This window comes from Bufo gargarizans, unplaced genomic scaffold (assembly GCF_014858855.1).
Source record: "Bufo gargarizans isolate SCDJY-AF-19 unplaced genomic scaffold, ASM1485885v1 original_scaffold_1069_pilon, whole genome shotgun sequence".
Lineage (NCBI taxonomy): Eukaryota > Metazoa > Chordata > Amphibia > Anura > Bufonidae > Bufo > Bufo gargarizans.
Window position 1 is genome coordinate 50,558 of NW_025334223.1, and position 72,089 is coordinate 122,646.

At 43.9% G+C, this 72,089-nt stretch overlaps 2 protein-coding genes across 2 annotated transcripts; one reads left to right on the forward strand and one right to left on the reverse strand.

Annotated features, from left to right (window-relative positions):
* The first annotated feature begins 4,156 nt into the window (after positions 1–4,156).
* LOC122922932 (olfactory receptor 1468-like) lies at positions 4,157–43,240 on the forward strand. Its single transcript, XM_044273701.1, has 2 exons — positions 4,157–4,726; positions 43,130–43,240. The coding sequence occupies exons 1-2, from the start codon at positions 4,214–4,216 to the stop codon at positions 43,238–43,240; spliced, it is 624 nt and encodes a 207-aa protein (XP_044129636.1). The 5' UTR covers positions 4,157–4,213.
* A 378-nt stretch (positions 43,241–43,618) lies between these two features.
* Positions 43,619–44,557, reverse strand: LOC122922933 (olfactory receptor 11A1-like). The gene has a single exon (XM_044273702.1). The coding sequence runs from the start codon at positions 44,555–44,557 to the stop codon at positions 43,619–43,621; it is 939 nt and encodes a 312-aa protein (XP_044129637.1).
* Between the last annotated feature and the right edge of the window lie 27,532 nt (positions 44,558–72,089).

Below are 72,089 nucleotides of genomic sequence, written 5' to 3' on the forward strand. Positions count from 1 at the left end.
GCCAGGACCAGATGGCATACACCCCCTTATCTTAAGAGAATTAAGTAATGTCATAGCCAGACCCTTATTTCTGATATTTACAGACTCTATACGGACAGGGAGTGTTCCATAGGATTGGCGCATAGCAAATGTGGTGCCAATATTCAATAAAGGTCCAAAAACAGAGCCCGGAAAATATAGGCCGGTAAGTTTAACATCTGTCGTGGGTAAACAGTTTTAAGGTTTTCTAAGAGATGCTATCTTGGAGTATCTCAATGAAAATCAACAAATAACACCATATCAGCATGGCTTCATGAGGGATCGGTCATGTCAAACTAATTTAATCAGTTTCTATGAGGAGGTAAGTTCTAGACTTGACAGCGGCAAATTAATGGATGTCATATATCTGGACTTCTCCAAAGCATTTGACACTTTAACACATAAAAGGTTATTATATGAAATGAGAATGCTCAGACTGGGAGAAAACGTCTGTATGTGGGTAAGTAACTGGCTCAGTGATTTAAAACAGCGGGGGTTATTAATGGTACACATTCAGATTGGGTCACTGTCACTAGTGGAGTACCACATGGGTCAATACTGGAGGGGTCACTGTCACTAGTGGGGTACCACAGGGGTCAGTATTATCTTCAATATATGTATTAATGATCTTGTAGAAGACTTGCACAGTAACATTTCTGCAGATGACACTAAACTGTGTAAAGTAATTAACACGGAAGTGGACAGTATACTGTATATATACTATAGAGGAAAGTATACTGTATATGTACTACAGAGGACAGTGTACTGTATATATACACCAGAGGACAGTATACTGCTACAGAGGGACCTGGATAGATTGGAGGCTTGGGCAGAGAAGTGGCAGATGAAGTTTAACACTGACAAATGTAAAGTTATGCACATGGGAAGGAATAATGCAAGTCACCTGTACATACTAAATGGTAAAACACTCGGTAACACTGACATGGAAAAGGACCTAGGAATTTTAGTGAACAGCAAACTAAACTGCAAAAACTAGTGTCTGGCAGCTGCTGCCAAGGCCAATAAGATAATGGGTTGCATCAAAAGGAGTATAGATGGCAGTAAGGAGAACATAGTCCTACCACTTTACACATCACTAGTCAGACGACACATGGAGGACTGCATACAGTTCTGGGCTCCTGTGAACAAGGCAGACATAGCAGAGCTGGAGAGGGTCCAGAGGAGGGCAACTAAAGTAATAACTGGAATGGGGGGACTATAGTACCCTGAAAGATTATCAAAATTATGGTTATTCACTTTAGAAAAAAGACGACTGAGGGGAGATCTAATTAATATATCAGGGGTCAGTACAGAGATCACTCCCATCAGCTATTTATCCCCAGGACTGTGACTGTGACGAGGGGACATCCTCTGCGTCTGGAGGAAAGAAGTTTTGTGCACAAACATAAAAGAGGATTCTTTACGGTAAGAGCAGTGAGACTATGGAGCTCTCTGCCTGAGGAGGTGGTGATGGTGAATACAATAAAGGAATTCAGGAGGGGCCTGGATGTATTTCTGGAGTGTAATAATATTACAGGCTATAGCTACTAGAGAGGGGTCGGGGATCCAGGGAGTTATTCTGATGACTGATTGGAGCCAGGTAGGAATTGTTTCCCCTAAAGTGAGGAAAATTGGCTTTTACCTCCGTTTTTTTTTTTTTTTTTTGCCTTCCTCTGGATTAGCTCGCAGGATAACAGGCCGAACTGGATGGACGGAGGGATTTTTTCAGCCTTTTAAACTATATTACTGTTATACACAGATTATATTAACTAATATATGACCAATACAACATATAAATTCACTTTTTAGATTCCACATTACTTTTAAAACCAAAATGGTTTAATGATATAGTATACAAAAAAATTCACAACATTTTAAGTAAATGTGATTTAAATGAAAACGTTAATAAATAAAAAAAAATATGGTAAAAATAAAGAAGTTAAAAGAAAAAAATGATATGTATGTTGCTATATCTTTACAACTTCATTGTCCTCGTGCTTTGAAAAAAAAATATATATTCCAACAAATAATAATAACAACGACTTATAAAAGCGAATTAATTGGTAATTACAATAGAAAAATAAAATGAAACAGCTGTTGAAGGAATAATTTCATTTAAAATGTATAAAATATGTATTCTATGTGTATAATCATGTTATATTTTAGATGACTATAAAGCAATGCAAACCTTGACGTTGAATTGTGTCTAATTGCACAATCTTTCTATGGTCACACTTTTGTCTACAGCCAACCAGCTTGTGTAAGGACTTTTTGACCATTATGGTCAGTTTTACAATAGCATAGTCTGGTCGGTATTTTACATCATGATTTGTATGCTTCAGCTACTGTAAAAGTGAATTATAGACATAGAGAACATATAAAGGGAAGATTTGGGACTCTTCCATATTTTCGATTTTCGAGTTTGGCACAATGAAATTACAACTTCTCGTTCCATTCAGGTGGATATATTATAATTACACTGCAGCGCCTCTACATTTAGACGACATTCAGTGTAATTTTGAAGTAGAAGCAGCGCTTGCATGAGCTCCACTACCCCTTCAAACAGCTGATCAGCGCGGGTGCCAGTAGTCGAACACTCATCAATCTGAAATTGATGATCTATACTGAAGATAGGGCAGCACGATGGCTTGTTGGCTTGCAGCCCATGTGTCCTGAGTTCGAATCTCACCAAGGACACTATCTGCATAGCGTTTGTATGTTATCCCTGTAGATTGCAAGCTCCAATGGGGATAATAAGTGGTAATAATGTCTGTAAAGTGTCAGCGCTATATAAGTGAGTAAAATAAAATAAAAATATTGTAGCACTGCACTGCTGCTGGTAGATGGTTTCTCTCACTGCAGAACCAGGAAGACTGTAGCTTGTGCTAAGATGCAGCAGCAGCAGGGTAGGAGAAGCACTGAAAGGAGTTTGAGTACTGATGAGCGGCATAGGCAATATTTGAATTTGCAAACTTTTGGCCGAATATTCGCCATAAATTTGCAAATTCAATCATTCGTGATTTCCAGTCATTGTTTACTTGATTGCAAAAATCGGCAATGTGATATATTCGTGATAAATTCACAATAAATTTGTGATTAGAATATTCAACACTATTTGCGAATATGAATATATAGCACAATATTCTAAATATTAGCAAATCCTTAAAGTAGCGATATTCACGATTAAAATGTGTGATTCGAATAATCGCGCTCAACACTATTTTTGAGTTGTGCTCGAATGGCAAAGATTAAGTTTAGCTCCTGAATGCAGTGGACTCATGCATTTTCTCACTCTTTAGCTGGACTCATAAAACGCATATTGTAATATCAGATAGCCAGACCTTTAAAGAATATTATACAGCAATTTTGACATAGAATTTCAAAGCAAGTACATCAGCCTCATCCGGTCTATGAGATGTGTTTATTGTTGTATGCAGTTTGCATTATAAAATCTGGAGACAGATTCTCTTTACATGAACCATACTCAATGTTCTTGTCACGCACTTACCCATCAATGCTTCTGCGGCAAGACTGACCTCTATAATACAGCAGCGCCGGTGCCAACCATAACTTGTGTATTGTGATGTTGCTTCTGACTGCTAACTCTTCTTTTGACATTACCTCCTGGTGTAGATGTCGTTCTTTGGTTCTTTACCCCGTTTCAAGTTTTCTATCCTTTGACTTTGGTTAGATCCTGTGTACTTAGCCAGGCCAAGGACTGTCGCCCAGTTGGGGGCTGTTGTTTAGGGCAGATCATCCAAGTAGGCACAGACAGTGGGTTGAGTGGACTACACCGAGCCCTACTTAATATGACAGCACTTTCATTTTGTTATTTCTAAAGGTTAAACTTGGAAGCAACGTCAGTAGAATAAGAACAGTGATCCTCATGGGGTTTCCTAATGCTGAAAGTTTCAAGCTAATTCTTTTCATTCTTCTCTTGTTGATCTATTGTGGGACAATATGCGGAAACTTTGTGATCATCACCCTGGTGTCCATCAGCAAGAACCTCCATACTCCAATGTACTTCTTCCTGACACAAGTCTCCATATCTGATGTCATACTGATAACAGCCATTGTCCCCAATACTCTCCATTTCTTACTCGTTGAGCCACGGCTGATGCCTTTAACATGCTGCATAACTCAATATATAAGTTTCTCTTTTGCTCTAAGCTCAGAATGCCTTTTTTTGACAGTCATGGCATTTGATCGATATTCGGCCATCTGTAACCCCTTACGTTATACATCTATAATGGACCTGAAGTGTTGTCTATCTCTGGCAGCTTTGTCCTGGTCTTTGACCCTGCTGGTAATATCTGTGAAAATCACAAATGTATCTCTGTTACAGTTTTGTGGACCTAATGTTATTCACCATTTCTTTTGTGATCTTTTTCCTCTCTTACAGCTTTCATGTTCAGACACCTCCATATTTCAAATGCAAATTACAATTATTGTCATAACATTGGTCATTACACCATTAATTCTCATAGTTACATCATATACTTGTATTATTTCCTCCATATTGAAGATCCAGTCACTGACCAGGAGACTTAAAGTTTTCTCCACATGCAGCTCCCACCTGACTGTAGTTTGCATATTTTATGGGACAATATGTGGTATTTACATACTTCCTAACAAAGGACAAGCATTCAGTATCAGTACGGCCTTTTCCCTCTTTTACGCAGTGGTAACTCCCTTATTAAACCCCATAGTATACTGCCTCCGAAATAAGAAGATAAATACAGCATTTAAAACAACCATTCAACGAATATCAATTTGCACTGAGCATAGATAGATAGATATAGTAACTATGAAATTGATCGGTGGGTAGATAGATAGATAGATAAAGATAAATTGATATAAGATTATAGATAGGGGTCGCAACTTTTTAGCAATCTTTGCAAAAGTCACACATTGTAATTGCACCTTTGAAAAGTGGAGAAGTGTGCTATAGCTTGATAAATTTTAGCACAAAAAAAAAAGATGTGCTCCAAAACATATAATATTATTCCACCAGAAAAGTGGTTCACTAAGAATGATAACTGCCTCCTCTATGTACCTTTAGTCTGGATATTTAATCATGTGGGCAATGGAAAGCGCATGGAATGCAGACTGTTCCAGTGGTGTGACCAGGAAGTCCGGAAGTATGAAGCACGCTTCCTGTATAAATCTCTCAAATGCTTATCAATGAGGGACAGATTGGGGGCAGTGATGATTGTAGATTGTAAGTTTCTTAGTGTCAAAGGCATGTAGATTTCAAAATGTATGGCTAGTTGAAGGGGGTGCTCAGATAGATGGGGATTTGTGATATTGAAGGAGAGAAGGTTGTGGTCAAAGAGTGGGAGAGGAGATTTAGTAGTGAGAAATGGAGCAGAGACGGAAAAAGACCAGGTTAAGTGTTTTATTGTCTTTATGAGTCTGAGCATTAGAAAGTTGAGAAGAGGTTAGAGATGAAAGCTGGGAGATGGACAGGAAGATAGGGCTGTTAATCAGGATGTTAAAGTCGCCCAGAACAAGAAAAGTGATCCAGGAACTGGGTGGGTGAGCCAGGGGGTCAATATACAACTGCCACTCTGAGGTAGAGAGAATGGAATAGTCTAAGAATTTAGACTTTAAATGATGCGAATGAAAGTTATGGTACTGGTGGGATGACCTAAAAGTGCATTTTGGGGGAAGAATTATGCCAACTCCATCACCATGTCTGTTGTCAGATCTAGGGGTATGAGAATAGTGTATGCCACCATAAGAAAGAGCAGCAGGAGAAGCAGTGTTAGATTCCTGAATCCAAGCTTCATTGAGAGCCAACGGGTTAAGAGAATTAGTAAGAAATTAGTAAGAAAGAAGTCATGAATGTCAGTGAGTTTGTTACACACCATGGATTCCAGAGCACGCAATTAAAAGAGGGAAAAGAGGACACACAATGAATAGTGATGAGATTAGCAGGGTTTCTATGTGATATGGGAAAAGAGGTTTAAATTAGAAACGGGTGGGCCAGGATTAGGTTAGATATCCCCTGAAGTTAGAAGCATAAGTATAAAGAGAAAGAGCAAATCGTCCTGTGATTTATAAGAGTTCTTATTGTGTTACACCCGGGGACATGATGGGTTGAGATGATTCAGGAAGGTGAATAAACCATGTTTATCTGCTAGAAACATTTCAATGATGACACTTTGCGTTCAAGTGTGGACAGATTCTGGTGATCTTCATTTCATGTTAAATTGTGATATGCCTGAGTAACCTTGAAGTTTGCAATACTGTAGATTTCTATGGTAAAATATTGCATATGCTTATTGCACCATCATTTTTCAATGTAAGAAACACTAAATTTTACGGCAAGTTCCCTCAACTGATTCAGGTATCCATTGGTGTATTCATGAGCTAAACGTAAAGTGGTTTTCCAAGCTCCTGATATTGATGACCTATCCTAAGCCTGATAGTGATGACATATCCTCAGGATAGGTAATTAATAGAAATGAGCAAAGTTTTGTAAAATTTGATTTGGCAGCTGTGCTGAATTTTAATAACAAATTGATTTGTTACGAATTAATTTGTCACAAATCGCTATGTTAAAACCCTATTCACCCTATCAATTAATGGGACCATTTTAACAGCTGCTTAGACAGAGGTGCAACCATCTAACAACAGTTAAAAATGGTAATATACTAGTTCAATATGGCCTTTTGGGTCTAAAAAAATTTACTCAACTCATCCACTTGCTCGCGTAGAGTGGAAAAGACCTGCCACAGGACCTGCACTGAGCTTGATGATGCTACCGCAAGCTCGAAAGCTGTCTTCCATTTAGAACTGGTGGAGGATCCGCCGAAGTTATGAAGAGGCCGGCGCCAGCTTAGGGCTTTATTAAGGCCGGCATCTAAAACCCTGGTCTAATAAATGTGCCCCATGGTGTTTGAGGTAATAATGATAACAGTCAGAACTTTTCTTATGCCTGCATTAATGTTTTGATACTCTCAGCACTCTCATAATAAAGTAGTTAAATGCAAACATTGTGACTATGCTAAATGTGCCACTATGTTTTGTCTTGGCCGCTAGATGCCCCTATTCTAGTAGGAACAAGGAGGAAATGTTGAAAGAAGTTGAGAGACAGAAAGTGGTGCTAGTGTGGCACTAGAGATCAAAATAGCTGTATTTTAGCCTGACTATATGTATTATGTGTGTGATGAGCAACAGAGAGAACGGGCAAAGAAAAGATTTGGCCCAACCAAGAAGGAGAATCTGTCAGAACTGTAGAAGAATAACCAAGCAGAGCTAAAGCTGCTGTGGAAGCTTCTAAAGAACTGGACAGGGCATAAGCTGTCACCTGTAAGGACCCGCTCACAGGGAACATACTGTGTATCGTAAATGCTACTAGACAGAGGACGAATGGTAAATCATCTCATTGTTGCATTTGGCTGAGCATTATTGAGCTCAAACAGTCCCCCTGTGCTGCAAACATTAAGTAAATTCATTTAATCACTTGAAAAGATAGTCTCCTGCACATTAAAGACAGTAAAATAAGTTGCTATTGAAACTGTCAAGCATTTCTGCATTGAAAGCATTGTGCTCATTGCCTTTGACCACAGTATAACCAGGGAGAATTATGCCTATATTACAACTATGCACTTGAACAGTGAACCTGTCAAGGTTCACTGAATTTTAAAATGCTTGCTTAATACCGAACCAGATTCACTTCAGTTGCCCTGGAAATTGGTATATAACATCCTCCAGACTCCTAGGGCTCAAAACTTTTAAGAAAACATGTTATCACTTTTCATTGATTTCTTATAAAAAAAAAAATATTTCTCTAACCCCTCTCTAAGCTCTTGAACGCAATGCCAGCAATAGTAAATGATGTCTGAGTGACACTGACATACACAGATGTGGGTAATGTCTGACGGCGTTAATATACAGTGTGTTTAAAAACACACAACGCCGGCACACGTTTTCTGTTTTTCATATTCCAAAGCTTTCAAAAATTGTCCCTCATCAGGGGCAGATGGTGTTCAAACATACACGTTGAGATGATAAAAAAAAACTTTCAAAAAACATGGCTTGGGGCCCAAGCGTCCAATAATTACGCCTTGACAGGGTCAGAATGCTGCCCATACAACACACACAAGTGTTCATTGTCAGAAGCAAAAGTGACTCGTTGTGAATGACCCCAGAAAAATTGGAAGCAGAGCAGTGTGGATGTGAAACGGGTATTAGAGGCATGTGGCCACAATAGTAGCGGCAGTAGAAGCAGCACAGCATGGAACATACAAGCATACAAGGCAGTAGATCGGCTGTCTATGGGTGGTAGTAGTGGCAGATGCATAGCTTTAATAATTGTGGCAGTAGAGGATAAGCAGAGAGGAGCAGCAGCATGATGGAGGAAGCAGCAGCCCGTCTCATTTATCCGTCTCATTAATCATTGTCTACACCAAGGAAGTTGTCTTATGTTTTGAACTGGCACTGGATATGCTGAAGTTATGAAGAGGCCGGCGCCTCTTCAAAACTTTGGCAATCCACCACCAGCGCGGGGGCTTTATTAAGACTGGCGTCTAAAACGCCGGCCTTAATAAATGACCCCCTGTTTTTTTATATACGGTGATTCTAATAAATTGCCTTTTGTGTGATATATAAAGTGATGGAGTTTCACTATTGGGATCTTTGCTTCTTCCCTTCTTTTGAGTGAGAAAGGTCAGAAGATCAGGAGTCGGAGACGTTTCCTTGGGTTACAATGACCAGTGTAGAAGGATGTTTGAGTGGTTTCCAGAAATATTGGTGGAAAAGGATGTCCTGTCTCTTAAAAAAGCAACGGAAATCTGTTTACAGATAACTATAAGTGGGGAAGGACGTACTTCACAACAATCCAGCAGCATTTTGTATGGTAGAGACTACGACAAGGATTTTTTATTTGACTTTTATTATATTGGTAGGCAGGCAGCAGCAGTGACGTGATGGAGGCAGCAGCTGTACTAAACATGATGGCAGGTAGGCAGAAGCAGTGGCATGAAGGTGGTAGTGGAATAATGGAGGCAGCCGCAGCTGCCTTACGATGATAGACAGGCTGCAGGAGTGGCATTATGGTGGCAGTAGCATGGTGGAGATAGCATCTGTATGGAACATGATGGTAGGCAGGCAGCAGCAGTGGCATGATGGGGGCAGTAGTCAGCAACTGTAAGCAATGCCAGATCTATTCATCGGCCTCAGCCTGAAGATTGTGAACATCCTCCCCAGTACAGACTTGGTTCATTTTTACAAAAGTGATGTTTTGGACACTGGCAGAGGACAACTTGGTCCGTTTGGGTGTCACCACACTTATGCGGTGCTGAAAACCCTCTCCAAGATGACACTGGAGACTGGCAAAAAAGAAAGCGTACTGTGCCAGTTAAGTTCCAGTTTGCCTGGCCAGAAATTCATGGGTCAGGGAACAGGTTTTGTGTTGGAGACTGGCCAGTGTAGGTAGGCCTGAACCTGGACATTGAGGTGTGAGGTCTCAGCTTTCTGATTTGCCTCAGTCTGGCACGGCTCTGGCAAAACTGCTCCATCATATTGCAGAAACTGAACTTGCTGCTGCTCCTGCTCATGCAGCTATTGATGCCTGTGGTGGCGGGAGGGGTGAATTTGAAAGAGGAGGGCTTACCTTTTAGACATGCTGGCAGCAGGCGTCTGTTTACCGAAGGCTGCAGCAAGCTGCGTACACAGTTTTTTGATACTAATGTAATTTGGCCACCCTTTTGGAGGGAGCAAAACACTCCCACATTTTGCACTGATAGGGAGGGTCTAAAATAGTGGCATAGCTATCAGGGAAGCACAGGAAGTGACTGCTTCAGGCCCAAGCTCAGAAGGGGCACTGGAGCAGTACTGAATGTTTTCATTACATCTAGATGCTTTTCCTGCTCACAGCTGATGCCACTTACAGTTGTACCTCGCGCTCCTCCTCCCACCTCCACCTATGGCCATTCTCACACTGAGATCCACATTATCATGGCGGGCTCCTTGGCCCCCATCCCCTGCTCTGCATTTGTCCTGACTGCCACTGTCGCTGCCCCCACCGCCAATGCCGTGGCTACAGATGCCAGTATTACCATCACAGCTATGCATGGGGTGCAAGTCTCCTTCTGTACCTCCAAAGCAGACCAAGCGGTCACTGCTTTCACACAAGTCGTTAACAGGGAGACTCTCTTGACTATCTGCTGTAGGGAATGGTAGGATTTTCTTGCCACTTCTTGGCAAAAAGCAATGTGTCCATACTAGGAAGTGGCAGTGAAGACAGAGAAGACTTCATTAAAAGCCTTCTCTGGGGCTGCAAGGATGAGGAGAAGGAACATCGCTGTGGTTCCTGACTTCAGACTCAAAAGTCACCTCCACATCATCCTGCTGTGTCTGAGAGTAGGAGTGAGTCATCTATTTACAAACTACAAATTGGAGTGGTATTAAAAAGCAGAAAGTGCTCAACCCCATATGCAGTGGTGCATCTATACCAGGGGGCAGATCCTGCACTTGTGGTCCGTTGCTAATGGCAATCCCCAGCAAAAATGCATACAATGGAGGATGCCTGCAGGAGACATGATAGCAATTGTGTGGATGTGATAAACAGTAAAAATAATATAACAAAAACAAAGACAGGTGCACTCTGCGGTCTTACTAACCCTCATACTGGTGTAAAATTGAGAATTAGCCAACATGTCCTGCCAGTTTGTATTTAGAATTTTTTGGAGGTGTAGAAACTCCTAGTCTGAATGTGCCTTTATTTCCATCCACAGTCAGCATTCTGGTGCACATGTGAGGCCCGGGCTATATCAGACAGTCTTGGGTGGGGAGCTCTCTCCCTCCTCCCATTGTATGCATGGTCACATGCTGGAGGTTACTAGGAGATTTCTGTGAGTCGGACCTTGCGCTCCTGTAATTCGCCCACTGGCTCCTGGTATTGCCCATACGGCCCATGTAGGTTTAGCGTTAGGTCCTGAGCTACTTGAGAAACCTTTGCTTTGTGCTCGGGCTCAGACATGTCCTCCAAGCAGGATATGTTGGCTAATTCTCAATTTTACACCAGTACGAGGGTTAGTAAGACCACATAGTGCACCTGTCTTTGTTTTTGTGATATTATTTTTAGTGAGTCATCCATTACACAATGTCATCATTTAAAGTGCCTGGCGATGCCCTTATGCGTATTTTGGCCTAGTATTTCATGTTATTACTTGAGAAATAAATTGCTACTGTTTGTATTGTAAGACACACATATATTCTATTTTCCCAAGCCCAAAATAAATAAAAAAAAACTGTCTAGAGATGCCCTAAAACATATTTCAGACTGGTAGTTCATGGTTTTACGGAGATATTAAATTCTATCTGTCCCCTGGATGCTGGAACAGGTGTTGTAAAGTCTTGAGCCTATTTACCCACCCAACACATAAAAAAAAAAACTTCATTTCTGTTCAAATGGCAAAAAAAAAAAAAATGTATGCCCTTCCATGTAGCTGCTTTTGATGTTCTTCAGCAGCTGCAGCTGTGTTATAAGGCAATATCTGCAACTAGAATACACTGCCAGGCGCACCCAGCCATTTTGTTGAAGTAGTGGAACTATTCCACATTTAGAGAACGACAAAACAAGTTTTACAGACGGCTGGCCAGATATACTACTGCCATAGGACATAATAAAATGTCAAATTTGAGTGAAGGCGCTGAACTGCTCCACAGTTGGAGAAGGACGGGCCATATTTTATGAACAGCTAACCAGACGTATTACTTCCATAGAACAGAATAAAATTTGGTGAAGGCACGGAGCTACGCCACATTAGTAGAACGTCATGTTTTTCGTACAGCTGGACAGAAGTACAACTGCACAATTCAATTTTGGTGAAAGCGCAGAAGTCTGTGACATTTTATTGTAAATATGAGACTACGGACAGCTGGCCAGAAGCACACATGTCATATGCCATAGAATAGAATTCAATTTGGATGAAGGCGTGGAAGTGCACAACATTTTAAAAACAAGACAAGTTTTACACAGAGAGTTGACCAGAAGTCCTACTGCCACAGAACAAAATAAAATGTGGATGAAGTTGCAGAAGTGAACTTATTTTTAAAAATGAGACAATGGTTACAGAAAGCTGGCCAGAAGTAATAATGTTGGTGAAGGCATGAGACTGCACCACTTTTACCATAATTAAAGGGGTTGTCCCATCTTGCTTTTTCAATCTTCCCAGCAGTAGATGTCCTGATAACTTCCTGGTTTGGCTCAGGCAGTTGAGTGAAGGCCACGCCTCCTCATGACTCACCCTGAGAGCTCAGTCCTTGTGGATGAGTCATCAGTCTGGCAGCCTGCAGAGTATGTAAAGCCCATCCCCCTGCTGGGGAATCACTCAGTGACCACTGACCAATGCTAGTGAACTAATGTAGTAACTTGTGGCTGTCCTGCATTCTAATACACTTTTACACATAAAACCTGTGTTACAAACCCATTCTGTGCAGCAAAAACAATAAATCACTACAGCCCAAATGCATGTTAGCTAGTAGCCATATGATCTGTGCTAGATATAGATAGATATATTCACTGACTTATTACCCAGCTTTCCCGATGTCCGATACAATCACAGACTTATTACCCAGCTTTCCCGGTGTACAATATTATTACAGACATATTTCCCAGCTTTCCCGGTCTCAGATATTATCACTGACTTATTACCCAGCTTTCCCGGTCTCAGATATTATCACTGACTTATTACCCAGCTTTCCCGGTGTCTGATATTATCACTGACTTATTACCCAGCTTTTCCAATCTCAGATATTATCACTGACCTATTACCCAGCTTATGGGGGTGGGGGCATCTGTGGATGGCACTTATGGGGGGAGCATCTGTGAATGGTACTAATGGGGTGGGGGGGCATCTGTGAATGGCACTTATGGGGTGGGGGGGCATCTGTGGATGGCACTTATGGGGGGGCATCTGTGAATGGCACTTATGGGGGGGCATCTGTGGATGGCACTTATGGGGGGGCATCTGTGAATGGCACTTATGGGGGGGGGCATCTGTGAATGGCACTTATGGGGGGGCATCTGTGAATGGCACTTATGGGGTCAGGGGGCATCTGTGGATGGCACTTATGGGGTGGGGGGCATCTGTTGATGGCACTTATGGGGTGGGGGGCATCTGTGGATTGCCGCCTGGACTCCTTCTGGGCACCAGAGAGCACGGCGTCCTCGATTGCAACCCGCCTTTTAGGTCCGTCCAACACACAATCATCATAGTCCTTACCGTGATATGTCCTTATGGGTTCCTTGCCTCGTTCACAATTCCCTCCTCTGTATTTTCCCTGACTGACACTGCCACCTCAGCTACCACTGCCCCTGCCATCACCACAGTGCCAGAAGAAATACTGCTAATACTACCACCACCAACACAGCTATGCATCAGGTTTTCTGCCTAAAGCTTCTCCTCATGGCAGTTACAATTCTGACACTGACACTTGTTATGCAAATCATCAACATGAAGACAATCTTGAATTCCATAGTACATGGTGTGACGGACTGAACCGTCACTGGGGCTGCTGGAGAAGTCTGAGGGCTATACTCCTACCTACAGACAATGGACCCAGAACTATGGAAACCCCCCTCAGACCTCTTGGGGTTACAAGGAACTATTAACCCTGATTTATGTGCAGAGTTATAATCCACATTTTTCCTATTGCCCATTAGAGGGGCAGGGTGTGAATCCCGCAACACAAAAAGGGTTAACTCTGCACTGAGACTCCCAATGAATTGTGTTAGTTTATTTGTCCCTTTGTTCTATTGTGTTAGTGATGAGATTAAGTTAGCTGACTCTAGAAATAGAGGACTCCGGTGTAGAGGAGTAGATCACCCTATGATACACTCAGGAGATAATCCCATCACATGTATCTCCTCTCTCCCTATTCTTTCATTAAGACACTGGGGAGGGGATGTCTGTTTGCATGCTGTTAATGGTTGACTTGTTGAACTGTATATATACTGAGTTGGTCTTCAATAAAGTCAGTCCTTGATTTACTATTCAACATTGGTGTTGCCTCATGATTGAGGAGTTAAGCGTTCTGTCCTCATATATTGGCTCTGTCCAATTATTAGGCAGGTTTGGGGCGAGGGCACTGAAATTCGGTTTCCAGCGGAGGGGAAACTGTTTTCTGACGGAGGAACCCAGTCGGGGTATCAGGCTGTCACACATGGGTTGTTAAAAAATAGTTGCCATCTTTAATGTATTCATCTGGGGCAGTAAAAGGATAAGGATGAAATTGGAATGCCTAAGTCTACCTAGAGAGAGTGGAGTTATTTCATTTCCAGATACAGTATTAGGAAATATTTTTAGTGTCCCAAATTTATTTTCTTACTTTGTGGGTGAAAATAATCTTTCAACTATTTGGTCCATCTCAGGCAACTATTGAGACATAGTTCAACTTTTAGAGTATGGGCACCTGAAAAATTTAAGTTGGAGAAAGATTTTATTTGTTAAATCTTTGAAGAACTCCTAAGCCTTATTAAAAAAAATAAGGAATCAACCAAAGCTGTTGGCCTGGACACCATTATGGTTTAATGAGCATTTAAGTGGTTAGGCTAGTTAAATGGTCTTTATAGAGTAGGTTGTAACCATATTTCTGATGTACATGGGTTATTGTTGGCTCTTCTTAGGAAAAAAGAAGGAGCTCCACTGGGAGGAGGCATGAAGACATAGATGAAAAGTGAAAGGCGTCCCAAGGCGCGTGAAGTGTGTCACTACACACTGGTATTGACAATTTACAATGGTATATTAATGAAGTCCAATGGGTTAAATTTAACTGATATATTAACATAATAGGATAACCTGTTAAACTGCTTTATTAAAAGTCACAGGACAAAAATAAAGAAGTAGACATTTCTGTAATATGTATATAATTCACTGCCTGGATGAGACTCTAAAATGAAAAATAACAGCAATATTATGAATAGTGTTGAGCGCGAATATTCGAATATTGAATTTTTTTCGCGAATATCGGCACTTTCGATATTTCGAATATTCTTTTATTTATTTTTTTAATTGTAATATTTTTTTCTTTCCCACTTCCCTAAAGTTGTTCTTACCTGTCCTTTGGATTCCTGGCTTCCTGGCTGCTCCAGTCAGTGCCCGTTGCCGTTTCTGCCGACTTCCGTGCTCATGGAGCGTCCCCATCACCATGGGAACGTTTCCATATACTAGAATGTACTGTCGGATTTGAGAATTACGTTGAAATCGCAATGCGATTAATTCAAGTTATAATAATCGAATTTCGATTTTAACTTAGTACTGCTATATCCCATATTCGTTAATTCTAGCCTAATATGGAATATAGCAGTGCTAAGTTAAAATCAAAATTTGATTATTATAACTTGAATTAATCGAATTGCGATTTCAACTTGGACCTGGTTTACTATGGTTGGCTTGGTAGAATTAGCGAATATGACGAATGTATTCGTCATATTCCACAAAACGAAGATAACGAAGTATTCTGCATCTGCAGTACGGAGAAGAATGGGAGATACGAAATTAAGTAGCAGATCATGCGCGGTACTGAGATATGGAAGGAAATCTTTTCTAAGTTGGCGCGCATGCGTGGACCGCTTGGAGCTCTGAGAGAGGGATAAGATGATCCAAGCAAGAGGCGGCTGGAAGGCGTTAACCTAAGATAAGGTAAGCCTTTCCGAATCGGACTTTAAAGAAGGAGGGGGCGATTTAGCACACAGTAAGCAGCGAGGTAGACGTCATCGGTTACCGAACTGTTAAAAGACGGTCCCCGCCCCAACACACATACCTGCATTATCCCCTGAAGACGCTGGATCTCCAGCGAAACATGTCGGGATGCAGGATGTCTGTATGTGTGTGTGTGTTTTTAGAGTCAGTGGTCGGCAGGCAGGGAGCTCCGTAACAGGAGTTAATTTGAGCTAAACACGTAAATAGATACAGACCGTCAGCCAGAGCGCTCTGAGGCTGGAGTCGCTACAGAGTATCAGTATTCAAGTCACTGCTGTGAAGAAACATAAACAGCGGGAGGTTCTAGACTGTGAGAGGGAGCCAGCCTGTAGACCACTGGGAGGGCGTAGTCTGTCATCGTATGTATTCTAATAAATATTAAGGACCTGTTTTAAAGAAAGAAATCCCACTTATTAAACCTGACAGGGCACACCTGTGAAGTGAAAACCATTTCAGGTGACTACCTCTTGAAGCTCATCAAGAGAATGCCAAGAGTGTGCAAAGCAGTAATCAAAGCAAAAGGTGGCTACTTTGAAGGACCTAGAATATGACATATTTTCAGTTGTTTCACACTTTTTTGTTATGTATATAATTCCTTATGTGTTAATTCATAGTTTTGATGCCTTCAGTGTGAATCTACAATTTTCATAGTCATGAAAATAAAGAAAACTCTTTGAATGAGGTGTGTCCAAACTTTTGGTCTGTACTATATCTCACCTTTATTTATGAAAAAATCCCAAATTTACCAAACATTTTGAAAATTTTTCTAAATTTCAATTTCTCTGCTTTTAAAACAGAAAGTGATACCTCATAAAATATTTATTACTTAACATTCCCCATATGTCTACTTTATGTTGGCATATCTGTAACAATCAACTCTGGGAAACAGATCTTGAACTAGATAAGGGGGGTATTATGTATAAGTATCAGTAAATAAGTAAACTTCATCCTAAAGTATGATATACACCCTACTTACAGCCTTGCAAGTTTAGCATCAGGCCATTTAATTTTAATCAACTTTAATTGAGGGAGAAATACAAGTTTCTTTAAAGATTTGAACCTTTAACCCTTAATATGGAAGGCAGAATATTTACTACCAGGCTGTAGCCCAAGTCCATTGAGGGGAGGGGTTTTCTATGCTTAGAAAGCTAATACAAATCACTAGTTTATATATATTGTGCCAATTAAGAAACAAGTAATATGTATTAGCTTTCTAAACATAGAAAACCTCTCTCTCTCCAACATGGAAGTTCTATAGCCTGGAGTTAAGCATTCTGTCTTCCATATAGATGGTCTCAGGTTCAAATCATAAGACATGGCATTTTTTTTCATCAATTATATTTTTTCTTCCTTTATTTAATCCATAATAAAAGTTGATAGACATTAAAAGCTTATGCCAATAGCAAAATGGCCTGCTGCAAGAAATACTGTACTTGCTAGGTTATGGTTAGTGTATATAATATAATGCTATGCAGCTCTAGGATGAATTTTACATCTTTCTTGATACTCATATATAATACCCTCATATCTAGTTCAAGACCTGTTTCTCTGTGTAAAAGTGAAATTTGAACCAGAGCTGCGTGTCACAGATATTAGAAGCAAGATTTCACCTAATTTCACCTCAGCATGCTTGATTTCTATGCCTTTCAATCACAGGGAGGGGGAGTGTGCAGAACACATGGACATTATAGAAGCAGTGCTCCAAAGACTTATTCCAGCTCCCAGATGCTGAAACTGACTTATTTTCATATGAATAAAAATTAAGATATCTCTGCAGCTGATTGACATACAGGCAAAAGAAAAGTATGGTTTTAATTAACAATATGCCTGGTTTAATAGGGTTAATCACGCTGACAGAGGCCCTTTAAGCTCCATTGAAGATAAGAAATTTATACATACTATAGTGTTATTTAAAGAGAAAACATTCCTCCGGAAGCCGCCCAAAAAAAGGCACAATTTTGGTTGGGCAATTTAATGGACTCCATGTGGCTATAATTTTGATGACGTGCAAGATTTTAGACATTTGTGTGTATAATTAAAGGCACATTATGGATAATTATTAACTGATCCTTTAACTGAATGATGATCATTAAAGGTTGTGGAACTGGAGGGATCTGTGTACTGCCTGATCATTCCATACACTATTGAAGCACAACAGACAAAATACAGTAATATTTACCAAGAAAAAATAAATAAAATAGCTGCACAGTACATGACAGTGTAAGGTTTGGACAGCACCTCTTCTTGTTGTACATTTAAAGGATTTGAGCAATACACTATGGCTTCCTTCACTCTTATTTCCTTCTTTTGAGGTCAAGACCATCAGGCTCTTCCTTCCCCTCTCCCTCAGAGTAGCACTTGTATATGGTCCCCCTGGCTCACCCACCCAGTTCAGGTTGAACCTTTTGGTTCAAAATATTGTTTTCTTATTTTCCTCAAAAACCGTCTTATGGGCCGGTGCTTCTTATAGGGGCGAAAAATACGGTATGCTTCGCTTCAGGCTTTGACTGCACAGCGTGCAAACCACCCATGTCCTATCGTCAGCACATTGTCTGAAGAACTGCCACACCAAGGAACTCCTTTCAGCTGGCTTTGGTGTGCTCTTTCCCTCAGCGCGGTATGCAGTAGCAGGCGTACTGAGTAGGAGCTGGCTGCAGTGCTTTTGCACCCTGCTCCCGCTTTTGCTGTGCGGTTGGCACTGCGTGACCACCACCCCTTCCTCCGAATTGCACATGTCACTCAGATGACCTTGCTTCCATGTGAGGTCTCATCCTCCACATCATCTTCCACCCACTCCTCACTCCTACCCTCCTTGCCAGTCTGCACACTTCAGAAAGCTGTAGCAGTTGACACCTGTTTGCGGCGGTCCTCCCACATCCTCTTCCTCAAACATAAGTGGTTGGGCATCACTTCCACTTTTTGAGCAAGGCTATGTGGATGGCCCACGGAACCCCCGCCAGCAGAGTCATCAAAAAGCATAAGTGACTGCTACATGACTTGGGGCTCACACTGTTTGCCTGATGTGCAAGAGGTTGAGGTTGAAGATGGATACCCATGGACCGCCGGTGCCAAAACTGTGCTTTCAGCAGGGAACCAGGTGGAAGACAATGTGCAGGAACCGTCTCAAATTTTTCGGGCCTCACCATTCATACAGTTGAATTCGGGCTACAAAATGACGCAGAACGTCCTGTTGCCTGCGTGCAGGTGTTTCATTTGGGTGCATAGCTGCCACAGATCAACTTTGTTAAGTTTTGAAAAATTTAATTTGGAAGCTTCAAAGATTTTGCAAAGTTTTGGTATGGCACCCAGAATGATCTAGTGTGATGCATCAGGCACTGGTGTGTGGAAATTCTGGCTGATCCATACCTGATTGATCGCTACAAAGGTCAGTCTCTCAACATTTTGAGGGAAAGGCGAGTTTTCTGCACTAAACATCTGCTCCCATGCCACACTACTGGCCAGGCAGGAAAGCTTGTCCAGGGCAATCTAGGCCAGTTGCGGCCACATATCAAGTTTGGCTGCCCAGTAGTCCAGGGGATCTTGGATGTGTGGCAGGGTGCAGTCCAAGTATGCCACCACCTGCTGATTTAGGTTCTGCTCCATATCTTGCTGCTGCTGCTGGTGGGTGGTTTCTTCAGTAGGCAGGTGAAGAAAAGTGCTCATCAAAGACTCCAAGCTTAAGTTGCTGCTAATAGAGCTGGTGCTGCTCCTGCCCCCCCCCCCCTACCCTCCTCAAAGGGCCTGAGCAAATGGCACGCAAACTAGGGAAGGAAGATGGACACCTCCTAGTGAAAAAACTAGCCAAAGCCCTGACTGGCTACCAGTATGAACAGACCCCAAAGGTACAGTAGGTGAGTTTATACACAGGAATACCTAAAGTCCTATCTAACCCTAAAGGACCCTGGTACTAATGACAGGAATGAGACAACCTGTTCCTCCAAATGGAAGGCTGAACGGGAGTCTCCCTGAGTCCTAATACAAAACAATAAGGAAATGCAACACACAGGAAAGTCAAAATAAAATACAAAAGAGAAATGTAACACTTAACTTCCAAGAAGCTATGGCAGCACCATGAACTCAAGTCGAGATCCAAACACCAGCTATCCACAGGTCCAACTGAAGCTATAAACTGCACATCATTGTGGGAGAAACAACTACAGTATAAATAGGGAAAGCTAAATGACCACAATAGCAACACCTGGAAGTTAAGGGTGTGGCCAGTACCAGAAACAACACAGACGCCTATTGATCCACGAGGTAAACATGTCAGATAAAACCATGTGTTGCCAGTCTCAAAGATCTCCTGCCACTCACTGTCGCGGGGATGTCCGAATGTCTCGGTACGTCTGTGACAGTAGTACTCCTTTCCGCCTGCATTATCAAGAAATCGTTCATGACTAGTGTTGAGCGCGAATATTAGAATTGCAAATTTTTTTCTCGAATATCGTGACTTCGAGATTTCGCGAATATTTCGAATATAGTTCTATATATTCGCCAAATCGAATGTGTTTTTTTTTAAATTATTTTTTTATTTGTTATATTTTTTTTCTTTCCCACTTCCCTAAAGTTGTTCTTACCTGTCCTTTGGATTCCTGGCTTCCTGGCTGTTCCAGTCAGTGCCCATTGCCGCTTCTGCCGACTTCCATGCTCATGGAGCGTCCCCATCACCATGGGAACGTCTCCATATACTAGAATGTACTGTCGGATTCGAGAATTACGTTGAAATCGCAATTCGATTAATTCAAGTTATAATAATCGAATTGCGATTTCAACTTACTGCTATATTCCATATTCGTTAATTCTAGCCTAATATGGAATATAGCAGTGCTAAGTTTAAATCGCAATTCGATTATTATAACTTGAATTAATCGGATTACGATTTCAACTTAGCACTGCTATATTCCATATTATATGTGTATTTTACGAAATTTCGTAATATTACTCTAACTTCGTCTTTTAGAATATTACGAATATTCTAAAAGACGAAGTTAGAGCAATATTAAGAATATACGTAAAAAGTTTAAATCACAATTCGATTATTATAACTTGAATTAATCGAATTGCGATTTCAACTTAACTGCTATATTCCATATTCGTTGATTCTAGCCTAATATGGAATATAGCAGTGCTAAGTTTAAATCGCAATTCGATTAGTATAACTTGAATTAATCGGATTGCGATTTCAACTTAGCACTGCTATATTCCATAGGCTAGGATTAACAAATATGGGATATAGCAGTGTTAAGTTGAAATTGCAATTCGATTAATTCAAGTTATAATAATCGAATTGCGATTTCAACTTTTTACGTATATTCTTAATATTGCTCTAACTTCGTCTTTTAGAATATTACGAATATTCTAAAAGACGAAGTTAGAGCAATATTACGAAATTTCATAAAATACACATAGATTGTATTTAAGCTAATATACTGCTATAGTAATTTTTTTAATAGTGTACATATTTTACAAAACTTAAGTTCAGAAGAGGCAAAAAAAATTAGAGAAAAAAAAAGGATTATAGCACTATATTAGCTAAATTACAATCTATATGTGTATTTTACGAAATTTTTTAATTTTGCTCTAACTTCGTCTTTTAGAATATTCGTAATATTCTAAAAGACGAAGTTAGAGCAATATTATGAAATTTCGTAAAATACACATATTAGCCTAGCCATAGTCAGTCATAGGAACGTTGCCTTATACTATCAAAAGAAAAAAATTGCAATACGCGATTAATTAAATCGCATATTATTCGTGATAATTGGAATAATTACGAATATTCGATTTCGACGAATATAACACGAATATTCAATCGAATATTCGCAAAATATCGCAAAATCAAATATGGCACCTCCCGCTCATCACTAGTCATGACTTTCCTTTGCTTGGTTCAATATGTGGAGGGTGTAGCTAAAAGAGGTGGAAACATTGCATATCAGATGATGTTTGGGAACGCTATTCTGCCTTTGTTGCTCAAGGAGGGCATGTTTTGCAGTATAAGTGTGGCTGAAGTGCATGCACAGTTTACTAACTGTTTTCAGGATGTCTTGGAGTTGAGAGGAAGACTTCAGGAACCGCTTTATACAACCAGATTAAAGACATTTGCCAAGCAGGGAGCATGCGTCAGCCTTACTTTACGCAGTGTCGACTCAAAATTCTTCCCGTTGTTGGTGATGCTTACCAGTGTTACGGTTTTCAGTTACAGAGGAGAGAGCCAGGATTCAATCTCCTCTTGAAGGATGCGGAGCAGTTTCTCTCTGGTGTGATTCCGTTCGCTTAGGAAACCAGGTGCAGAATAGTATGACACTGCCATGCTCTGCATAGGTGTATGCTGGAGGAGCACTCCGAATTGTACCTGCAGTGGAGGCTGAGGACAAGGTTGTGGAGGCAGAAGAGGACATTGGCACAGGACTCACAGATTGAGAAGGCAGAGGCGCCCCGTGCTATCACCTGGCTAAGTTGCTGAGGTGGACAGTAAAGTACATATATTGTCCTTGACCGTAGTTACAGCTCCACACGTTGGCGCTGCCGTGAACTTTAGCAGACACTGACAGACTCAAGGACTTGCCCACCTTCTGTTTAAACAAACATGTGCAGGGCTCGTACAGCCTTTTTAGATAAGTAATGACGCCTTGGGACTCTCCACCTTGGCTCGGCTCAAGCCATCAGTTCTCTGAACTTCACACAATTTCACCCTATTTACACAATCAAGGATTAACGGAATGAATTATATTTAAAAGAATGTGAACCCCCCCAAATCTGTATCATCAGGCCGCAGTTTCACCCAAATAAGAGAATCAAGGATTAATGGAATAATATATGTATAAAAGAATGCAAACAACCTAAAATCTGTAGTATTAGAACATTTTTTAACCCCAATTAGTACAGCAAGGTGTAATAGAATAGCTCCTATTGCTCTCTCCCTATTGTGTGGATAATGCCTCCCTATTATATCCCTACACTATTAATAATCTGTCCCTGAACTGTTCAAAATAATTTTTTGGTGAATAAAGTATTTCCTAAACACTGTCCCTAGTGCCTGTAACGTCTCTCCCTGCACCAAGTTCACTGGAAAATGGTGGAGACCGGGCAGGAGGAGACTTTTTATAGGGCTGTAACATCACAGGGCTGGCTATCTGCTGGTTGGGTGGCTGCACAACATTATGGGTGATCCCTCGTTCTCGGGCTTCTTACTTCCTCTTTCTAATATGTGCAGCAGCCATTTTAGAAAAAATACTATACGTTACCGCAAAGCACAAGGAAATTCAATTTTGGAACATACAAATATTTCCTGAAATTCAGATAGAATTTCACTTTGTTAACTTTGATTCGCTCATCTCTAATGATGAGGTAATGAGGTAGGATGGCGGGCAAAGTGGCAACTAAGGCATCTCAGATAGGCTATCTTGCTTAGAACTCTCTCTTGCTCTTCTGGCTGACAGCTATAAACTGGTACTTGGGGATATGTGTGTCCACAGTGTAATGCAGGCTTTGAGTTGGTGTGGCCTGTTATCTAAGTGATGGGTGTCTGAACTGTAGTCTCTCACCTGCAGCAAGGTCTGTAGAGCTGTGGCTTGCTGGTCACTCTGCTGACTATATAACACTGTAGCTTTTCAAGTTACCTGGTGTTCTTGCAGTCTCTCTGGATTCATTTTCTCACAGGAGTATAGGATTTAAAGCACATGCTTCATTCCTTCTCCCTGTCCTACCTAGATCTCCTTCTCTTGACAGGAAGCAGGACCATCCCACTCCTATCAAGAGGAGATGAACAGGGTGGTTAATGCTGTCCCTGACAACCAAATCTTTAGATGCTACTGTTAATATGTTAAATAACAATATGAACAAACCAAAACATTTGCAGACACCCCTGTCTGGAGTATGCCACAGACAGTGGGACTGGATATATATCACCAGCTCAGTGATGCTTTGCTACTGTTTTCCTGTCCATCATGTCCCGTACTAGACTGTTGCTGCCACTACTAGTGTTGAGCGAACACGAATTGACTTCGATCCGTTTTTCAGGAAAAATTTGATACACCACAAAGCCGAATTTCTTCGCACTTCATGGCAACAAATCAATATTTCCTGAAAAATAATCAGCTTATCCATTTGCGTGCCAAGAGGCTGTAGCGGCCATCTTGATTGCAGGAACTGTGCAAAATCTTTCACAGGGTGAGGTAAAACGCCACCACACCAGCACACTTGTCGGGCGCAGTGACTTCATCAGTGATGATGTCACCATGCCCGGCAAGCATGATGACTAGAGATGAGCGAATCGAATCAGACGAAGTGGAATTCTATCTGAATTTCAGTAAAAATTTGATTCGCAAGGAATGCAAATTTCCTCACACTTCGTGGTAACGAATCGCAATTGTTCCTAAAATGGCAGCTCCAATGGTGGCTATATGTGTGAGGACATGGGGCAAAGAACTCTGGGAAGGCGGGCTGACCCATAATGCCATTCATGCAGCCAATCAACAGCCAGACAGCCCTGTGATGTCATAGCCCTATACATACGGCGTCAGACATTTTACAGCGTTCAGAGTGCAGGGACAGATGTGAGAAGGCGCTAGGGACAGAAATTGGAAAAACCTCATTGTGAAAAAAAAAATTTTTTAAACGATTTATAAGTGCAGGGAAAGGATAGGGGGGAATGATTTCACAGCATCTTAGTGCAGGGAGAGACATCTGAAGTCGCTCGGGACAGAAATAGGAAAACCTCATTGTGAAAAAGAAAAGCGATTTACAATTGCAGGGAAACATTATTTGGGGATCCAAATAGCCATTAGACAGCTCTGTCATTCCAACTATTTGTTCTTGGGGTGCAAGTGCTATGTTGAAAAGCATTTAGTGGCTTACAGTGCCTTGCAAAAGTATTCACCCCCTTGACTTTTTTCGTATTTCGTTACATTAAAGCCTTAAGTTCAATGTTTTGTTAATCTGAATTTTATGTGATGGATCAGAACACAATAGTCTAAGTGGGTGAAGTGAAATGAGAAAAATATATAAATAAAACTATTGTTTAGAAATAGAAAACAGGAAATTGTCCTGTGCGTATGTATTCACGCCCTTTGTTAGGAAGCCCATAAAAAGCTCTGGTGCAACCAATTACCTTCAGAAGTCGCATAATTAGTGAAATGATGTCACCTGTCTGCAATCTAGGTGTCACATGATCTGTCATTACATATACACACCTTTTTTGAAAGGGCCCAGAGGCTGCAACATCTAAGGAAGAGGCATCACTAATCAAACACTGCCATGAAGACCGAGGAACTCTCCAAACAAGTAAGGGACCATGTTGTTGAGAAGAACAAGTCAGGGTTAGGTTATAAAAAAAATATCAAAATCTTTGATGATCCCCAGGAGCAACATCAAATCTATCATATATAGATATAGAATTCGGACCGCGCATATGATCAAGGCCAGTATACAAACAGTTTTTTCTTTCTTCCTTTTCCTTTTTGAAAGAGAACCGGGGGCTGCAAATATCCTATATATGGATATCCTGCAACTAATAAAAGTTAAGATAGTGTAAGTCCGTACCGTTATTTAACCTGCACTGCACAGATTATACTTACACAGCACTGTGTAAACCAAGGCGTGTATGTGATATCCTCCTTAGCTGGTTGAATTGGTTTTAACGGAGATCCACGTTCGCATGCAATCACGCAGGGTCTAACCACGGACTTAATTCAGATATACCCCAGGTAAATCCACTGTTATTTTCGTTTTCTTAGAGGTTTCTGTGAATACAAGTAGCTCCTACAATAGTGAAGCTCCGACAGTTTTTAATTTAAAAATGTATTGGCACATACTCACAAACATGCTCTTAAAATTCGCATTTAAAATCCCAGCGTCTTTAATCTCTGCAGGGCAAATCCTCAAACAATCCATGTTAATTCCAGGTTGTAAGGCACCAAAATACGAAAAAAGTCAAGGGGGTTGAATCCTTTTGCAAGGCACTGTATATCTGTGGAAAAAGAAAAATATATACACATTTCACTTTTGCAGTTATTTGTGTAGAAAGAGTTTAGTGGCTTATTTCAGTACAAAAAGGAAAAAAAAATATACGCACTTCACTGTTGCATTTATTTGTGAGAGTTTATTGGCCTATTTCAGTACAGAAAAAAAACATATATGCACTTCACTGGTGCACTTATTTGTGGCAAAAGCGTTTAGTGGCCTGTTTTAATTTGCTTTTAATTTATTTATTTCAGCTAAAAGTATGTCAGACAGACAAGTGCCAGGCCCTGCACAGATGAGTGGCAGAGGCCTAAATGTTTCTGGCCCAGGCAGAGGTCACAGCAGAGTAAGGGGGCGTGGCAGCAGGAGTCGCAGCGAGAGGCCTGAGCTCCCGGTGTCATCTAGCGGTCGTGTCTTGACCAGCAACCCAGCGGTTCTTGAATGGTTGACTCGGTCAATCACTTCGTCCCAAGTGACATCAGACACCTCCAGCCAACAGTCGGTGTGTTCGTCAGACACAACCCTTAGTTGGCATGGCCTGGGAGCAGTCCCTGTGCCCTCACCTGTCCTTAACCTGCCTCTTTCTTTTGCTGTTCCCTCACTGCAAGAAGTAATATATGCTGTAGGCTCCACTCCACTTTTCAGAGAGGAAGAGCTACTAGAGGACAGTCAGCAGCTACTGCCCATCCAAGATCTGTAGGAGACATCAGCCACTTTCTCCGCTAGGTGGGCAAGCAGTGATGAGGAGAGTGGCGTGGGAGGTGGTGTTGCGAGCGGTCAGGGTCCTGACCCAGAGACCGTTGAGGACGACATCAGTGACGTGCAGAAACTACTCGATGATAAAGAAGCCGATCGCACTTGGGAGCCGGGTACAGAAGAGGCTTCATCATCATCAGGAGAAGAGGGTGGCAGCTTGCCTGTGAGGCAGCTGATGAGACAGCAAGCTGGTAGCATGGCAGGGAGTCAGCAGGGTGGCAGCAATCGCAGGTCGGGAGCCAAACGTGCCCGGGGTAGACAACCTGCTTCGCAGCAGCCTACCTGCCCGGGAAGTAATGGTGCAGGGGTTCACGGAGGCAGCGACGGTAGCAGTCAGTCAGTGCGGACTGTTGGGGGGGGAAATCACCTACTCGGCGGTGTGGCAGTTTTTTTATTAAGCTGCCAGAGGAGGTGAACGTGGCCATATGTAGAATATGTAGGCAGAAGGTGAAGCGTGAACAGGGTGCCAATGTTGGCACCACGGCCCTGCGTCAACATATGCAGCGTCACCATAAAGTGGCCTGGGAGAACCGTGGCTCCGATGTGGTTGCCCATCCTGCCGCAGCTACCGCTGCATCACCCGGTGGCACGCACCAGATTTTAGCCAGTCAAGGCTCCACCACCTCAGCCGAAGTGAGCTGTCTGTCATTCCCATCTTCTGCTGGTCCAGATGCTCCTGCTCCTCCTCCTCCTCGTCAGTCATTCCGTCAGCAATCGATCACCGAAGCGATTGCCAAGAGACAGCAGTATGCGTGCATGCATCCAACAGCGCATAAGCTGAATGTACTCCTGTCCAAGTTGCTGGTGCTGCAGTCCCTCCCTTTCCAAGTGGTGGACTCTGCACCTTTCAGAGAACTGATCGCTTGTGCCGAGCCGAGGTGGAGAGTGGCAGATGGAGGCAGGGAGTCCCTCCGAGTTACTTGCGCAAATGGCCCGATGCATGCTCACTTGCTTGGTAGTGACAAAAAGGCAGTACCAGCCCTGCACACATATGTAGAACAGAAGGTGGGCCAGTCCTTGAGCCTGTTGGTGTCTGCCAAAGTGCACGGCAGCGCCGACGTGTGGAGCTACAACTATGGTCAGGGACAGTACATGTCATTTACGGCCCACTGGGTGAATGTAGTTCCTGCACAGCCACACCAGCAATTTGGCCAGGTCTCTGCGCTTCCGCCTCCATGTTGTCACGCCATTGGTCCTGCGACAATGTCCGCCTCTGCCTCCTCATCCTCCACCATGTCCTCAACCTCCACTGCAGGGACAAGTCACAGTGCCCCTCCAGCATACCACATGTGCAGGGCACGGCAGTGTCACGCTGTTCTGCACCTCGTTTCACTGGGCGAACGGAGTCACACAGGGGAGGAACTGCTCCGTGTCCTTCGTCAAGAAATCAAATACTGGCATTCTCCCCGACAACTCAAAATCGGAACCATGTTGACCGACAATGGGAAGAACATTGTGTCTGCGCTTGGTCAAGAAAGGCTGAGCCATGCACCCTGCATGGCACATGTGTACAATCTGGTTGTCAAGCAGTTCCTGAAGTCTTCCACCCAACTACAAGACATCCAAAAATGGCCAGGAAACTTTGCATGCACTTCAGCCACTCGTACACCCCAAAGCACACCCCCCTTGAGCTGCAGCGGCAGAACAGCATCCCCCAACATAGGCTGATGTGCGACGTTTCCACCCATTGGAATTCCACCCTCCATATGTTGGACAGACTATACGAACAGAGAAAGGCCATCAATGACTACAGGATGAACAATGTCATTCCACTGCTTCACTGCTGGGACAGATGCTGGTAACAATGGCTGGTCAGGGCACTGGAGACGTGGTGCCTAGATCTCAAGGGCACATGAGCCTTGTGGGGGCTGAAATGAAGGAGTAGGAGGAGGGGGAGGACATTGGAGCACAGGCAATGTGTAGCCAAATGGGTAGTTTTTCTACTCAGGTGACAGGAGAGGAGGAGCAGGAGCAGCCAGAGGAGCTCCAGGGCGATGAGGAAGATGTGACTGAGGGCCCAGGCATACCGTGGCAGTATGCAGTAGAGATGGAGGCAGGGAGTCCCTCCGAGTTACTTGCGCAAATGGCCCGATGCATGCTCACTTGCTTGGTAGTGTGTCACAACCAGACAGCTGAGAAGCTCTGACAGAGGCCTTTCAGAACCTCCTCCTTGAGTTTCTGTGTTGTGGTATTCAGCTCCTCCTCTCGTTAGTCTCTCTCGGCTGTCATGTGTTGGACTAATTGCTTCCCTTTAAATAATTCCCCAGAAGGCTTTTCTGGGCGGCTTATACTTCTTCCTGGAGTGTGTGTGCTGGCTGACTCTGTCCTCCTGTTTGCTTCAAAGCTAAGTGTGGTACCTTTATCTGTTATTTTCTGTTTGCTGGATCCCAGGTGACCCTGACTCCCTCCGTATCTTGTGTAGGGAGCCGGTGGTCGTGTCCCCTCATTATTGTAGGGTGCTCAGGGCTTTATAGTCAAGGTTCGTGGATATGCAAACCTCCACCATTCGGATCTTTGCATAGGCTGAGCAGCCAGGGAAAGTGCCAGGTCTTCTGCAGGGGTCTCCCTTGGTTAATTAGTTTTGGGATCCAGCGAGTCGTTTATACATGTTGCTTTGCCTTGTTTCCTGTACACCGTCCGTGACATTATAAGCCGCCCAAAACCGTCTCAAGCATGGATCCGGTTTCACTTTTGGCTGAACGCTTCCAGGGTCTTTCATTGGAGGTAGCTGACCTCCGTAAGACTTTTTCTCAGCTTCAAGTGACCGGTTCAGCTGGCGTTCATGGAGCTTGTTCTGAGCCTAAGATCTCGCTCCCGGATACGTTCTCCGGGGGTAGTGAGAATTTTGTGCGTTTTAGAGAGGCTTGCAAACTCCATTTTCGCCTTCTTCCCCTTTCCTCTGGAGATGAGGGACGGAGGGTGGGGATCATTATATCGCTGCTCAGGGGTAACGCTCAGTCCTGGGCCTTTTCGCTGCCGGAGGGGGCACGGCCTCTCCGTTCAGTGGATGAATTCTTTTTAGCCCTGGGTCAGATATATGATGATCCGGATCGTATTGCTCTGGCTGAGTCTAGACTACGTCTATTATGCCAGGGTAAACAATCCGCAGAAATATACTGCTCAGAATTTCGGAGATGGGCAGTTGATACTGGTTGGAATGATGCTGCGCTCCGAAGTCAATTTTGCCATGGTCTTTCAGAGGGATTGAAAGATGCATTTGCCTTTCATGAGAGGCCTATTTCTTTGGACTCTGCTATGTCTCAGGCCGTTCGTATTGACAGGCGTCTTAGAGAGAGAGGAGAGATGTCCCCTTCCTGTCATACTCAGTCCCAGGACAGTGCAGCGGTCCCGTTCTGTGCGCAGGGGTCTCAGTCGCCGTCAGCCCCTTCTGAGCAGGAGCCCATGCAGCTGGGGTTGATTGCTTCTGACAATAGAAGATTCAGCTCGCATGGGAGGGTTTGTTTTTGTTGTGGAGGTATAAATCATTTGGCAAATATTTGTCCCTCTAGGAGATTCAGGCAGTTTTATGGGAGTAATAAAGAAACAAACAGGAAAAAATCTTTTAAAAATGTTCCGTCTATTACTATTGGCAGGGTTGAGGCGGAAATTGAAGGTTTTCCATTTGCTTGTAGTTCCCGTTTTGTCCTGCCGGCTAGGAAATTTTTTGTGAGATTTTTGTGGATAGTGGAGCAGCGGTTAATCTCATTGATAATCAATTTGCGATAACTCATGGTTTCCAGGTGCGCACTTTGGGAAAGGATATTCCTGTTTTTGCTATCGATTCCGCTCCACTTTCTCAAAAATCATTAAAGGGCATAGTTCACAATATCCGTTTAATTGTGAGTGATGCTCATGTTGAGGATGTGTCATGTTTCGTCCTTAGTGGTTTACCCACCCCTCTGGTGTTGGGGCTGCCCTGGCTCACTAAGCATAACCCCACCATTGATTGGCAAGCGAAGCAAATAAATGGTTGGAGTGACTTTTGCAGAGAGAATTGCCTCATGACATCTGTTTCTGAGGTTGCTACTAAGACTGTACCATCTTTTCTCTCTGAATTTTCGGATGTCTTCTCTGAGAGTGGAGTTCAGGATTTGCCCCCGCACAGGGAGTACGATTGCCCTATTAATCTCATCCCAGACGCCAAGCTGCCTAAATCTCGTTTATACAATCTTTCCCAACCTGAGAGGATCGCTATGCGTGCTTATATCTCTGAGAGTCTGAGAAAGGGACACATACGACCCTCGAAGTCACCTGTTGCCGCTGGTTTTTTCTTTGTTAAGAAAAAAGATGGTTCTTTAAGACCTTGTCTGGATTTCAGGGAGCTGAACAATATCACAATTCGTGACCCTTATCCGCTTCCTCTGATCCCGGACCTATTTAACCAGGTTGTTGGGGCTAAAGTCTTTTCCAAATTAGATCTAAGAGGGGCATACAACCTGGTCAGGGTCAGAGAAGGGGACGAATGGAAGACGGCCTTCAATACCCCTGAGGGCCATTTTGAAAACTTGGTTATGCCTTTTGGTTTGATGAATGCCCCAGCCGTTTTTCAGCATTTCGTGAACAGCATTTTTTATCATTTGATGGGAAAATTTGTATTGGTGTATTTGGATGACATTTTGATTTTTTCTCCCGATTTCAAAACTCATAAGGAACATTTACGTCAGGTCTTGCTCATCCTGCGGGAGAATAAATTATATGCAAAACTGGAAAAATGTGTGTTTGCGGTTCCAGAAATTCAATTTCTGGGGTTTCTTCTCTCCGCTTCTGGTTTTCACATGGACCCCGAGAAGGTCCGCGCTGTGCTTGAGTGGGAGCTTCCTGAGAATCAAAAGGCGCTGATGCGTTTTTTTTGGGCTTTGCCAATTATTACAGGAAGTTCATTTTGAATTATTCTTCTATTGTTAAACCACTCACTGATATGACCAGAAAGGGGGTAGATTTTTCTTCTTGGTCAGTAGAGGCGCGTAAGGCTTTTTCTGATATCAAGGAGAGTTTTGCTTCCGCTCCCATCTTGGTGCAACCTGATGTTTCTTTACCCTTCATAGTTGAGGTTGATGCTTCTGAGGTGGGTGTGGGAGCGGTCTTGTCTCAGGGTTCCTCTCCTGCCAATTGGCGACCGTGTGCCTTTTTCTCAAGAAAACTCTCCTCCGCAGAGAGAAATTACGATGTGGGAGATAGGGAATTGTTGGCCATCAAGTTGGCTTTTGAGGAATGGCGCCATTGGCTAGAGGGAGCCAGACACCCTATTACCGTATTTACTGACCATAAAAATCTGGCCTACTTGGAGTCAGCCAAGCGTCTGAACCCGAGACAGGCCAGATGGTCGTTGTTCTTTTCTAGGTTTAATTTTGTTGTCACGTTCCGCCCTGGAGTTAAGAATGTGAAGGCAGATGCCCTGTCACGTTGTTTTCCGGGAGGCGGGAATTTTGAAGACCCGGGTCCCATTTTGGCTGAAGGTGTGGTAGTCTCTGCTCTTTTTCCTGAATTGGAGGCAGAGGTGCAGGCAGCCCAGTCAGAGGCTCCTGATCTTTGTCCTCCTGGGAGGTTGTTTGTGCCTCTCGCTTTAAGACACAAGATTTTTAAAGAACACCACGATACTGTCCTTGCTGGGCACCCGGGGGTAAGAGCCACACTAGATCTCATCGCTCGGAGATTCTGGTGGCCTGCGCTTCGTAAGTCGGTTGAGGGTTTTGTGGCAGCCTGCGAGACTTGCGCTCGTGCCAAAGTCCCTCATTCACGGCCATCAGGTCCTCTCCTTCCCTTACCCATTCCTTCCCGTCCTTGGACACATTTGTCCATGTACTTCATAACGGACCTGCCTCGTTCCTCGGGGAAGACTGTGATTCTGGTGGTGGTGGACCGTTTTAGCAAAATGGTGCATTTCATCCCTTTTCCTGGTTTGCCCAATGCTAAGACGCTGGCGCAGGCATTTGTTGATCACATTGTCAAATTGCACGGTATTCCTTCAGACATAGTCTCTGATAGGGGCACGCAGTTTGTTTCCAGATTCTGGAAGGCTTTCTGTTCTCGCTTGGGGGTTCGGTTGTCATTCTCTTCTGCTTTCCACCCGCAGTCGAATGGCCAGACAGAGCGCGTCAATCAGAATCTGGAGACATATCTGTGTTGTTTTGTGGCGGAGAATCAAGAGGATTGGTGTTCTTTTTTGTCCCTTGCTGAGTTTGCTTTAAATAACCGTCGTCAGGAGTCCTCTGATAAGTCACCATTTTTTGGTGCATATGGGTTTCATCCACAGTTTGGGACTTTCTCGGGAGAGGGGTCTTCTGGTTTACCTGATGAGGACAGATTCTCCTCGTCTTTGTCATCTATTTGGCAAAAGATTCAAGTTAATCTAAAGAGCATGAGTGAGAGATATAAGCGTGTGGCTGATAAAAGACGTGTGCTTGGTCCGGACCTGAATGTTGGTGATCTGGTGTGGTTGTCTACCAAGAATATCAAATTGAAGGTTCCCTCCTGGAAGTTGGGTCCTAGGTTTATTGGGCCTTACAAAATCCTGTCTGTCATCAATCCTGTTGCATACCGTCTTGATCTTCCTCAGACTTGGAAGATCCATAATGTTTTTCATAAGTCCTTATTGAAACCTTATGTTCAACCCATTGTACCCTCGCCTTTGCCTCCTCCTCCGATTATGGTTGATGGGAATCTTGAATTTCAGGTCTCTAAGATTGTGGATTCTCGTCTTGTCCGCGGTTCTCTTCAGTACCTAGTTCATTGGGAGGGGTATGGTCCTGAGGAGAGGATGTGGGTCCCAGTGACGGACATTAAAGCCTCTCGTCTCATCAGGGCTTTCCATAGGTCCCATCCTGAGAAGGTGGGTTCTGAGTGTCCGGAGTCCACTCGTAGAGGGAGGGGTACTGTCACAACCAGACAGCTGAGAAGCTCTGACAGAGGCCTTTCAGAACCTCCTCCTTGAGTTTCTGTGTTGTGGTATTCAGCTCCTCCTCTCGTTAGTCTCTCTCGGCTGTCATGTGTTGGACTAATTGCTTCCCTTTAAATAATTCCCCAGAAGGCTTTTCTGGGCGGCTTATACTTCTTCCTGGAGTGTGTGTGCTGGCTGACTCTGTCCTCCTGTTTGCTTCAAAGCTAAGTGTGGTACCTTTATCTGTTATTTTCTGTTTGCTGGATCCCAGGTGACCCTGACTCCCTCCGTATCTTGTGTAGGGAGCCGGTGGTCGTGTCCCCTCATTATTGTAGGGTGCTCAGGGCTTTATATTCAAGGTTCGTGGATATGCAAACCTCCACCATTCGGATCTTTGCATAGGCTGAGCAGCCAGGGAAAGTGCCAGGTCTTCTGCAGGGGTCTCCCTTGGTTCCTTAGTTTTGGGATCCAGCGAGTCGTTTATACATGTTGCTTTGCCTTGTTTCCTGTACACCGTCCGTGACATAGTGACAGTCGAATTGTCACCATTAGGCAGAGGGATGACTTCTGGCTCTCCACCTTGTTGGACCCTCGCTACTGGTCCAGAATGGGGGCCTTTTTTACACCCACTGAGAGGGAGGACAAACTGAACTACTACAGAGACATCTTATGTAGTGAGTTGGCCGCTGCCTATTTGCACCATCGTCCATCCTCTCGCAGATCTAACTGGGGGCCCTCTGCGCTCACGTTCCACTGCCATGGCTGTTGGGGAGGAGTGGGGTGGCAGAAGCAGTACCAGCTCCATCAGCAGCAGCCTGAGTCTACAGTCGCTGATGAGTAGCTTTCTTCACCCGCATAGTGAAGAAACTATTTACCAGCAGCAGCAAAAAGACCTGGAGCTCTCCCCCAACACACATCCAGCCAAACTGGATTTGTGGCTGCAACTAGCATAGTTTTCCCTGGAAAAACTGTCCTGCCCGGCTAGTAGTGTGGCATCAGAGCGGGTGATTAGTGCGGCCATAGTTACCCCAAGAAGAATTTGCCTGTCCACCCAAAATGTGGAGAGACTGACCTTTGTCAAGATGAATCAGATGTGCATCAGCCAGGATTTCCAACCACCAATTCCTGATGCATCAGACTAGATCATCCATGGTGCCACACCAACACTTTGATAAAAGAGACCGGTTTCTTCTGACTACCTGCCTCAACTACTACTCTGATGCTGCAACCCGCCTGATGCCACACATCTAATGCCAAGTGCTCCTTCTTTCACCCACCTTCGTCAGCGGGTACTAGTATTGCACCCCACCGCCCCACTCTGTTATCGGGTCACTTTGTGGTCTCCTGATGCAGTTGCTGCTGCCATCTCCACACTATGTCATCTTGCCACTTTGTGGTATCCTCCTGCTGCTGCTGCTGCCATATCCACACTGTCAGCTTGCCACTCTGTGGTCTCCTGATGCTGCTGCTGCCATCTTCACACTATGTCACCTTGCCACTCTGTGGTTTCCTCCTACTGCTGCTGCCTTCTCCACACTATGTCACCTTGCCACTCTGTGGTATCCTCCTGCTGCCATATCCACACTATGTCACCTTGCCACTCTGTGGTATCCTCTAGTGATGAGCGGCAGGGGTCATAATCAAATTCACGATATTTAGCGAATATTTTGTAGAATATTTGTCGCATATTCACAAATTTGAATATTCGTTATAGTCTACATTTTTTTACTCGAAAAATCGGAAAGGTAATGATTGCGTAATATGCGAATATTACGCGATCAATACAGACGTAGGTCAAAAACGAATATATACAGTAGCACTAAAGAATATAGTGCTATATATTAGTTTTTTAGAATATTCTGCATTTTATTCCATCTGAAGTCATGATTTTTCCCTGCTTAAGTTGCTTGACAAGCAACTTAAGCAGGGAGGAATCATAACTTCAGATGGCAAAAATTGACGAATATTCTAAAAAACGAATATATAGCACTATATACTATAGTGCTACTGTATATATTCGTTTTTGATGCACGCCTGTATTGATCGCGTAATATTCGCATATTACGCGATCATTACCTTGCCGTTTTTTTTTGTAAAAAAAAAAGACTAATATTCGAAACACGAATATATAGCACTTTATTCAAAATATTCTCAAATTCTCAAAGTTGCAATATTTGCGATAAATATTCGTAATTTGAATATTCGCGCTGAACACTAGTATCCTCCTGCTGCTGCCATATCCACACTATGTCACTTTGCCACTCTGTGGTCTCCTGATGCTGCTGCTGCTACTGCCATCTCCACACTATGTCACCTTGCCACTCTGTGGTATCCTTCTGCTGCTGTTGCCATATCCACACTGTGACGAAACCAACCTCGCCACAGTGTTTTGGAGGGGGCTGTTTGCCAGCCTCCTGCCACAGGATTATGGGGCCTCTCATCAGTCAGGCCTCATTTGTTCACAAAGGACTTGGACTACCTTGAACCCCTGGTCTAATTCATGCCATTGTTGGATGTTAAATGTCTATGTGTATTGAAAAGGGTGGGAAATTGTATACGTTGAGTAGGGAGGTCTGTTCTATTGTCTCTCTGTGTGGATTGGCGATCTCCTTTGTCCTGAGAGATAATTGAATTACTTCTCGGTTGTCTCCAGGACAGAGGATATTGTGGATTCGCCTGTCTGTGATGATTGCATCAACCCAGTGTGAGGTAATTCTATCACGGGCAGAGGGGAGGATTTTGTGTGGGAGTGTCTGAGTGTATTGTACGTGGTTATTGGCTGTTTTTACAAAACCCTGGGGGTGTTAACCTTGTTGGAAGATGTGTATAAAATGCTTGTGTGTTAAAATAAAGTGAGATGCTGCTTTTAAACCTTCATGAAGTCTTGGCTCATGTTTGGGGAATGCGATAACTACACTCTTGGGGATTGCTATATCACAATACTCTCCTGAGTATAAGCTCTTGTAAGAGCTTGTTCCTGGTTCCTGTCTCTGAATTTAGGAGAGATTCACCCACTGGAGCCTGGAGCCTTGTCGTAGGTCCAGGGTGGGTAGGAGACGGCGAGACCTCCACCAAGCTTCGGCGGTTCGTGGGGTATGCAGTGCGTACGGTGTCAGGTGGAGTGCTTGGAGTCCTCTGGAAGCACTAGGAGCATCTATCGACGGAGGTACCCGGTCGGGGTGCCAGGCATTCCGTTACATTGGTGGCAGCAGTGGGATGGCGTCCTAGTGTGAGGAGAAGCAGCTCGGAGACACCGTTCGTGGAGTATATTGAGGGCAATGCTAGTATCCGTACAGCGCCCCTGGCTACAGCAATATGGATGCCGTTGGTTCCTGCACAGCATTCCAGGAGGAAGATCACCCGGATTACAGGGATGCCGAGCGGAAAGGCGTATGGCACCAGGCCATGGAGGACGTGCAGCGTCGAAGGGGTGAGAGTCTTCCCAGTGAGGAGCAGAGAATGCGAATGCGATTGGTGCTGCGACTACCTCTACTGGGAGAGCAACCATTGACGGAGTGGGCGTCAGAGCTTGAGACACTGGTATGGCAGGAAACCTGGCTGGATGACGCTTACCAAGCACTATGGTGGGACACAGTATGACAGTCTCCATGGATGGAGGAGTACGCCAAGCCCGAAGGTGAGGAATATAATTGCCCTGTGTTATTGTGGGAGTCTTTTGAAGACATTGACTTTGGGAGCACAGAAGAGTCTAGATTTTGGGACATTACTGACTACAGGTGGGACTTGCACAATTGGCCTACAACTAGTGGGGTGGGGGCAGATCTGACCTTTCTGGTCCAAAGGGAGTGGGAGCTGGAGCAAGATTATCAACAGTTGCTTTGCTCCATTCAAGCCCAGCGCAAGATACAAGACAGTTGGATACCAGGCCCAGACCTGCAGCCCTACCCCTGGCAAGTCACCGCTGAGGTATCCCCTACTTCCTCACCAACTGTGGAGGTAGGGGACTTTATAGACTGGTACTGGGAGGAACCCCAGTCGGCAGGTGCAGATGGGACCGCAGTCTCTGCACCAGGCCTACCGTGATGCTGGACGGCCGGTACAGATCCCCCACCAACCCTGCAGGAATGCCAGGAGGAGGAGGTAAACGATCCCTCCTCTCCACAGCTGATCCGCAACAAGGTCCTGGGGGCGGAATTCCCTGACCCCATCCCAGCGGAAGAGCTGGCATCTGGGCAGAGCGCAGTCGGCCTCTGCCCTCCCCTATCCTCTTCTCCAGAGCCGGACTTCCCACAGGCTACCCCAGCGGAAGAGCTGGCATCTGGGCAGAGCGCAGTCGGCCTCTGCCCTCCCCTATCCTCTTCTCCAGAGCCGGACTTCCCACAGGCTACCCCAGCGGAAGAGCTGGCATCTGGGCAGAGCGCAGTCAACCTCTGCCCTCCCCTATCCTCTTCTCCAAAGCCGGACTTCCCACAGGCTACCCCAGCGGAAGAGCTGGCATCTGGGCAGAGCGCAGTCGGCCTCTGCCCACCAAGTACCTACAGCTTCAAGCTGGAGAACCACAAGGCAGCAAGGAGTCGCAGATGCCCACTCAACAGCTGGGGACATACAGAACAGAGCCAGGCCCCAAAATTCAACAGGTCCAGTATGGGGTTGTGGTTGGACTGCCAGACTAACTCAGGTACTGACCGTGAGGTCAAATATCTGGTTAGTCTTCCCTGGGAGGGGGAGATGTGTGATTAAACCAACCTCGCCACGGTGTTTTGGAGGGGGCTGTTTGCCAGCCTCCTGCCACAGGATTATGGGCCCTCTCATCAGCCAGGCCTCATTTGTTCACAAAGGACTTGGACTAACTTGAACCCCTGGTCTAATTCATGCCATTGTTGGATGTTAAATGTCTATGTGTATTGAAAAGGATGGGACATTGTATACGTTGAGTAGGGAGGTCTGTTCCATTGTCTCTCTGTGTGGATTGGCGATGTCCTTTGTCCTGAGAGATAATTGAATTACTTCTCGGTTGTCTCCAGGACAGAGGATATTGTGTATTCGCCTGTCTGTGATGATTGCATCAACCCAGTGTGAGGTAATTCTATCATGGGCAGATGGGAGCATTTTGTGTGGGAGTGTCTGAGTGTATTGTAAGTGGTTATTGGCTGTTTTTACAAAACCCTGTGGGTGTTAACCTTGTTGGAAGATGTGTATAAAATGCTTGTGTGTTAAAATAAAGTGAGATGCTGCTTTTAAACCTTCATGAAGTCTTGGCTCATGTTTGGGGAATGTGATAACTACACTCTTGGGGATTGCTATATCACAATACTCCCCTGAGTATAAGCTCTTGTAAGAGCTTGTTCCTGGTTCCTGTCTCTGAATTTAGGAGAGATTCACCCACTGGAGCCTGGAGCCTTGTCGTAGGTCCAGGGTGGGTAGGAGACGGCGAGACCTCCACCAAGCTTCGGCGGTTCGTGGGGTATGCAGTGCGTACGGTGTCAGGTGGAGTGCTTGGAGTCCTCTGGAAGCACTAGGAGCATCTATCGACGGAGGTACCCGGTCGGGGTGCCAGGCGTTCCGTTACACACACTATGTCACCTTGCCACCTTGTGGTATCCTTCTGCTGCTGCTGCTGTTGCCATATCCACACTATGTCACCTTGCCACTCTGTGGTATCCATCTGCTGCTGCTGCTGTTGCCATATCCACACTATGTCACCTTGCCACTCTGTGGTATCCTGATGCTGCTGCTGCTGCCATCTCCACACTATGTCATCTTGCCACTATGTGGTATCCTCCTGCGCCTGCTGCTGCTACTGCCATCTCCACACTACGTCACCTTGCCACTCTGTGGTATTCTCCTGCTGCTGCCGTCATATCCACACTGTCACCTTGCCACTCTGTGGTATCCTGCTGCTTCCATCTCTATACTATGTCACCTTGCCACTCTGTGGTATCCTCCTGATGCTGCTGTCGCCACCTCCAGACTCTGTCATTGTACCACTCTGTGGCCTCCTCCTGATGCTGCTGCTGTCGCCACCTCCAGACTCTCTCATTGTGCCACTCTGTGGCCTCCTCCTGATGCTGCTGCTGCTGCCACCTCCACACTCTGTCATTGGGCCACTCTAAGGTCTCCTTATGCTGCTTCCACCTCACCACTATGTCATCGGTCCACTCTGTGGACTTCTCATGCTGTTCCCACCCTCCCTACTTCATGACTGGGCCACTATTTTGCCTTTTGGCCTGGCTGACATCTTCATTTATGTGACCTTTCTTCTGATCTGTCAGAAGGAAGTAAAAATGAGACGCACAATGGATCCTTTCTGTGTAGCAGCTGTAAGGCCTGTATTGTCCCATCAGAATTGGCTTATTATTTGGTAGCCAAAAGCAGGAGTGGGTACAAAACACAACAGACATGCAAATATTCCATTCACGTGTCATCTCTGTTTTAGATCCACTCCAGTTTTTTTGGCTTTAGCAATACTGATGGATTATTGAGCAAATGCTGACCGAGTGAAGGCAGATGCTCCACAAACAGGATCCGTTTTTTGTTGGTTATTGTTCTGAGGGATCAGAGGAAGGGCAAAATAATCAGTGACGTCAACACAAACTTACTGCTCACACCCTCTTCACTCTGTCAGGGGGGCTCTACTTGTATAAGCGTTTAATAGAACAGGTTCTGTAGACATCTATGTGGAATCAGCTGGCGACGTTTTAAAAGGACTGCGCTTCTTCTTGGCACTAACAACAACCTGTAAGACTGAGTTCATACTTGAGTTATTTGGTCATTTTTGGCCCTGTGACTGCCCTAATAATTAAAGTGTGCAGTGATTCTAAGAGCAATGCCTGTCATCTGCATGTCATACGGACTCACAGTATTATTTCACTACTAATGCAGACTCCCTATGCGTGTTACTGCAAGGCACAGTGTTCTACACCACTATAAAGGCTCTCTGAAGCCAGGAAATAGCTGTTTTTTAACGTAATTCACCACGAATATATTCGGATTGAAATAAAAAATTTCCCAGAAAATTTGGCTAACAGCGAATCTAATTTTTTTTAAATTCGCTCATCTCTAATGATGACGTCATCAAGTCACCACGTAAACTTCAATCAAGATGGCTGTGGCGGCCTGTAAGTGAGCAAATGGATAAGGTAAATATTTTTTTTTTTTACCCTGATTAACCTCTCAAAGGCCAAAATTGTAGCCTCAGATGCCACGATCAGTGCGGCATCTGAGGGGTTAAATGACGGAGGGGTGCGATAACTGTTTCCCGTCATTGCATCTACTACGTACAAAGGATTGTGCTTTGTGACAAAGTAATTCGTCACAAATCAAATTTCTTTGTAAGATTCGGGGAAGCAGCTGAATTGAATTTTTCATAACTTCACTCATCTCTAGCCACTACTACTACCTCTACACAGCCGCACATCTCCTACCTTGCCCAAACTGTACTGCTGCTCCCAAAAAAAATATATAATTTTCTAATGGTTATTGTGAATAAAAAGCCATTGCTTCTATACTTTTCTGGAACTCAGGCACACTGTCACTGTCTCATGTTTTTGTGGTGGTGCAATTAGTGGATCTATTATATATTCCATGTATGTATAGAAACCAGCAGGCACCTCCACCAAAAAGGGATATTTTTAAAACTTTTTTTAAATTTTAGAAAGCATAAAAAAATCTCACAATGCAGAGTGTTCTTGAACAGGCTGTTACCACGAGCTACCTTTAATATTGTTATTATTAATAATTTGAAAGCACTGTTAATTCCATGGTGCTGTACATCAAGATGGCTTACACATACATGAAATAAAATAACATAAGTAAAATATGCATTAATTTAGTAACAGACTGGTCCAGAGGGAAAGAGCTTACAATCTACCATCCGTTTACCCATAGCATTATATGTCATTGTACTGTCTTCATACATGTTCAGTGTGCAGTCTGACATACAGCATAAACCATTCCTGTTTTCCAAATAAGAGGACTGTTCTTTGTAGTCTAACTTGTTTATTGGTCAACAGGTTGTACTCTGTGCGATGCGCGTGAGTGAGAGATTGTACAAGTGTGTGACTGATGGATAAAACAGGATTGTTGATTGGCAAAAAAGGATTGTTTGGTAAAACTACAAGAATACAAACAGCATGTGTAAGTATAAAGCATGGATAGCATGTACTATAACATTAACATACCACTGAAGTACATAGTAAAATGGCTGCCTTTAATTAGATTGCATGGCTAGCTAACAGTAGTAACTACCTGAGTAACAATTATAACTAACTAAACAGCTCTGCATAACACAATATCCCTGAAACAAAGGTAGATCTCTCACCAGATATGTTTTTACAAGGATGGTGAAGTTTAAGAAGGAGATATGCAGAAGGACATCTCTGCTGATGTTCCTTGGTGACTGGAGGCTGCTCTTTCCCAGTATTCTTTGCACTCCCACAATGCTTTGCACCACATGCAATGCAGTAGTCTTTGTAACAGGAAAAACAACTTAATACAACTTATCACCGCTAGATGGTGCTATAACCACATTAATCACTACAGAAATACCAAGGCTCTGTCAGACGTGATCTGTAATCATTATTCCTAATAAGGCAGCACAGTCATTTTTATTTTGACATGAGAGAGAGAGAGAGAGAGAGAGAAAGAAAAGGAAAATAAAGCTAAGCCCTGATGCCACCAGATGCAAGCTGGCTATCCTATAAGTCAAAGCTCAATATTTTAAGCAGGCCTTAAAGCATAACTTATATAATAGCTTAGCCAGCATCTCATCTGCAGAACATTTAGAACTGGCTTAGCTAAGTTATAGCTTTAACTTTTAACTAATAGGATAGCTAACTTACATCTGCATCTGAGGCTTAGCTTTATTTTCCCTGAAACCCAGAGGAGCTTTGTCTGGCCTACTGGGTGCTCTTGATGAGGAGAAATAGTACCCCCAGGTCTTAACCAAAGCCTCTTACCTAGCTAAGCAAGTTTATTGTGCTCTGCACTGATGAGGGGCAGTCATCCAGAAACAGCTGTTTAAAAGGTTGAGCAATGACTTATAGGATGACTACTTTTCATTTACTGGCATCAGAGGCTTAACTTACTTTTTCTTTTTGGGAAGGAAAGCTAATTTACACATCTTTTTCTCAAACACCCAGAGTAGTGTCACCTGGCCTTTAAAGTAATCTCAATAAGGAGAAAAGTGTTATCTACCCCTCTCTTTCTTTCTTTTTCTCTCTCTTGCTCTCATTCTCTCTCTCTCTCTCTCTCTCTCTCTCTCTCTCTATCTGAGCCATTAAAAATACTTGGATAAAATTAATTTGTACCCCAATCAAATTTCTTTCTTCAGGCACATCAGAACGAACTATTTTTAACAAATATTAAGAAGAACCAAAGTGTTGGGTGAGCACTCTACATTTGTTCTTGATAATAAAAAAAAATTATTTAAATTTTATTAAACTACGTTGGCATAAAGTTGACACGTGTACAACATACAATAAATAAAATCTGGTATAAAATATAAAATACAATTGACATAAAATCACATACATTTGGATTCCCAGGTGGGGATGGTCCCTTATACTTTGCTGAAGATTCTATATTGCTGCAGAGTGGTAAAGTGCTCAGCAGTTATTCAAGCTCCAATGTATAAATGTATGGATGTATAGTCTGATCTCTGGTTGGCAAATACTTTTAGATAGTGGTCTTACTCCACATGGTATTGTACATATGATTAAGTTCCTTATATCTTCGTAAGGAAATACAATCGATCATATATTGTGTTTGTTTTAGTCTTGTGCCAGTAATTTGCAGTTTTTTTTAAGATCTTCTTACCTTCCTTTTTGTTCTTATTAAGTATGGCGAGGATCGAGCGGCGCGGGACCAAGCCGACATCTCGCTACGCACTCCTCTAGCCAACTTACCCGGACTCTCGCGGGAATTAAAACGTTGTTCCGGCTTTACCTAGCCCACGTGACTTTCGTCTGGCACAATAGAAGAGAGAGTGTCTATCTCGATTTTTGGATGTCAGTTATGATTGTTTAGATATTTATATGTTCAATTATTCAGCATGGCCATGCTTGTCGTTGCAGAGGTGCTTCTTCTCAAGTGTGCGATCCAGCCCAGGCGCGTTTCGGGAACTCTCCTTCCCTTCATCAGTGGTCCCCCAAACAAATTTCTTTCTTCAGGCACATCAGAACGAACAATTTTTAACAAATGTATTCATCTTTAATAGGAACCTATGGATGACATACGCCACTATACAATTGTGTGATAACAGCATCCTGTTAAGATACAGCATATGTTAGGGCATCATCCTGAGGTATACCTCTGGCTCACATCAAAATCACTTTGTAAACAGACCCTTCAAAACATGCTTGAATTTATGAAAAGCTTCTTTGAAGTCTTTGTTCCTCAGAGTGTATATGATAGGATTAAGTAGAGGGGTCAGCACAGTATACATCAGAGACAAGACCTTACTCAGGATCAAGGATTGTCTTGTTGTAGGAGACATATAAACAATCATTAAGGTTCCATAAAATACTGAAACTACAATGAGGTGGGAGCTACAGGTGGAGAAGGCTTTATGTCTTCTGGTATTGGATGGCATCTTCAGGATAGTGATGGCGATGTACACGTAGGACATTGTAATTAATAAAAAAGGTGCAATTGCAAAAAAAAATCCCAATATAAGACCTTGGGTGTGAATTATAAATGTATCAGAGCAGGAGAGCTGCAGTATGGGTTCAAAATCACAGTAGAAATGGTTAATAACGCATGGTCCACAGAACTCTAAATTGTACATAGAAATGACATACATCAACGTCACCAAAAATCCCACCAACCAAATAATATGTACTGATGTCACACAAAACATATGATTCATAATAACGTTATAATGGAGGGGGTCACAGATGGCCAGATATCGATCATAAGACATCAGTGACAGCAGAAGACATTCTGAAGACTCAGAAGTGGTAAAAATAGAAAACTGAATGAAGCAGCCGGTGAGAGTGATAGTAGTTTCTCCATAAAGGACAGTGTGAAGAATAATCGGGAGAATATCTGAAGTCACCAGGACGTCACAGAGTGACAGCTGTGTAATGAAGAAGTACATGGGTGACCGAAGGGTTTTGCTCACCACATACAAGACCATGATGAGAAAGTTTCCTAAGATGGTCCCACAATATATAATAAACAGTAGAGAGAATAATGGAAATGTGAAACTGTGAAGGTTAGGGAGTCCCAGAAGGATGATCGAGGTGACATTATTTAACAAGGCCATCTGGAATGAATGCTAATAAAGGGAGAAATGTTAATAAAGTTTACATTTTCTAAAAATAAAAATATGTAAATTTGAGACATAAGATATAGGGTCCATCTGTTCTGTCCTTGGCAGTCATTAAGGGGGTGTCCAGGATTTTTCTATTGATGGCTAAAGGTGAATTTACACAAGCCAATTATCGGGCAGATTATCGGGAACAACCATTCCTGTGAATGCTCGTTCCCAACAATCTGCCGGTGTAAATCTGCTGCCGATCACCCGATGAACGAGCTAAACACTCTTTATCTGGTGATACTGTCATTTGTGCAGGCACCACCAATCAGTGCTTCTGGGCAGCAGATTGTGCGGTCTAAACAGTGATCCGCTGCCCTGAAATAATGATTCTATATGGGGATGAGGGATCGTTAGAGTGATCCCTCATTCTCATACTGTGAAGGAGATCATTGCATGTAAGTGTGTCTTTGAGCGAGCAGCTGACTGTCAGGAAGGAATGTGCCCTTCCTGACAATTGACCACTCCATCAGCCCGTCTAAACCCACCATTAGCCTCAGGATAGACCAACAGGATAGGATAAGAAAGGGTCCAACACCCTCTGTCAATCAGCTGTTTTGGGGTTGCAGTTTTTGGTACTACATAGCTCCATTTGTTATGTTTAGTGGACAGAGTCACTGTGTATATACATTACTTATCCTGTACTGATCCTGAGTTACACCCTGTATTATACTCCAGAGCTGCACCCACTATTCTGCTGGTGCAGTCACTGTGTACATACATTACTTATCCTGTACTGATCCTGAGTTACATCCTGTATTATACTCCAGAGCTGCACTCACTATTCTGCTGGTGCAGTCACTGTGTATATACATTACTTATCCTGTACTGATCCTGAGTTACATCCTGTATTATACTCCAGAGCTGCACTAACTATTCTGCTGGTGCAGTCACTGTGTATATACATTACTTATCCTGTACTGACCCTGAGTTACATCCTGTATTATACTCCAGAGCTGCACTCACTATTCTGCTGGTGCAGTCACTGTGTATATACATTACATTACTTATCCTGTACTGATCCTGAGTTACATCCTGTGTTATACTCCAGAGCTGTACTCACTATTCTGCCGGTGCAGTCACTGTGTACATACATTACATTACTTATCCTATACTGATCCTGAGTTACATCCTGTATTATACTCCAGAGCTGCACTCACTATTCTGCTGGTGCAGTCACTGTGTACATACATAATATTACTTATCCTGTACTGATCCTGAGTTACATCCTGTATTATACTCCAGAGCTGCACTCACTATTCTGCTGGTGCAGTCACTGTGTACATACATTACATTACTTATCCTGTACTGATCCTGAGTTACATCCTGTATTATACTCCAGAGCTGCACTCACTATTCTGCTGGTGCAGTCACTGTGTACATACATTACTTATCCTGTACTGATCCTGAGTTACATCCTGTATTATACTCCAAAGCTGCACTCACTATTCTGCTGGTGGAGTCACTGTGTACATACATTACTTATCCTGAACTGATCCTGAGTTACATCCTGTATTATACTCCAGAGCTGCACTCGCTATTCTGCTAGTGCAGTCACTGTGTACATACATTACATTACTTATCCTGTACTGATCCTGAGTTACATCCTGTATTATACTCCAGAGCTGCACTCACTATTCTGCTGGTGAAGTCACTGCATACTTACATTACTCATCCTGTGTTGTTTTTTTCATTTAGAATTATTTTGGCTTCAGAGCTGAAGTCCGCCGGATTAATTGGTTTATTCATTGTCATTGTTTTAGTAATTTTCAAGTGTTATTTTTGCAGCACATGAATGTCATCTTTTTTTCATCAGATTTAGTATATAGAGGTATAAAGTCAAGAGAATCTCCCCCCCCCTCACAAGTATAATCACACAAGGTGCAGCAGCTCTCTGCGTGCATTAAAGAGAATCTGTCACCAGTTTTCTGATGCCCTCACTTTTACATCCTAGCAGCTCCAGCGCATGCGATGAGTCTCTATATTCGTGAGCTCACGGCTCTCCTCGCCAACCTACCTCTGATTGACAATCAGCAGGCGGAATCAACAGCAGGTGGGTGGGGAAAGCCAGGAGCTCATGAAAATTCAGGACTCATTATGATGCACTAAAGGGGTTTAATACAAGATTTTGACATGGATGGGTCAATTAAAGAAACTGACCCAGCATCTCGCTAGTATCCTTTAGTTAGGGAACCATAAAACTGGTGACAGATTCCCATTAAGGTATACATTGATTAACATTGATACGAAGATATGGATTATTATGCCTTACTATATGTGCAGCGACTGGGCCGCAGGGGCAACACGTGAGCTACAGTGGGCCGATGGGTGTAGTAGTAGTTTTTACTCACGGTTAGCAGTGCTCCCTGGGCCGCCGGCGTGCAGTGAATGGAAGAACAGCACCAGTTTCTTCGGGGCACACTCTGTTGTCCAGGGATTTCCGCCAGATGGTGGTTGAGGTGCTCTTGGTGGAATGGGTTTTTAGGTGCCTTGGAGGCAGGGTCCCTGGTGTTCGTGACACCAGCCACAGTTAGGTGCAAAGGAAAGTGGTAGAAAGGACGAGTTATCAATGGTTGAAAGCAATGGAACCTTTACTTAGTCACTTGCCTCAGGGTCATCAGTACAGTTCATTTATATGGCAACGGCGATATTCCAAATATTATCTCAGCTGTAATCCTAGTAACAGGCTTGACAATGGGTTTCCTAAGACTGTCCTTCCATAGGCAGGAAAGGTTCTTTCTTAAATCTGTCTACACCAGGTCCACACTCTAGCACTCAGGTACTGGATATAATAACTTCTTAATCAGCAATCCACAGGGCGGTCTCCCTGACGGCAGGCAAAAACCTCTGCTCCATTATTTGTATAGGATGCCTTCATATACTCTGGTCCACAATGTCCATAGAGGCATGTGGTAACAGACAACTTTGCGCCTAGTCGTCCGGCTGTGTCCAGGCGCTTTTAGGCTTCTCCCGGTCACTGGTGCTGTGGAGTCCATAAGCTAATGCTGCTTCTACCTCCACTAGACTTGCTCTATATCCATACATTGACTCTCTGGTCTGTGCTAGGAGCTGTAAGAGATTTGTCCACACTACCTCAGCTTGATCAGGACCAAGGGGCTAAAGTGGCAGCTACATATTGGACTGGTACTGTTCACCTCCTCACACATAACTAACTTCCTTCTACTCTACTGTTCTCCACTGCATTAGCAAACCCTCAGATATATATATATATAGTGCCAGCACCACCTATGGGTGAATAGATGTAATGACATTAAAACAGCCTGCTATGAGGAATTACAGCTTGACACAACATATGCCCAAAGTTATACAGGGGCTCACGACCATCACTGAGTGGGACACTGCATATATTCACTGTACATGTTTGTGAGGTTCTTGTGCACATATTATCTTTGAGCCTATCTGTCCCATCAAGAATACCTCATAGATGTGGGAACACAACACCAAACAGACTCACCTCTAGAGATGGCCTTGCAGTTCGCCCGGTGGTCGTTTCGCGATTAGCTGAAAATGCAAACATATGGCGATGTTCGCATGCGCCATATTCTTTTGCATTGCGCCAAACTTTGACCCATGACACACACATCAGGTGGGACAGGACAGCCAATTAAAACATTTTCCTATACCCTATAAATAAAACCGATCTGGCCGCCATTTTACATTCTGTGTTTTGCCAGTGTAGAGAGAGGTTGCTTTGTGGAGCAGGGACAGACTGTTAGGGACACCTAATGCTAGCTAATAGGGCCACAAAAGTTGTGTGCGGTTCTGCTGCGATACCGCAGCTATATAGAGGGACAAACGCTATTGGAATAACTAATTGCAACTGGTGTGATATACCTGTTGCCCCCCAAAAAACTGATTGAGGGGTGCAATATACCTGCTTCCACCAAATATTGATTGAGGCCTGCGATATACCTGCTTCCACAAAATACAGATTGAGGGGTGCGATATTAGAGGTACAGAAAGGGCAATCTGTCACAAAAACCGTGATCGTCGAACAGTGTGTTGTCTTCCTGGCACTAGTTCGAAACATCGCGGATTGGGATGACAGATTTATGGGAGGGGCTGGAGAAGATCCAGCGGTCATAGTCCATATCGGAACCAATGACAACGTTTGAGGAAGGTGGTTAGTCCTTAAAAATGATTTTAGGGATTTAGGTCAAAAGCTTAAGACAAGGATATCAAAGGTAGTGTTTTCCGAAATACTGCCTGTACTACGAGCCACACAAGAAAGGCAGCAGGAGATTAGGGAGGTTAACAAGTGGCTCCAGAACGGGTGTAGGAATGAGGGGTTTGGGTTCCTGGAGGACTGGGCCGACTTCTCTGTCAGCTACAGGCTCTATCGAGGGATGGTCTGCACCTCAATGGGGAAGGGGCAGCTGTGTTGGGGGAAATAAGGCTAGAAGGTTGGAGGAGTGTTTAAACTAGGGACTGGGGGGAGGGTAATTATGTTATAGGATGGGAAGATAGTGCACATAGAGACCAGGGGTAAGGTAGTGGGACTGGGGGAGGAATGGAAGGAGGGACTAGAACAGTTTAGAAGGAAAGGTGTAGGGTAAAAAATAAACATAAGCCTCTTAATTGTATGTATACTAATGCCAGAAGCCTGACTAATAAAACTGGGGAACTGGAATTAGTGATGTGTGAGGAGGACTATGACATAGTGGGAATAACGGAAACATGGCTGGATGATAACTATGACTAGGCAGTTAATGTACAAGGTTATAGTCTGTTTAGAAAGGATTGTCAAAACCGGAGAGGGGGAGGGGTCTGCCTTTATGTAAAGTCCTGTCTAAAGCCCACAGTCCGAGAAGATATAAGTGAGGGACATGAACATGTAAAGTCACTGTATGCAAAAATACATGGAGGCAAAAATAATAATAAATTACTAATAGAAGTTTATTATAAACCACCTAATATACCAGAGTCCACAGAAAATCTACTACTAAATGAGATAGACGAGGCGGCAAATCATAATGAGGTGGTTTTTATGGGGGACTTCAACTACCCATATATAGACTGGGAAACTGAAAGCTGTACATCTCATAAAGAAAACCTTTCCCAACTGGTTCAGAAGCCAACTAGAGGGACCGGCCATACTGGACAATAGACCTGACAGAACAACAGATGTGCACGTTGGGGGGCACCTGGGAAATAGTGACCATAAAGTAATAACCTTCCAATTATTCTTCAAACGAGCTTTTCTACAAGAAAGAACAAAAATACCAAACTTCAAAAAAGGAAAATTTAGCCAACTAAGAGGCGTAACTAACTGGGAAGAAGTTCTCAAAAATAAAAATACCACCACAAAATGGGATATTTTTAAAAGCATCCTAAAATCTAATTGTGAGAGGTACATTCCTTATAGGAATAAAGGGTTAAGGAACAAGAAGAAACCAATATGGATAAATAGAACTGTAAAGAAAGCAATAAATGACAAAAAGAAAGCATTTAAATCACTAAAACAGGAGGGCAGCCAGGAAGCACTGAAAAACTATAAGGAAAAAAATTGAATATGTAAAAAATAAATAAAACTAGAGACCAAGAGATAAATTGCCAAAGAGAGCAAAACTAACCCTAAAATATTCCTTAATTATTCAAAAGGTAAAAAGTGCAAATCTGAAGGTGTCGGCCCTCTACAGAGCAATGAGGGGGGAGTTGCAGAGAGCGACGAGGAGAAAGCAAAGCTATTAAATATTTTCCACTGTTTTCACTGAGGAAAATAAACTGTCAGATGAAATGCAGAATGTAAAAGTAAATTCCCCATTAAAAGTGCCCTGTCTGACCCAGGAAGAAGTACAGCGGCGTCTTAAAAAGATTAAAATAGACAAATCGCCAGGCCCAGATGGCATACACCCCCGTATGCTAAGAGAATTAAGTAATGTCATAGCCAGACCCTTATTTCTGATATTTACAGACTCTATACTGATAGGGAGTGTTCCACAGGATTGGCGCATAGCAAATTGTCATGGAACCATGAACCAGACGTACAACAAGAGATAAGTGGAAATAAGAAGGCTTTATTGGAAATCAAGCTGTAGCAAAAGTCCAAACGGATGGCTAAACCGAAGCAGGGTCTTGCGTAGACAGAGGTCAGGAACCAGGAGGGTAGTCAGACGAAGCCTGGATCAGGAACCAGCAGGGTAGTCAGACGAAGCCAGGATCAGGAACCAACGGAGTAGTCAGACGAGGCCAGGATCAGGAACCAGAAGCAGCAGCAGTCTTTGAAGCATGTGAACACAGGAGGACCAAGCAAGGAACTGAAGCCACAGACCTTCTATATATATGAGCTAGGCATCCAGCTCCTCCCAGTGGGAAGGAGAAGCCGCAGGGTGGGAGGCTACAAGAAACCCAGAAACCAAGATGGCCGCCAGCACATGTCAAACGAAGGAGAACAGTGAGAAGGTAAGACCATGACACAAATGTGGTGCCAATATTCAAAAAGGGTGCAAAAACAGAGCCCGGAAACTATAGGCCGGTAAGTTTAACATCTGTTGTGGGTAAACTGTTTGAAGGTTTTCTAAGAGATGCTATCTTGGAGGATCTCACTGAAAATAAGCAAATAGCACCATATAAGCATGGCTTCATGAGGGATCGGTCATGTCAAACTAATTTAATCAGTTTCTATGAGGAGTTAAGTTCTAGACCTGACAGTGGTGAATCAATGGATGTCGTATATCTGGACTTCTCCAAAGCATTTGACACTGTACCACATAAAAGGTTAGTATATAAAATGAGAATGCTCGGACTGGGAGAAAACTTCTGTATGTGGGTAAGTAAATGGCTCAATGATAGAAAACAAAGGGTGGTTATTAATGGTACACACTCAGATTGGGTCATAAATCACACGTACATACTAAATGGTAAAACACTCGGTAACACTGACATGGAAAAGGACCTAGGAATTTTAATAAACAGCAAACTATGCAGTAAAAACCAGTGTCAGGCAGCTGCTGCCAAGGCCAATAAGATAATGGGTTGCATCAAAAGGGGCATAGATGCCATGATGAGAACATAGTCCTACCACTTTACAAATCACTAGTCAGAACACACATGGAGTACTGTATACAGTTCTGGGCATCTGTGAACAAGGCAGACATAGCAGAGCTGTAGAGGGTTCAGATGAGGGCAACTAAAGTAATAACTGAAATGGGGCAACTACAGTACCCTGAAAGATTATCAACATTAGGGTTATTCACTTTAAAAAAAAGACGACTGAGGAGAGGTCTAATAACTATGTATAATTATATCAGGGGACAGTACAGAGATCTCTCCCATCATCTATTTATCCCCAGGACTGTGACTGTGATGAGGGGACATCCTCTGCGTCTGGAGGAAAGAAGGTTTGTACACAAACATAGAAAAGGATTCTTTACGGTAAGAGCAGTGAGACCATGAAACTCTCTGCCTGAGGAGGTGGTGATGGTGAATACAATAAAAGAATTCAAGATACATTTCTGGAGTGTAATAATATTGCAGGCTATAGCTACTAGAGAGGGGTCGTTGATCAAGGGAGTTATTCTGATTGCCTGATTGGAGTCGGGAAGGAAATTAGCTTCTACCTCACAGTTGTTGTTTTTTTGCCTTCCTCTGCATCAACTTGCAGGATAATAGGCCGAACTGGATGGACAAATGTATTTTTCGGCCTTATTTACTATGTTACTATGCTTCCACAAAATGCTGATTAAGGGGTTTTTATATGCCTGCTTCCACAAAATACTGATTGAGGGGTGCAATATACCTGCTTCCACAAAATATTGATTAAGGGGTTCCATATACCTATTTCCACTAAATACTGTTTGAGGGGTGAAATATACCTGCTTCCACAAAATACTGATTAAGGGTTTTGATATACCTGCTTCCACAAAATACAGATTGAGGGGTTCTATATACCTGCTTCCACAAAATACTGATTGAGGGGTGCGATATACCTGCTTCCACAAAATACTGATTAAGGGTTTTGATATACCTGCCTCCACAAAATACTGATTGAGGGGTGTGATATACCTGCTTCCACAAAATATTGATTAAGGGGTTCTATATACCTGATTACACAAAATACTGATTGAGGGGTGCGATATACCTGCTTCCACAAAATACTGATTAAGGGTTTTGATATACGTGCCTTCACAAAATACTGATTGAGGCCTGCAATACACCTTCTACCACAAAATACTGATTAAGGGGATTGATATGCCTGCTTCCACAAAATACTGATTAAGGGGATTGATATACCTGCTTACACTGTGGCACACTGAGCATGAGTACTTGGCCTGTGTTCTGGGGACTCGGAGCTCCCCTTTATTCAAACAAATAACTGTCCCTTCTCTGACTCGGAGCTCCCCCTTATTCAAACAAATAACTGTCCCTTCTCTCCCTCTCCATTTTCCCCCACATCCTAAACCAGACCACCGCCATAAACTTCTTAGTCCCTGACCCAGAGGTGACAACGATCACTGGCCTCCACGACACTTTATATAAACATGCCTGTATAGTGGACAGCTTCAAAGGGGTTTATTACTTTATGATAGGGGCACGCTTCCAGAGGGTTGGAAAATCCAAAAATCTTACTCCGGTCATAACTCTAAAATACAGCTCAATAGAGATTATTGAGGTACGCCATTTTAACGGTCAGGAGGTGACGGTGCCACACATACCAAAAACCACCAACTTATGTTAAATCCTGGCTCAGAAAATATGTTCTTCTGATTAAGGTCACTTGGACACCCCGTGTTTGGTACCCCTGTGACCCCAATACTGAGAGCTGAAAAATGAGCCAACAATTATCGGGCAGGCATTCTCCTGTGTAGAGTTATGGGCAGAAATCCATTTTAGACCAGATTTCAGCGTGACTGACCGGTCATAAAAGTCACAGCCAACCCATATGCCACGCCCTAAAGGCGGTTTACAGACTGCCTGGACCAATTCGTATAAATTGGACAGAGCAGATTGTACTGAGTTCCCCATTTTGAGGCCAATCTGATTGAATGAGGATCTGTGTCTTTCTGTCTTGCCTTAGGACCTGAAAGCGGCAAGTCTCTGTGTGAGGAAAGTAGGCCTCAGTTTTCTTTCATCCTTTTTATTTTAAAAACTGTTCTGTGTATATTTGTATGCTTCTGTTTTTCACATCTTTCAATTTTTATTAAAACCAATTATTTAACCTAGCACGGGCAATAATTTTTAAGGCAATTAGAGTTCCTAATTTTCAGCTACCTGTTTGCTTTAAAATGTGAATCTCAGAAGTTTAGTAGTTGTTAGAAGGAACCGGCAACAATTTGATCTGCCGTGCAATCTGGTAGATTGTAGGAAGCAGAGTGATCAAATTCGATAGTGTGTGTAGTGTCACTGCAAAGAAAAAGGGAGTCAGTCAGCACATCCCAATGCGCAGGAGCACGTTGCTATGGCTGAGAACAACACTGTAAAACAAAACATGCAATGCAACAGCTCTCTGCAAACCAAATAAAGTACAAAAATGCATAATAATTGCTAGTGTTATACTTATAAATTAGAGATGCTTGGCAAATCATTTTGTACAAAATTATTTAAGCCCGTCTGCCGCACATCAAGGATATAATGGAGGCCATTGTGGCACCAAAAATGACAGAAATTAAAGCAGGCCCAGCATGCATGTGGAACCTACACTCCCTGAATTGTATGGTAGCGGTCATGGCACATAACAGGTAAAATTTTGTGTTAGGAACCAGTCGTACAGAGATCGCCTTGACGTGCGGCAGACGGGCTCAAATAATTTTGTACAAAATGATTTGCCAAGCATCTCTAATTTATAAGTATAGCACTAGAAATTATTATGCATTTTTGTACTTTATTTGGTTTGCAGAGAGCTGTAGCATTGCATGTTTTGTTTTACAGTGTTGTTCTCAGCCATAGCAACGTGCTCCTGCGCATTGGGATGTGCTGACTGACTCCCTTTTTCTTTGCAGTTTGTACAGGAGGTGTGGCTGACACCTCAGTCGTGCACTCCTGACCAGCTCGTCTGCCCCATAGGCTGATTTTAATTAGTGTGAGTATATAGCTTGGCCTGCCCCCCCTCACTCACTGGAAGCCATTTGGCACCAGGAGAGATATAGTTGTGGACTCTCATTGCATTCTTTGGTGGCCATTTGGCACCAGGAGTGGTGTAGAGTGGGCCCGGCATGCATGTGGGTACCTGCATCCCTTGGATATAATGGAGGCCATTTTGGCACCAAAAATGACAGAAATTAAAGCAGGCCCAGCATGCATGTGGAACCTACACTCCCTGAATTGTATGGCAGCCGTCATGGCACACAACAGGTAGAATTTAGTGTTAGGAACCCGTCTTACAGAGATCGCCTTGACGTGCGGCAGACGGGCTCAAATAATTTTGTACAAAATGATTTGCCAAGCATCTCTAATTTAGAAGTATAGCACTAGCAATTATTATGCATTTTTGTACTTTATTTGGTTTGCAGAGAGCTGTTGCATTGCATGTTTTGTTTTACTGTGTGTAGTGTCAGTACTTGTCCCGATTGACTGCTGGTACCTGATCCCGGTCTGATCAGGTACTGCGATACACCTGCTTCCACAAAATACTGATTAAACGGTTTGATATATCTGCTTCCACAAAATACTGATTGAGGGGTGCAATATACCTGCTTCCACAAAATACTGATTGAGGGGTTTGATATACCTGCTTTATATACTATTACTATGCTTCCACAAAATACTGATTAAGGGTTTTTTATATACCTGCTTCCACAAAATACTGATTAAGGGTTTTTTATATACCTGCTTCCACAAAATACTGATTAAGGGGTGCAATATACCTGCTTCCACAAAATATTGATTAAGGGGTTTGATATACATGCTTCCACACAACACTGATTGAGGGGTGCAATATATCTACTTCCACCAAAAACTGATTAAGGGGTTTGATATACCTGCCTTATATACTATGTTACTATGCTTCCACAAAATACTGATTAAGCGGTTTTTATATACCTGCTTCCACAAAATACTGATTGAGGGGTGCAAAATACCTGCTTCCACAAAATATTGATTAAGGGGTTCCATATATAACTACTTCCACAAAATACCAATTAATGGTTTTGATATACCTGCTTCCAAAAAATACAGATTGAGGGGTGCGATATACCCGCTTCCACAAAATTTTAATTAAGGGGTTCTATATGCCTGCTTCCACAAAATACAGATTATGGGTTGCGATATACCTGCTTCCACACAATATTAATTAAGGGATTCTATATACCTGCTTCCACAAAATACTGATTGAGGGGATAGATATAACTGCTTCCACCAAATTTGGTTTGAGGCCTGCGATACAACTGCATCTACAAAATACTGATTAAGGGGATTGATATACCTACTTCCACCAAATATTGATTGAGGTTTGCTATATACCTGCTTCCACAAAATAGTGATTGAGCTGTGCGATTTATTTGCATCCACAAAATATTGATTAAGGGGTTCTATATACCTGCTTCCACAAAATACTGATTGAGGGGTGCGATATACCTGCTTCCACAAAATACTCATTAAGGGATTTGATGTACCTGCCTCCACAAAACACTGATTGAGGGGTGCGATATACCTGCTTCCACCAAATATTGATTAACCACCTCCCGACCGCTGTAAGCGTATATGCGTCCGGGAGGTGGTTGCTTTACTCCTCCTGGACGCATATACGCGTCATCTCGCGAGACGCAAGATTTCCTGTGAACGCGCGCACACAGGCGCGCGCGCTCACAGGAACGGAAGGTAAGCGAGTGGATCTCCAGCCTGCCAGCGGCGATCGCTCGCTGGCAGGCTGGAGATCCGAATTTTTTAACCCCTAACAGGTATATTAGACGCTGTTTTCATAACAGCGTCTAATATACCTCCTACCTGGTCCTCTGGTGGTCCCTTTTGTTAGGATCGACCACCAGAGGACTCAGGTAGGTCAGTACAGTCGCACCAAACACCACACTACACTACACCCCCCCCCCGTCACTTATTAACCCCTTATAAACCCCTGATCACCCCATATAAACTCCCTGATCACCCCCCTGTCATTGATCACCGCCCTGTCATTGATCACCCCCCTGTCAGGCTCCGTTCAGACGTCCGTATGATTTTTACGGATCCACGGATACATGGATCGGATCCGCAAAAAGCATATGGACGTCTGAATGGAGCCTTACAGGGGGGTGATCAATGACAGGCGGGTGATCACCCATATACACTCCCTGATCACCCCCTGTCATTGATCACCCCCTGTCATTGATCACCCCCCTGTCATTGATCACCCCCCTGTAAGGCTCCATTCAGACGTCCGCATGATTTTTACGGATCCATGGATACATGGATCGGATCCGCAAAACACAGGCGGACGTCTGAATGGAGCCTTACAGGGGGTGATCAATGACAGGCGGGTGATCACCCATATACACTCCCTGATCACCCCCCTGTCATTGATAACCCCCCTGTAAGGCTCCATTCAGACGTCCGCATGTGTTTTGTGGATCCGATCCATGTATCCATGGATCCGTAAAAATCATGCGGACGTCTGAATGGAGCCTTACAGGGGGGTGATCAATGACAGGCGGGTGATCACCCATATACACTCCCTGATCACCCCCTGTCATTGATCACCCCCCTGTCATTGATCACCCCCCTGTAAGGCTCCATTCAGACGTCCGCATGATTTTTACGGATACATGGATCGGATCCGCAAAACACATGCGGACGTCTGAATGGAGCCTTACAGGGGGTGATCAATGACAGGCGGGTGATCACCCATATAGACTCCCTGATCCCCCCCCTGTCATTGATAACCCCCCTGTAAGGCTCCATTCAGACGTCCGCATGTGTTTTGTGGATCCGATCCATGTATCCATGGATCCGTAAAAATCATGCGGACGTCTGAATGGAGCCTTACAGGGGGGTGATCAATGACAGGCGGGTGATCACCCATATACACTCCCTGATCACCCCCTGTCATTGATCACCACCCTGTCATTGATCACCCCCCTGTAAGGCTCCATTCAGACGTCCGCATGATTTTTACGGATACATGGATCGGATCCGCAAAACACATGCGGACGTCTGAATGGAGCCTTACAGGGGGTGATCAATGACAGGCGGGTGATCACCCATATAGACTCCCTGATCACCCCCCTGTCATTGATAACCCCCCTGTAAGGCTCCATTCAGACGTCCGCATGTGTTTTGTGGATCCAATCCATGTATCCATGGATCCGTAAAAATCATGCGGACGTCTGAATGGAGCCTTACAGGGGGGTGATCAATGACAGGCGGGTGATCACCCATATACACTCCCTGATCACCCCCTGTCATTGATCACCCCCCTGTCATTGATCACCCCCCTGTAAGGCTCCATTCAGACGTCCGCATGATTTTTACGGATCCATGGATACATGGATCGGATCCGCAAAACACATGCGGACGTCTGAATGGAGCCTTACAGGGGGTGATCAATGACAGGCGGGTGATCATCCATATACACTCCCTGATCACCCCCCTGTCATTGATCACCCCCCTGTAAGGCTCCATTCAGACGTCCGCATGTGTTTTGTGGATCCTATCCATGTATCCATGGATCCGTAAAAAATCATGCGGATGTCTGAATGGAACCTTACAGGGGGGGTGATCATTGACAGGGGGGTGATCACCCTGATCACCCCCTGTCATTGATAACCCCCCTGTAAGGCTCCATTCAGACGTCCGCATGTGTTTTGTGGATCCGATCCATGTATTCATGGATCCGTAAAAAATCATGCGGATGTCTGAATGGAGCCTTACAGGGGGGGTGATCAGTGACAGGGGGGTGATCACCCTGATCACCCTGATCACCCCCTGTCATTGATAACCCCCCTGTAAGGCTCCATTCAGACGTCCGCATGTGTTTTGTGGATCCGATCCATTTATCCATGGATCCGTAAAAAATCATGCGGACGTCTGAATGGAACCTTACAGGGGGGGTGATCATTGACAGGGGGGTGATCACCCTGATCACCCCCTGTCATTGATAACCCCCCTGTAAGGCTCCATTCAGACGTCCGCATGTGTTTTGTGGATCCGATCCATGTATCCATGGATCCGTAAAAATCATGCAGATGTCTGAATGGAGCCTTACAGGGGGGGTGATCAGTGACAGGGGGGTGATCACCCTGATCACCCTGATCACCCCCTGTCATTGATAACCCCCCTGTAAGGCTCCATTCAGACGTCTGCATGTGTTTTGTGGATCCGATCCATGTATCCATGGATCCGTAAAAAATCATGCGGACGTCTGAATGGAACCTTACAGGGGGGGTGATCATTGACAGGGGGGTGATCACCCTGATCACCCCCTGTCATTGATAACCCCCCTGTAAGGCTCCATTCAGACGTCCGCATGTGTTTTGCGGATCCGATCCATGGATCCGTAAAAATTATACGGACGTCTGAATGGAGCCTTACAGGGGGGTGATCAATGACAGGGGGGTGATCAGGGAGTCTATATGGGTGATCACCCCCCTGTCATTGATCACCCCCCTGTCATTGATCACCCCCCTGTCATTGATCACCCCCCCCCCTGGTAAGGCTCCATTCAGACATTTTTTTTTGGCACAAGTTAGCGGAAATTTTTTGTTTGTTTTAGTTTTGTTTTTCTTACTAAGTCTCATATTCTACTAACTTGTGTCAAAAAATAAAATCTCACATGGACTCGCCATACCCCTCACGGAATCCAAATGCGTAAACATTTTTAGACATTTAAATTCCAGACTTCTTCTCACGCTTTAGGGCCCCTAAAAAGCCAGGGCAGTATAAATACCCCACATGTGACCCCATTTCGGAAAGAAGACACCCCAAGGTATTCCGTGAGGGGCATATTGAGTCCATGAAAGATTGAAATTTTTGTCCTAAGTTAGCGGAAAGTGAGACTTTGTGAGAAAAAAAACAAACAAAAATCAATATCCGCTAACTTATGCAAAAAAAAAAAAAATTCTAGGAACTCGCCATGCCCCTCATTATATACCTTGGGGTGTCTTCTTTCCAAAGTGGGGTCACATGTGGGGTATTTATACTGCCCTGGCTTTTTAGGGGCCCGAAAGTGTGAGAAGAAGTCTGGGATCCAAATGTCTAAAAATGCCCTCCTAAAAGGAATTTGGGCCCCTTTGCGCATCTAGGCTGCAAAAAAGTGTCACACATGTGGTATCGCCGTACTCAGGAGAAGTTGGGGAATGTGTTTTGGGGTGTCATTTTACATATACCCATGCTGGGTGAGAAAAAAATCTCTGTCAAATGCCAACTTTGTATAAAAGAATTGGAAAAGTTGTCTTTTGCCAAGATATTTCTCTCACCCAGCATGGTTATATGTAAAATGGCACCCCAAAACACATTCCCCAACTTCTCCTGAGTACGGCGATACCAGATGTGTGACACTTTTTTGCAGCCAAGGTGGGCAAAGGGGCACATATTCCAAAGTGCACCTTTCCGATTTCACCGGCCATTTTTTACAGATTTTGATTGCAAGGTACTTCTTACACATTTGGGCCCCTAAATTGCCAGGGCAGTATAACTACCCCACAAGTGACCCCATTTTGGAAAGAAGACACCCCAAGGTATTCCGTGAGGGGCACGGCGAGTTCCTAGAATTTTTTATTTTTTTTGTCACAAGTTAGCGGAAAATGATGATTTTTCTTTTTTTTTCTTTTTTCCTTACAAAGTCTCATATTCCACTAACTTGCGACAAAAAAAAAAAAAATTCTAGGAACTCGCCATGCCCCTCACAGAATACCTTGGGGTGTCTTCTTTCCAAAATGGGGTCACTTGTGGCGTAGTTATACTGCCCTGGCAATTTAGGGGCCCAAATGTGTGAGAAGAACTTTGCAATCAAAATGTGTAAAAAATGACCGGTGAAATCCAAAAGGTGCACTTTGGAATATGTGCCCCTTTGCCCACCTTGGCAGCAAAAAAGTGTCACACATCTGGTATCGCCGTACTCAGGAGAAGTTGGGGAATGTGTTTTGGGGTGTCATTTTACATATACCCATGCTGGATGAGAGAAATATCTTGGCAAAAGACAACTTTTCCAATTTTTTTATGCAAAGTTGCCATTTGACCAAGATATTTTTCTCACCCAGCATGGGTATATGTAAAATGACACCCCAAAACACATTCCCCAACTTCTCCTGAGTACGGCGATACCAGATTTGTGACACTTTTTTGCTGCCAAGGTGGGCAAAGGGGCACATATTCCAAAGTGCACCTTTTGGATTTCACCGGTCATTTTTTACACATTTTGATTGCAGTTCTTCTCACACATTTGGGCCCCTAAATTGCCAGGGCAGTATAACTACGCCACAAGTGACCCCATTTTGGAAAGAAGACACCCCAAGGTATTCCGTGAGTGGCATGGCGAGTTCGTAGAATTTTTTATTTTTTGTCGCAAGTTAGTGGAATATGAGACTTTGTAAGAAAAAAAAAATAAAAAAAAATCATCATCATTTTCCGCTAACTTGTGACAAAAAATAAAAAGTTCTATGAACTCACTATGCCCATCAGCGAATACCTTAGGGTGTCTACTTTCCGAAATGGGGTCATTTGTGGGGGTTTTCTACTGTTTGGGCATTGTAGAACCTCAGGAATCGTGACAGGTGCTCAGAAAGTCAGAGCTGCTTAAAAAAGCGGAAATTCACATTTTTGTACCATAGTTTGTAAATGCTATAACTTTTACCCAAACCATTTTTTTTTTTTGCCCAAACATTTTTTTTTTATCAAAGACATGTAGAACAATAAATTTGGCGAAAAATTTATATATGGATGTCGTTTTTTTTGCAAAATTTTACAGCTGAAAGTGAAAAATGTCATTTTTTTGCAAAAAAATCGTTACATTTTGATTAATAACAAAAAAAGTAAAAATGTCAGCAGCAATAAAATACCACCAAATGAAAGCTCCATTAGTGAGAAGAAAAGGAGGTAAAATTCATTTGGGTGGTAAGTTGCATGACCGAGCGATAAACGGTGAAAGGAGTGTAGTGCCGAAGTGTAAAAAGTGCTCTGGTCATGAAGGGGGTTTCACCTAGCGGGGCTGAAGTGGTTAAGGGGTTCTTTATACCTGCTTCCACAAAATACTGATTAAGGGGTTTGATATACCTGCTACCACCAAATACTGATTGAGGCCTGCGATACACCTGCTTCAACAAAATACTGATTAAGGGGATTGATATACCTGCTTACACCAAATATTGATTAAAGGGGTGCGATACACCTGCTTCCAAAAAATACAGATTAAGGGGTTTAATATACCTGATTCCAACAAATATTGATCGATGCCTGCGATACACATGCTTCCACAAAATACTGATTAGGGGGTTTGATAAACCTGCTTCCACTAAATATTGATTGAGGCCTGCGAGATACCTGCTTTCACAAAATACAGATTAAGGGGATTGAAATACCTGCTTCTACCAAATATTATCTGAGGCTTGCGATACAGATCATTCCACAAAATACTGATTAAGGGGATTGATATACCTGCTTTCATCAAATATTAATTGCGGCCTGCGATACACCTGCTTCCACAAAATACTGATTAAGGGGTTTGATATACCTGTTTCCACAAAATACAGATTGAGGGGTGCGATATACCTGCTTCCACCAAATATTGATTAAGGGGTTTGATATACCTGCTTCCACAAAATACTGATTGAGGCCTGCATTATACCTGCTTCCACCAAATACTGATTAGGGGGTTTGATATACCTGTTTCCACAAGATACAGCCTAAGGGCTGCGAAATAACTGCTTCCACACAATATTGATTAAGGGATTCTATATATCTGGTACCACAAAATACTGATTAAGGAGATTGATATAACAGCTTTTACCAAATTTTAATTGAGGCCTACGATACAACTGCATCCACAAAATACAGATTAAGGGGATTGATATACCTGCTTCCACAAAATATTGATTAAGGGATTTGATATACCTGCATCCACAAAATACTGATTGAGAGTTGTGATATTCCTGCTTCCATCAAATATTGATTAAGGGGTTCTATATACCTGCTTCCACAAAATACTAATTAAGGGGTTTGATATACCTACTTCGACCAAATACTGATTGAGGCCTGCGATACACCTGCTACCACAAAATACTGATTAAGGGGATTGATATGCCTGATTCCACCAAATCCTGAATAAGGAGTTTGAGATACCTGCTTCCACAAAGTAATGATATTGATTGAGGCCTGCGATACACCTGCTTCCAAAAAATACTGATTAAGGGGTTTGATATTTCTGCTTTCACCAAATACTGAATAAGGAGTTTGAGATACCTGCTTCCACAAAATAATGATTAAGGTTGATTGATATACCTGCTTTTATCAAATATTAATTGAGGCCTGCAATACACCTGCTTTCACAAAATACTGATTAAAGGGATTGATATAGATGCTTCCATCAAATTTTGGTTGCGGCCTGCGATATACCTGCTTCCACAAAATACTGATTAAGGGGTTTGATATACCTGGTTCCACAAAATACTGATTGAGGGGTGCGATATACCTGCTTCCACCAAATATTAATGAACGGGTTCTATATACCTGCTTCTACAAAATACTGATTGAGGGGTGCAATATACCTGCTTATACCAAATATTTATTAAGGGGTTCTATATACCTGCTTCCACAAAATACTGTTTAAGGGGTTTGATATACCTGCTTATACAAAATACTGATTGAGTGGTGTGATTTACCTGTTTCCAACCAAATACTGATGAAAGAGTTTGATATATCTGCTTTCACAAAATACAGATTGAGGGTTGCGATCTACCTACTTCCACAAAATACTGATTAAGGATATTGATATAACTGCTTCCACCAAATATTGATTGAGGCCTACGATACAACTGTATCCACAAAATTCTGATTAATGGGATTGATATACCTGCTTCCACCAAATATTGATTAAGACCTGCTATATACCTACTTCCGCAAAATATTGATTAAGGGGTTTGTTATACCTGCTTCCACAAAATACTGATTGAGCGGTGCGATATATTTGCATCCACAAAATATTGATTAAGGCATTTGATATACCTACCTCTACAAAATACTGATTGAGGGGTGCGATATACCTGCTTCCACCACATATTGATTAACGGGTTCTATATACCTGCTTCCACAAAATATTGATTAAGGGGTTTGATATACCTGCTTCCTCCAAATATTGATTGAGTCCTGTGATACACCTGCTTCCACAAAATACTGATTAAGGGGATTGATATGCCTGCTTCCACAAAATTCTCATTAAGGGGATTGATATACCTGCTTCCACCAAATATTGATTGAGGCTTGCGATACACCTGCTTCCAAAAAATACTGATTAAGGGGTTTGATATACCTGCTTCCACCAAATATTTATTGAGGCCTGCAATACACCTGCTTTTACAAAATACTGATTAAGGGGGTTTGATATACCTGCTTCCACCAAATACTAACTGAGGCCTGCGAGATACCTGCTTCAAACAAAATACTGATTAAGGGGATTGATATACCTGCTTCAACCAAATATTGATTGAGGCCTGCGATACACCTGCTTCAACAAAATAATGATTAAGGGATTTGATATACCTGCTTCCATCAAATATTGGTTGCGGCCTGCGATATACCTGCTTCCACAAAATACTGAGTAAGGGGTTTGATATACCTGCTTATACAAAATACTGATTGAGTGGTGTGATATACCTGCTTCCAACCAAATACTGATTAAAGAGTTTGATATATCTGCTTTCACAAAATACAGATTGAGGGTTGCGATATACCTGCTTTCACAAAATATTGATTAAGGGGATTGATATACCTGCTTCCATCAAATATTGGTTGCAGCCCTGCGATACACCTGCTTCCACAAAATACTGATTAAGGGGTTTGATATACCTGCTTCCACAAAATACTGATTGAGGAGTGCGATATACCTGCTTCCACCAAATATTGATTAAGGGGTTCTATATACCTGCTTCCATAAAATACGGATTAAGGGGTTTGATATACCTGCTTCCACAAAATACAGATTTCGAGTTGCGATATTCCTGCTTCCACCAAATATTGATATGGGGTTCTATATACCTGCTTCCACAAAATAATGTTTGAGGGGTGCAATATACCTGCCTCCTCAAAATACTGTTTGAGAAGTGCGATATACCTGCTTCCACCAAATACTGATTGAGGGTTGTGATAAACCTGCTTCCACCAAATATTGATTAATCGTCTCTATATACCTGCTTCCACAAAATGCTGATTAAGGGGATTGATATACCTGCTAACACCAAATATTCATTTAGGCCTACGATACACCTGCTTCCACAAAATACTGATTAAGGGGGTTGATATACCTGCTTCCACCAAATATTAATTGAGACATACAATATACCTGCTTCCTCAAAATACTGATTAAGGGGTTTGATATACCTGCTTCCACCAAATACTGATTGAGGCCTGCGATACACCTGCTTCCACAAAATACTGATTGAGGGGTGCAATACACCTGCTTTTACCAAATATTGATTGATGCCTGCGATACACCTGCTTCTACAAAATACTGATTAAAGGGATTGATATACCTGCTTCCACCAAATAATGATTGAGGCCTTTAATACACCTGCTTCCACAAAATACTGATTAAGGGGTTTGATTTACCAGCTTCCACCAAATACTGATTGAGGCCTTCGATATACCTGCTTCCACAAATACTGCTCTTCTACTTTGGCATAGTGTCATTTTGAAAATGACAGCCAGAGGAAGAGGAAGACTATTCCGCAGGGGTGGTAGGGGTCGGGCAGGTGCATCAGGCCGGAGCCTAAGTGTGAAGTTGGAGAAGGCACGTTCAATTACGTCAAAGGACGCACCAGAATTGGTTGAGTGGCTCACTCAGCCTTCCGCGTCTGCACCCACCTCATCCTCTGTATCTACACCCTCTTGACTCTCTGCTGTGTGCACCCCCAAAGACACCACCACCACCATAGCCATTCCACTCCACTTAGAGGAATTATTTTCCCATTCATTCTCAGACCTCACCGATGCGCAGCCATTTTTGGCATCGGATGAGGAAGAAGAGGTAGCAACGGCCGCCACCAAGCGGTGGCTGCCTACTCCGAGATCTCTAATGTCAGTGGTGTTGAAAGTGACGATGATGACGTGTCGATGGACGTCACGTGGGTGCCCACAAGAGAGGAAGAGTAGGGGAGTTGTCACGGCCTATGGTTTGTTGTGTGACACTTTCCTGCATTTGGTTGTCCGTGGCAACGCGTGGTCTTTAGTGCGTGTGGTGGCAGTGTCCCAGCCCTATGGCTGATCCCCAGGACATGATTGTCACACATGCCGTTGCCCGCGGCAACAGGTGTAGTGTGTGTTTCATGTGTGTATTCCCCTTTAAGTGGCCGTCTTCCCTTACCTTGTGTTTGAAGGGTTAATTCCCTTCTGTGTCTGTGAACACTGGGTGTGTTTGTTGGGTGTGGCTACTTGGGCCTATAAAGCCTCACTGTTAGCTCCAGTCTGTGGGTTACTTCAGCCATGCTTAGCTGGAGCAGCCTCTTGTTATTTCACCTGTCAGTGGGGGCCTCCCTTGTGGTCATAAGTTTATGTCAAGTTTATGTGTGATGTCTATTTGATGTTTTCCTTGTTTTTCTGTGCAGCTATGGATCTGGGTCACTGTGTGTGGATGCGTTGTGATCTTCAGCTTGCCAGCACAGGGATCCAGTCAGCAAGGCTGTGGCAGGTAGGTGGAACTGGTTCAGTTCACCTGCCATGTCCATAGATCTGTTTGTGTTTCCCCTTTTCCCTGCGGCTTGGCCGGTGGGGCCCCTGTTCCTCCGTGTCCGGAAGGAACAGGCCGTCTTACCCGGACTCCTAGTGAGTTAGGGATCCGAGGTTCCTGAGTATGGGTCCTCCTACCTTAAAGGTCGGCCCATGCAGCTAGGAGTTAGGGTCAGATTAGGGATGCCATTAGGAGGTGACCTGCTCCCTAATTCTGTCGTCCTGGCCGAGCAGGGGTTAACATCATCTGGCATCGCACGGCTGAGGATTTTCCCCATCCTCAGCCGTGACAGGAGTTCAGAGGAAGAGACGGAGCAGCATATAGGGAGGAGAAGGAAGAGAAGCAGGCAGAACTTGCAGTGCACAGGAGGCAAAAAGCAGACTGCAAATGAATCTGGAGCGAGCCATCCACCATGCATCTTCCGCTCCCAGGATGCCTGCACATGACTCTGCAGTGTGGACTTTTTTTAACGTGTCAGCTGCTGACAATAATGTTGCCATCTGCAGCCTGTGCTGTCAACGCATAAGTCGCGGTAAGCCCAACACTCACCTAGGGACGACCGCCATAAGAAAGCAACTGGCCTCGCATCACCGAGCCCAGTGGGAGCAACGCCGTCAGAACACACAAAGCCATACTCCCTGCGCTCCACGTCCTGCCTCTTCTCCTTCTCCTCTCTCCTCCCATTTGTCCTCCACTCCACCTTTCATCGTGCTGTCGTCGCGTTGATCTGGCAGAAGGCAGGCTTCTGTGGTCCAAATGTTCGAGCGTAAAAAGTTGTTGACGCCGGATAACCCTCTTGCCCAATGGCTGACCGCTGACTTGTCTGAACTGTTAGCCTGCCAACTACTGCAATATAAACTGGTGGAGTCAGAGGCCTTTAGAAAAAATTGTGGCCACACCACAATGGAAAGTCCCCGGAAGGAAATATTTCTCCCAGAAGGGTATCCCAGAGTTATATGGCCACGTTCAGTGGCAAGTGAATGTATCTCTCGCACACAGTGTCGGTGCCAAGATACATCTGACCACAGACAAGTGGTCTAGCAAACACGGGCAGGGAAGTTACATAACTTTTACTGCTCACTGGGTGAACCTTCTGACGGCCATCAAGCATGTAACCCGTGGCACCCGTGTGGATTTGGTGTTACCTCCATGGATTGTATGCAGGCCTGCCACTTCTTCTCCTCCTCCTACTCCATCCTCCGTCTCCTCCTCGGCTGACTCCTATATTTCCACTGCTACTGCCTCTTCTGCTGCGCCCCCCCCCCAAGCTCCCCAGAACCTATTCGCCGTGCCAGGTGAGACGTTGCCATGCTGTGCTATGGCTGTTGTGCCTGGAAGCCAAGAGCCACACCGGTCCTGCACTCCTTTTCAGCTCTGAGGTCATAGGCCGATCAGTGGCTAAACCCACTTAATTTGACAGTTGGTAAAGTGGTGTGCGACAATGGTGCCAATCTGCTGAGCGCGCTGAAACAGGGCAAAATCAAACATGTGCCGTGCATGGCACACGTCCTGAACTTAGTCGTGCAGCGATTCGATGCCAAATACCCCGGGGTCCATGACATCTTGCGGCAGGCCACAAAAATCTCGGGCCATTTTAGCGGATCTTACACGCCCATAGCTGGCCTTGCTGACGTTCAGTGGCGACACCTGCCCGTCAGATGTCTGATTTGTGACAGTCCGACGCAATGGAACTCCAGCTTGTATATGCTTGATAGGCTGCTCCAGCAGCAAGGTGCCGTTAATTACTACCTGTATGAACTCTGCAACAGGACAGGTTCTGTGGAGCTTGGTTTCTTTTCACCGCGCCAGTCGCTGCTCATGTGCGACGCATGAGAGCACCAAACTGGTCAGTCGCAGCCAAGGCACCATCAGTGACATCTTACTTTACAACTTCTTTCTGGCGCGTGCATTGCATCGTGTCATTGATTAAGCCTTCGAGGAGCAGAAGCTGGAAGATGAGGAAGTCGCAATGCTGAATGAATTCCCAGGGGGGGCTACTCCATCTGAGACAAGTCAGCAGGAGTTTGAAGAGGAGTCAAAGGAGGATGGTGGCTGGTTGGAAGAGGAGGAGCAAGAAGAGCAGGCTTTGAGGGGGACTTTAAACTTTTCAAGGATCCCTGGTGTTGGCTGAGGGGAGGAGACAGAGGACGACATTCTCCTGGGAGATGAACATCGGGTTAATGGCCGATGTGGACGCTCTGAGAAGCGAGGAACCCCTTGACTACTGGGTGTGCAGGGGGGATCGTGACCGATAAGCACACTCGCCTAGCTCACGACACGCTTTTTTTAAAATGAATGAGGCATGGATCTCGGAGGAATTCAACACCTGTGACGACCACGTGTAATTAAATTTCCTCATGCCAGCCCACACATATCCGCCACCACCCAGAACAAAGTATGGTCCTTGTCTTATGTATACACAGCGGCATAAAAGGCATTTTCTGTCCGGTTAATGCCTACTTTTGGGGGCCTGTACTGGCCTACAGCAAAATAGTTATCCAGTGACTGTCTAATATACCTCCAGCCACATAATCACATGTTCTTTTCTGTCAGATAAATGCCTATTTTTTGGGGCCTGTACTCCACTGTCCTAGAGTAAAATTGTTATCCAGTGACTGCCTAATGTACCTGCAGCCACATAATCACTTGATGTCTGGTGAATGCCTAATTTTTGGGGCCTGTACTCCCGTGGCCTAAAATAAAAAATTTCTATGCTCCTGCAGGGCACATTATGAGAGTTTCCCTTCAAGACACATAAAAACGACCCCTGATTAAAATACATATATTTTGTGGAAATTTTTGCCATTGTTCCTCCTCTGGTATGTCACTGTCCATGTTGTGGGACTATTTGTGCACTTCTAGTAAGTATTTGGTGGCTGCAAATACGACCTGAAGGTTTTTCAGGTTCGCCTGCCATTAAAGTCAATGGGGTCCGCCGCGAACGCGCGGTTCGCGAATATTTGATTGTCCCGGCCGATGTTTGTCCATCACTACTCACCTCTCCTGGTTGTAGGTCTTCAAAATGATCTCATGGCAGGTGAGATCCAACTATATTCTGTCCAAAGTAAAAACAGCCTCAGAGTTGAGATGAGCAAATTTCTTAAAATGTGTTTTGGGTCAGTTTCCCTGTTTTTTTTTTTAAGTTTAATTCGGTTACAAATCGATTCTACTCTAATCAAGTATGTACAGTACCAGTTGCCCTGAAAGTTGGTATGTAACACTCTCTGGTCTCCTAAGACTGATATTTTTTTTTTCTCGAAAGACTCTGGGCAAGATTGAGAGAGAGAGAGAGAGAGAGAGAGAGAAAGAGAGAGGAAAAGAGACGTGCAAGCTGGTCTCCTTCCCAGGAAGCCAGCTCTTTCTGGGTAACCACCCTTTAACAGAGCTGAGCAAAGAAAAATTGCTTGGCTGCTTGCTTTATTGAGGTACTATTTCTTCTCATTGGGGGCACTGAGTATACATGAGGAGTATCATTAGCCAGTCTATATTCCTCTGGGATAAAGAGCTTTTGTCCTGGAAGAGACATTTGCAGATGTGAAACTCTCTTAGCTCATCAGAATCCAAACTTTTTGGAAAATGTGGGACTAATTCTAATTCGGTAGAATCAAGTTACTTATCTCTGCTTCAGACAAAGGAGGAGTGCATGACTAAGATGGAGGCAATGACCCACCATACACATACAGTTCAATGCATACACTAGCCCCTCCAAACAATGTGAGATAAATATGCAGGTCCATGCGATACAAGAAGCAAACAAGCTGAAAAGATGCAGCAGCGTTCTGCAGGTGCTAAGACCCACACAGACACTGAAATGATGGACTATTGTGTGCAGCATTACTGCTATATTGAATGTACATACAAATAGAAGGTTCATAGCACATTTTGTCTTAGTCTTGGTTGTGCTCTCCTCCAATCTGTACAAGGCTGTTAGGCCTCATGCACACGACCGTTGTGTGCATCCGTGGCCGTTGTGCCGTTTTCCGTTTTTTTTCGCGGACCCATTGACTTTCAATGGGTCCGTGAAAAAAACGGAAAATGCATCGTTTTGCAGCCGAGACCGTGATCCGTGTATCCTGTCCATCCAAAAAATAAGACCTGTCCTATTTTTTTGACGGACAACGGTTCACGGACCCATTCAAGTCAATGGGTCCGTGAAAGAACACTGATGCACACAAGATTGGCATCCGTGTCCGTGATCCGTGGCCGTAGGTTAATTTTATACAGACAGATCCGAAGATCCGTCTGCATAAAAGCTTTTTCAGAGCTGAGTTTTCACTTCGTGAAAGCTCAGATCCGACAGTATATTCTAACACAGAGGCGTTCCCATAGTGATGGGGACGCTTCAGGTTAGAATATATAAAAAAAAAAACTATGTACATGACTGCCCCCTGCTGCCTGGCAGGTGCTGCCAGGCAGCAGGGGGCAGGCCCCCCCTCCCTCCCCTGTAGTTAACTCGTTGGTAGTAGGCCCCCCATCCCCCCCTGTAGTTAACACATTGGTAGCCAGTGGCCCCCCTTCCCTCCCCTGTAGTTAACTCGTTGGTAGTAGGCCCCCCTCCCCCCCTGTAGTTAACACATTGGTAGCCAGTGGTCCCCCCTCCCTCCCCTGTAGTTAACTCGTTGGTAGTAGGCCCCCCTCCCCACCAGTAGTTAACACATTGGTAGCCAGTGGCCCCCCTTCCCTCCCCTGTAGTTAACTCGTTGGTAGTAGGCCCCCCTCCCCCCCTGTAGTTAACACATTGGTAGCCAGTGGCCCCCCCTCCCTCCCCTGTAGTTAACTCGTTGGTAGTAGGCCCCCCTCCCCCCCTGTAGTTAACACATTGGTAGCCAGTGGCCCCCCTCCCTCCCCTGTAGTTAACTCGTTGGTAGTAGGCCCCCCATCCCCCCCTGTAGTTAACACATTGGTAGCCAGTGGCCCCCCTTCCCTCCCCTGTAGTTAACTCGTTGGTAGTAGGCCCCCCTCCCCCCCTGTAGTTAACACATTGGTAGCCAGTGGCCCCCCCTCCCTCCCCTGTAGTTAACTCGTTGGTAGTAGGCCCCCCTCCCCCCCTGTAGTTAACACATTGGTAGCCAGTGGCCCCCCCTCCCTCCCCTGTAGTTAACTCGTTGGTAGCCAGCCCCCCCTCCCGTGTAGTTAACTCGTTGGTGGCCAGTGGGCCCTCTCCCCTCCCTCCCCTGTAGTTAACTCGTTGGTGGCCAGTGGGCCCTCTCCCCTCCCTCCCCCTCCTAATTAAAATCTCCCCCCTATCATTGGTGGCAGTGGAGAGTACCGATCGGAGTCCCAGTTAAATCGCTGGGGCTCAGATCGGTAACCATGGCAACTGCTGTCCCGGTTGCCATGGTTACTTAGCAATTTGTAGAAGCAGCATACTTACCTGCTGGCTGCTGCGATGTCTGTGACCGGCCGGGAGCTCCTCCTACTGGTAAGTGACAGATCTGTGCGGCGCATTGCCTAATGACCTGTCACTTACCAGTAGGAGGAGCTCCCGGCCGGACACAGACATCGCAGCTCGCAGGTAAGTATGCCGCTTCTACAAATTGCTAAGTAACCATGGCAACCGGGACTGCAGTAGCGTCCCGGTTGCCATGGTTACCGATCGGAGCCCCAGCGATTAAACTGGGACTCCGATCGGTACTCTCCACTGCCACCAATGATAGGGGG

Bases quoted from the DNA above. Each gene is read 5' to 3' on its own strand.
- LOC122922933 (XM_044273702.1), bottom strand. From the start codon at position 44,557: ATGGCCTTGTTAAATAATGTCACCTCGATCATCCTTCTGGGACTCCCT.
- LOC122922932 (XM_044273701.1), top strand. From the start codon at position 4,214: ATGGCATTTGATCGATATTCGGCCATCTGTAACCCCTTACGTTATACA. The intron at 4,727-43,129 runs GTATACTGCCTC...GTTCTTATTAAG, and splicing joins CTCCCTTATTAAACCCCATA to TATGGCGAGGATCGAGCGGC.